The 72,089-nt window shown below is 37.4% G+C and overlaps 1 pseudogene; it reads left to right on the top strand.

The window, feature by feature from the left end:
- Positions 1 to 35,514: 35,514 nt before the first annotated feature.
- LOC118017737 lies at positions 35,515 to 36,029 on the top strand (annotated as a pseudogene).
- The last annotated feature ends 36,060 nt before the right edge of the window (positions 36,030 to 72,089 follow it).

Raw genomic sequence — 72,089 nt, 5'->3', positions numbered from 1 at the left:
ATTTATTTTTCTTTTCTATTATTCAATTATTTGAATGGGTGTTATATTCACATGATATGAAATTTTAAATGTACACAAAGGTATACCATAGGGAAAAAAGTCTCTCCTCCAACCCTGCTTCCTATTTTCTTGGTTTCCTTCCACAGATGCAACCAAAATGTCTTAGAAACACAATTTTAAACTTTAGTTCCAATTTTATGATGAATGATAAATCATCCTCCTGATTCCAAGGGCCAGTGTTGCATGATGAACTGAAGATGCTAGCTAATATTTTAATTCTTAAGGCTACAATTTTTTTCTGAGCCTAAAAAGAGTCCCTGCTTTTCCAACTCCATGAATGCATATACATTCTGAATGGTAATATGCTGGAGCAAACAATCTATTGGCCAGTAGAATTCTGTCCCTGCCTCCACCAGCCATGTGCTGACCCATACTGTCACTATTTCAGGTTATATTTACTATGTTACCATAAATTTAATTTCAGGCTAACATTTAACTTCTGTAAGATCCAAATCAATGCAACTTGTAGGATAAAAAGGCATTTATCTGTGTTTATCATGTGACAGGTATAAATCTCAACAAAATTAAGATTTATTTATGCCTGCTAATCTAATCCATTCTGTTCTGGCTGTTCTGAAAGCAGTAAATCAAAATTGATACCCATTCTAGATCAGAATCATCTGACAAAAGAAGACCTGTGTTGTCAGATACTGTCGTTTTCTTAACATTTATTGAATGCTAATTGAGAGGGAGTAGGGAGAGCATTTGTAAAAAGTAATACTAAACCAGGCATACAAAATGAAAATCTAAGTTTTTGTGGAAAGTTCTGCTTACTTTTGATATATAATCACCATTGATTATTGTCCTTTTTAAAAATACCTGAATCAGTTCTTCTCGAATATGCCTTAGTAATTTCTAAAGCATGTCTCTAGCTAGTTTGATAGATCTTGCAGTAAGTTAGAAAAGAGCTGAACAATACCACTGATAAAATGCCAAGGTCTAGAGGTCTCAGCAAAATAAAAGGCTCTGCGTTAAATATTTAACTCCACAAATTTGATTCTTAAATTAATTTAACCTGGTAGTTATGAGAAGTCTTTTACAATTACTTACCTATTTTTATGTAAGAGGAATATTTATACAGTACATTTGTTGTATTTTCTTAAGGGTTTCAAAAATAGGAATTATTAGTATTAGCTTTTGATAATTATTCTCCAAAATGAGGGCATTTCTACTAAAACATAACTGGTGGATATGTTTATGATTTACTCTCCCAACCATGATTTGTGTGGAGGGAAACACATGTCTACCCGAGGATCTATCTTCAACACCACTGGGCCTGGCTTAAGTCCCACAGCACTCTGACCTGGCTTCTAAAAGCTGCACACTCATGACCCATTCACCCATTATCTCTGAAAGACATCATCCAGAAATATCTAAGTCCTTGGGCAACTGCTTCTTTCAGTGTCATGGTAGGAAAGACACCAGATTTCAAAGAATTAAGAAAATGGAGAAAAATGTGAGTTGAAGATATTTACTTCCCAGATTTAGTCAATGAAAAGAATGAAAAGATAAAGTTAGTGACTCTTTTATATTGTGTGAATATTATAAACGAGAATATACTTGTATATTGTTTATGTGTTTAAAAACAGAAAAATTAAACACATAGGTAAGGGAGTTGATCATACCAAATGATTTTGGGTTTTAGTTTTTAAAGACAGGAAAGTATATAATATTTGAGAGCAGAACAGAAATAGAGTCACAGAATGCAAGTCACAGAATGGAAAGAGCATATGAAGAAAAGGTAAATATTGAAATGCTTAAGAGAATGGAAATTTTTATGGGAATAAGCCCTTGAGGCAGTGTCCTTGCACTGAATCCTTAGATCCCAAAAGCTATGGAGAGCCTACAATCTCTGTATCCATTAGGATTGTTGTTCTATTGTATGTAACAGAAATCCTACTCTAGTGGCTAAACCAAATAGTGATTTCTTTCCCCTCACATAAGAAAAAAATATGACAGTCTAGGGCCGTGGTGTGGTGACCACACAATTTCAGCAATGCCCCAGTACTTTCCGTCATTCCACTAAAGAAAAGAGAAGAGGAAGGAGAAATAGCTTCATCAAGGAAGCAAAATTCCTGGCAGATTTCTGCTTAAATTTCATTTCCATAACTATGTACCACCAGCATCTCCAGGCAGTCTGGGAAGAAAAATGTTATGGCTGTTCTCATTATTGATCCTCTATCCAAAAGTGAGGTTCTTTAAAAAAGGAAATGAGTATGTATATAGATCAATTAATGATATCTGACATATTTCAAAGTTTTGTGTATCCAACATAGATACATACATTTTCTAATTTTCCCCAACTGAGATAATCCCAAAATCATACACAGGGGTATATCTACTTCAAATCCCAGGTTCTCTTCTTACTTTAACTTGAATTCATAAAAAAAAAAAAAAAGTAATCTGCCCTCAACACAACCAGTTAGAAAGGTATGAACAAATGAATAAAAACTTCCATGCAGAATAGGGACATAACTGGGAAGCACATCAACGGGAAACAAGAGCATGAACTCCCTGCTGTGGCCATGGAGAACATTCCTTCACTGTCTATAAGCTTCTAGTCTCTCTCTGGGTGGATCTCCTTTGTCTATTGCCTTCCATAGCCCCAAGATCTGCAATTCTGGAAGATCTTCCTCCCATCATCCTTCATGGCCACATCTTATATGGGCATTTTAGAGGAACTACTTTCTGGAAGTTCCAGAGGTTTAACAGTACACTTTCTCTGGGTGTGTGCTCGGGTATTTGAGGATTGCTTTCCCAGGTTGAACAGTGAGAAACCATCAACAGCCACAAATATCTTTATAAGCCATGGTCTACAAGCTATGATCTTCCCACCTCCTTGGACAAGTGGCTAACTCTAACTCAAGTTTATCCTTTTTGTTGGTCTTTCCTAAGAGTGTCAAGAAGAAACAGCATCCAGAAACAAGATAATTTTTCCTATCCTTTCTCCTAAAACTAGAACACATGGTCATTTTCCTAAGAAACAACAGCCAGTAGTTTGATCAAATATTTAACAAGGATCACCAACTCTGTCCACTTTGCAACATCAGACTTCTCCAACAGACTGTAGCTCTGTTTTTCTCCACTCCGCTCATCCACTCACTTCATTACCTTTATTTTTTTTATTTTCAAAACCCTAAATCCAAGAATCAAATCCTCTATGTATTAGAGTTATTTGGGGACTACATAAAACAAAATCCTGGGGCGCCTGGATGGCTCAGCCGTTAAACGTCTGCCTTCAGCTCAGGTCATGATCCCAGGGTCCTGGGATCGAGCCCCTCATCGGGCTCCCTGCTCAGTGGGAAGTCTGCTTCTCCCTCTCCCACTCCCCCTGCTTGTGTTCCCTCTCTCGCTGTGTCTCTCTCTGTCAAATAAATAAAATCTTTAAAAAAAAAAATCCCAACTAAATATATTTTTCTTATCTAAACAAGAAGAATGTATTTTGTATATTTTCCTTCCAAGTATATTTTTACCCTCAAAATATTTTTGCTTATGTAACAAGAAGGCCACAGGTAAATAGTCCAGGTTTAGGGCTCTGGATACACAATAGGATCAGTGTTCCAGGCATTCGTCTGTTTTCTACTCTGCCATCATTAGCATGGACTCTGTCCTCATGCTGTCACTCCATTGTCACAATGGCCGTTCCATTTCCAGCAAGAAGAAAGGAGGCAGAGGAAAGGGTAGCACTTTTATGAGGGAAGAAAAACTTCTCAGAAATTTTGAGCAGCTTTTGATCACATTGCAAAGGTCAGAATAGTGTCAAGTGGCCACTCCTATTTATAAGGAAACTCTGATAAGGCAAGGCTTTTACCCAGATACATTGCTGCCCCAAACAAAACATAATGTCTCTAATGAAGACAGAAGAGAGAATAGATATTGGAGTAGCAATTAGTGGTATCTGCCACACTCTGTGCCCTGCACAGAACTGGGACATATGAGAAGCACTGTAAGCTATGAGAAGCACGTGGAACTAAATTGAAGGCCTAAAGGAAGATTCCCAAGGCCATGTTCATAGTGAAGAAGAATGATGAAAGGACAACTTCAGGCCATTGACAATCCAGTGAGAAAGTGAGAATTTGTGAAGAAATACTCTTTAGAGCTTTAACCGTCTCCATGAAAGAGAAGGTAAGGAACTTGTTGAGTAAATAAACCAGGTTACAGTATGGAATGTCCAATTGAGTGAATAAGGAGTAACTTCAAAAAAGCAGTGAGCAGACGTGATAGCTCAGTCAAAGTACAAGAATCTGTCTCAAAGTATAAACATCTTTATAGTTGACCCTTCCCTCTAGTAGCAGCAGTCTCTTCTCAGAATGAAAAGTTGTCCAGTTATACTTCTTGAAATATAGCCCAGTGTAGATGCTTTGCTTATCATCCCCCCAAATCCTCCCTGCTCACTTTCCCTGACTTTCTTTGGTTATATTTCACTTAAAGGACACTATTTTCGGTAGTCAACTCTTCCATTCTCTTACTTTAATCAACCTTCTTTCTAAAGTTGTTCCAATCATCTTCCTTTCCTTATGTCTCAGCATTGTTCATATTATGTTGCTATGGTGTCATAAAAAAAGAATTGTTAGTCTACTTTGGCTAATACCAAAAACAAAAGCATGAAAGCATGGTATAAATAACTAAGCTGATTAAAAAGAGATTGGGTTGAAAATTCTGGCATCAGGACCCACATATAACAAGTTTGAACTCATAAAATTACATACCATTACATCTTGTCATACTATGTTACCAGAGATCTAGTTAGATTTGTAATACATAGTGATTTATATAGATAATACTTCCCCTTTTAGAAATCTTCCAGATAAGGTATCTCTCACATATTTGGCAGATGATTTCATCTGAATCTGGATCTTTTCCTTTGTAAAGAGGAAATACTACACTGTCATTTTTGCATTGGTTCTTCCTTTTGCCAGTAAATGGTAGGTGTTACACTCCAATTATATTAAAATACTTCTTACTCTTCAGATGCACTATATTGTTTTACACCACTGGACCTCTGTTAATGCTCCCTTCTGTTTTTATTGTCTTCAACTAGCTTGTCTTTATAGCTAGCTAATGCATAGCATCTGTTTTCTACTGTAATAAAGAGATTCAAATAATTTAAATGGTCTTGACTGGGAGATGAGGAACTTCTGTAAGCTAAACATTACATTTTTATTTTAATTCTTTTTTTAAAGATTTAATTTATTTACTTGACAGAGAAAAAGAGAGAGCACATGCATTGGGAGCAGCAGAGGGAGAGGGAGAAGCAGGCTCTCCACTGAGCAGGGAGACCAATGTGGGACTCAATCCCAGGACCCTGGGATCATGACCTGAGCCAAAGGCAGATGCTTAACCAACTGAGCCACTCAGGCACCCCTCATATTTTTATTTTAAAAGAAGAAATTAACCTTTTCAGAAATGTTTTATAATTTCCTTATATTGAAGGGGAAAAGACACCAAGACAATTTTATTATCATACAATTTTCATGAGGGAGCTTTTTGGTCACTTACTGTGACTTTACTATCAGAGCAAAAGAGAAGCATCACTTTTGAGCCTGGGTTCCCAACAACCCATGTAGTCTCTAAAGTTGATGAGACAATATCTATCCTTTGAACCAAATTACATTAATTTTAGGTGTCCTATTTCAATGTCTTAAATCAATATCAAGTCACAAGAAAGGCAAAGAAATTCACCTTTGCCTTGTTACAATTAATTTTCCTAAGGACACATTACACCCTTCCAGTTCTCAATGATGTTAAAATATTGGTGGAGATGGGAGATCCTCTGAGAACAAAAAAAACTTCAAAAATGCAGTTCCTTTTGTTCCTCTATGAATCTAAGAACAGCATATCCTCTTTACAATTATCAATCAATTCATCCATCAAACAAATGCAGAAAAATCATAGCCCTTAAAATTGTGAAGTTTCCTTGACCTTTTAAAAAAAAGTTACATGATTCTACTCATTCAAACTCTTTGGTTCCTAAGTAAATACCAAAATGTCTCCCAAAGGAAAAAAAATAAAGAAAAGGAAAATGTTCTCAATCCTATTCTATGACTACACAAGGAAAAACAAGCACATTTTAGAAGAAAAACAACCCATTTGTTATGTGGGATATTTTAATATTCATACCACCCACCATTTGCTATTAAGCTCTTACTCAAACCAAAACTGTAAACATTTGCAAGAACTAAATAAGGCAGAATAAAGTATCTGATTCAAAGCCTCATTCATTGATTTAAAAAATATTTGGTTACTGAATATATGTCAGCTCCTACATTAAGTATTAGGAGCACAAAGATGAGTAAGATGCTACCCCATTTCCCAAGACTCTTACCATTTCCCTGTCCTGTCTTCTTCCTCTCTCATTCCCTTACAGGGAAGACTACTACTTAGAAATAGGACATCAAAACCAGTTCCAACCCAGTTCCTTTTTGTTTCCTGAATAGATCTCATTGAGGAAAGGCCTGATTTCTTCACTTTCCAAAAAAGACTGGAGGATTTATATCACCTTAGGGATATTTTTAATGGACAAATTTCTTTTGGTGAGCTTTTTAATGTAAGTTGTACCACTTACAGAATAATAGAGTACAAAATATAATCATTAATATTTAAGGTGACAGTTTGGCACTTAGCTTAAAATATTTTTTTCAAGGACACTTGAAATAAAGCCTTAAAAAGATGACAAGTGAAGACATGACAAAATCTTTACAAGAAAAATTTGGCATCAATGTTAATCAGCAAAATCAATTACTTACAGTGACAAGACAGTGAGCTAAGGCAAGCCCAGTGCATGCACATACTGAACTCTTGAAAACTGTCAAAAGCGTGATTTTATAAAATTGACTCTAGGGGCGCCTGGGTGGCTCAGTTGTTAAGCATCTGCCTTCAGCTCAGGTCATGATCCCAGGGTGCTGGAATCGAGCCCCACATCGGGCTCCCTGCTCGGCAGGAAGCCTGCTTCTCCCTCTCCCACTCCCCCTGCCTGTGTTCCCTCTCTCGCTGTGTGTCTCTCTGTCAAATAAATAAATAAAATCTTTAAAAAAAAAATTGACTCTAAACATAACAATTGTTTTATTTTAAAAGAACCATGCCCAAATGTCTGGATTTCTATGGATCTGAGTTCTCTGGAGCGGGCCGGAAGATATGTTATGTAATTCTTTTGGCACTACTTATCAGGTTGATCAGTACCTTCTACTGAGCCCCTTGTCCTACTAGTGACTAACAGTGTAAATTGCAAACACTATCTCATGCAATCCTCATAGCGATGTTAGGAATTTTATATTACTTTTCCCATTTTACAGATAAGGAAACAGAATATGTCCATCTAAGAGTCTTGTCCATTGTCACATAGCTAGTAAATGGCCAGACTGAGATTTAAAGCCAAGGACATCTAGCAGCAGAAGCCATATTCTTCACCTGCATGTAAATTATAGGAGTGCAAACCATAAGACTTGTTTTACTATGTGTAGACTAAGCACACATAAAATTTGTTTCACTTTGCTCATTAATTTAAAAAGCATCCTAGCTTACACTATTCCAGACACTCTCTTAAGCACTTTACTTAAAATATACTATTTAATATTCACAAAAGTCCTGTAAGATCAATACTATAGTCGACATTTTACAAGCAGGAAACCAAGACTCTGATAGGTTAAATAAAATGCCCAATTTCATGGGTGGAATCATATTAGCACTCAGGTTGGTTGATTCCAAAGTCTGTGCAATTCACATGACACTCAACTACTTCTTGCCACCAAATAAAGAAAAAAAATAAAGGTGCAGGTACAATTACAGAAAGCAGAAAAATTTTGAACCTCCTCACAGCAGTTAGCTGCCAAATTTGTGTAAGGAGACATTCTCTGTTGGTAGAATTATGGAAATCCCAGGCATCTCTCCAATCCAGCCGTATGTGAAAAAAACAAGAAAAGTCAAAAAAGAACTAATATCTTCTGATGAACTCACACAATATGGCAGGAACTTCACTTACATTGTAACATTTCATCTCCACAAAAGAAGAGCATCTGTGGTCTTATTTCCTTTGTGGGGAGGTGTAGAGTATTTTATTTCCTGACAGTCATGTGAAGTTGGACAAAGTATTAGCTATCAGGACCTTCATTTCTTCATCTGAGAAATGACAGGGTTAGACCAAGGATATTCAAAGTCTTCCAGGTTTCGAGTCCTGTCATTAGAATCAGGGTTATCCCATCCTTCCAACTTACTCAGCTAGTGCAGGCCAGGCTAGTAATGTGAAAGCTATCTGCTGGAGGACTAATTGAGGTGTTAAAAATCGAGTGTTCATGTGAAAATAACATAAAAACCTGAACAATTCTGGGTGTTTTGTGTAATAAATGTTCAATAAATACTATGATGGATTTCACTGAGAAAGTGAATAAATGAGATAATGAGTGTTTTTTTAAATACTGTTTACAGTTACATGGTTATCTTTAAATAAATAATGGTATCAATGAACTCCCAATCAATACAAATATCCAAGAAGCTGAATACCTCACTCAGGGATTCAATAAAAAAAATTTTTTTCATTGACAAACTCCAATAGATTATATTTACTTAAAAGATTATCCATTTTATTCAGGTTTCATACTTAGAGCTTGCATTGGGTTTAGCAGCACAGTAAATCTTTTAATTTCCTCTGAATTATGTAGTTATATCTTTTATAATTTTTAGTTCCTTGTTGCATTTGTTATTCTTGTCTTCTTCCATTCTCTTGATGATAATAATAGCTTATTTTATGATATAGTTTCAAATAAATTGCTCTGGGTTTATTTGTTCCATATTTTTCTATTTTCTAATTTATAGATTATGCTTTTTACTTATTCTCTACACTTTTCTTGGTTTTATTTTGTTGTTTTCTAACTTTTTATGTTGAATGTTTAAGCCATTTACTTTTTTTTTTTTTACTGTAAGTATGGAGGGATGTTTGTTTTCTCTGAGCAATGATTGAGATAAGTGGCAAACCTCTGATAGATGGCATTTTCACCATCACTATTTCCTAGGTATTCTGTGCTTTGTGCTCAGATTTCCCCTCTGACTCAAGAGTTATTCATAAGGAGATTTGCTTAGTTCTGTTTTTAATTCCCAGCTAATGGAGTATTTTTGGTTTGCTGCTTACTATTTATTTCCTACTTGATTGCATTATGATCAGAAAATGTATTTTAATACTCCTAATATTTGAGTTCACTAAGGTTTTCTTTCTGGTCTAATATATGAAGAATGATTTGTGACTATTCCTAAGGTACTTGAAAATAAGATGTATTTTCAGGGTACAGAATTTGACATAAATATGCTATATAAACTCATGTCAATTATATATATAAATTACACATTAGATATTCCTTTAAGGGCGCCTGGGTGGCTCAGTCGGTTGAGCGATTGCCTTCGGCTCAGGTCATGATCCCAGGGTCCTGGGATCGAGTCCCGCATCAGGCTCCCTGCTCTGCGGGGAGCCTGCTTCTCCCTCTCCCACTCCCCCTGCTTGTGTTCCCTTTCTCACTGTGTCTCTCTCTGTCAAATAAATAAATAAAATCTTTAAAAAAAAAAAAAAGATATTCCTTTAATAATATTCACATCTTCTGTAGCCCTTTTTAAAAAAAAAAAAAAAGATCTATTTATTTGAGAGAGAGAGGGTGTGCAAGCAGGGGAAGGGGGAGAGGGAGAGTGACAATCCTCTAGCGGGCTCCCCGCTGAGCATAGAGACCAACAATGCAGGGGCTCAATCCTAGAGATCATGACCTTACCCAAAACCAGAAGTCAGACACTTAACCAACAGAGCCACCCAGGTGCCCCTAGCCTTACTATTTAATCATTTTCACTATTAATAGACTGAGATGAATGAATGAAAGTATCCTACCAATAGGGTTTTGCATTTCTCATTTTACTTCATAAGTAAAATGGTGCACTGATGTTCAGAAAAGTTATAAATTTATCATGAATTATACCCTTTGGTTATTATATAGTGTCATTTTTAATTTCAATATTTGGGGCATAAATCAACTTTAATGGGCATTAAGATCATAATCCCTGCTTTATTTTTGCTTATATTTAGTAAGCCTTTGCCCATCCTTTTGTCACTTTGTTTCAGTTACTTTATTTTATATCTTGTTATAAAGCAAAGTTCTGGGTTTTTTGTGGTCTAATCTGAAAATCATTTTATTTTAGTAAACTTTATATTTTTGATATAACAGATATACTGGTCTTAATGCTATTACAGAAGTCCAAATTTCCTAATTCACAACTTTGAAGTCCAAAAGTCTCTAAAAATTTATACTTCTAAATTCATTTTAAGGCACCTAAAGTATAATGAATGAGGTTTGTCATAATATTTTTAGCCCACTTTCCTTGAAAATAAGGTGTTTGCCAACAAAAGTATCAATGTGCTCAGTAACAGAATATTGCTCCAGATTTCACCACAGATGTTGAAAAATATGTTATATGCACCATATTACCTCATATCTGAACAATTCTAAAGCCCAAAATATAGGGCAGCCAAGGGACTTCACACAATAAATGGTACAAATGTATAATCTTTATTTTCATCTGTAGCTTTAAAAAACAGTTTTACTCTGTGGTCTGTTTTTGCATTTTCTTTTCATATTTAAGACATATTTTTGGTCTAGTAATCATTGTTACTACTTGATATAATATTAATCCTCTTTGTCTCTAGATCATATTCATTAATTTCATTATGGGATCAATGAAATTAGTGTATCTCCTTTTTTCCAGCTTTATTGAGGTTTAATTGAAAATAATTGTATAGGGGCGCCTGGGTGGCTCAGTCGTTAAGCATCTGCCTTCTGCCCCAGTCATGATCCCAGGGTCCTGGGATCGAGCCCCACGTCGGGCTCCCTGCTCAGCAGGAAGCCTGCTTCTCCCTCCCCCACCCCCCTTGCTTGTGTCCCCTCTTCCGCTGTGTCTCTCTGTCAAATAAAATCTTAAAAAAAAAAAAAAGAAAAGAAAAAAATTGTATAGATTTAACATGTACAACATGATGGTTTGATATATATATACATTGTGAAATGATTAGAGTTAGTTAATCAAGTTAGTTAACATTTCCATCACGTCACACAGTTGCCATTCTGTGTGTGTGTGTTGCACACTTAAGATCTACTCTCTTAGCAAATTTCAAGGATTCAATACCGTATTATTAACTAGAGTCACCATGTTGTGCATTTGAACCCCAGAATTTTTTCATCTTACAACGGACAGTTTGTACCCTTCGTCCAACAAACATTCCCATTTTCCACACACCGCTGCCACCAGTATCACCATTTTACTCTTTGGTCTATGAGTTTGTCTTTTTTCAATTTCACATAAACATGTCATCATACAGTATTTGTCCTTCTCTATCTAGCTTATTTCACTTAGTATAACATCCTTCAGATTCATCCATGTTGCGGCAAACGGCAGGATTTCTTTCTTTTTATGGATGAATAATATCCCATTGTAAATACATAACACATTTGTGTTTCCATTCACCTGTCTACAAACACTTATGTATGTCCATATCTCGGCTGTTGTGAAAAATGCTACAACAAACATAGGAGTGAAGATATTTCATCAAGACACTGACTTTATTTCCTTCAGATGTATACTAAGAAGTGGCACTGTGGATCATAGGTAGTTCTATTTTTAAGTTTTTGAGGAAACCCCATACTGTTTTTCCTAATTGCTATAAAATTTACATTCCTATCAATAATGTACAGAGTTCCCTTTTCTCTACATCCTTGTCAACACTTATTGTTTCTTCTCTTTTTGGTAACAGCTATCCTAACAGATATGAGGTTATATCTCACTGCAGTTTTCACTTTGATTTCCTGATGCTGATTACCTTTTCATATACATACTGGCATTCTCCATTCTCTCTCTCTCCCTCTCTCTATATATACATATATGTATATACGTATATATGTATGTGTGTATATATATATATGCTATAAACTTATGTCTTAGACCTGGCTCTGCTGCATCCCATAAATTTGGTATGTGTGTTTTCATTTTTATTGGTCTCAAGATGCTTTTTTGATTCATCTTTTGATTTGTCTTTGACGCATTGCTTGTTCAGGGGTATGTTGTTTAATTTCTGCATATTTGTGAATTTTCTAATTTTCCTATTATTGATTTCTACTTTCATACCATTTTGATTGGAAAAAAATATTTGATATAACTTCAATCTTTTTAAATTTCAGACTTGCTTGGTAATGCAACATATTATCTATCCTAGAGAATGTTCTGTGTGCATTCGAGTAAGGGGCTATTGGTTAGAATACTCTGTATATGTCTGTCATGTCCATTTGGTCTATGATGTTATTCAAGTCCACTGTTTCTTTATTGATTTTCTGTCTTAAAGATCTATCCAAAGTTGAAAGCGGGGTATTGAAGTCCATTGGAATTTAGGCATTCCAATGTTGAATGTGTATATGGTTAGAACTGTTATATCCTCTTAACAAACTGACCTATTTATCACTATATAGTGACCTTTTTTGTGTCTTGCAACCCTTTTGGACAGAAAGTCTATCTTATCTGCTATAAGTGTAGCCATCCCTGATCTCTTGAGATTATCATTTTTATGGACTATCTTTTCCCATCCTTTCACTTTTGACCTATGTATGTCCTTACAGCTAAAGTGAGTTTTTTGCATCACATTGTTAGATCTTGTTTTTTATTCATTAAGCACTTTGTCTTTGATTGGATAATTTAACCCATTTGCACTTAATGTAATTATTGATAGGTAAGGACTTGCTATTGCCATTTTGGTCATTGTTTTCTGACTGTTTTGTAGTTTCTGTTCCTGTCTTCCTCTGTTTCTGGCTTCCTTTGTCATTTACTTCTTATAGTGGTATGCTTGATTTCCTTTCATGTATCTACTAGATGTTCTTTCTTTGTGGTTACCATGAGACCTACGTAAAAGACCTTATAGTTAAAAGCAGTCTATTTTAAACTGATAACAACTTATTTTCAATCACATACAAAAACTCCATGCATTCAGGATGTGAATAGTCCGTCCATTATCTCTCCAGGGAATTCCCCCCTAGTAACCAAGGATAGCTTTATTTGCTTCATTTTGGAGAGATCTCCACCATCATCTGGAGGCTACACTTCTTGGAATCATGCTGTGTAAAGGACAGTTTCTGCCACCAGCTGGTATACCATTCTCCCTCTCAACAGTAAACATGGAATTTAAGTTATGCACATCTTGTTGTGCCATACTCTATGAAAACTGTGATTTCTTCTGGCTCTTTCTAAAGGCTGCTGCATTATCACTCTGCCATGTCTTTCTTGCTTCCTCCTGCCTGTCTGCCTATCTCCTTTATCTCCACTGCATTTTCAACCCACATATTTTGGTGTCCAGAGTTTCACTTTAACTAAAAATAGTTGTGATTTTTATTTTTCATTTTTGATCTTTTATCAGTTTTCAAGGAGAAAAAGAAGGAAATGCTGATTTGATACTATTACAGTCATATAAAATGCCTCAGAAAATTCTATGTTGGGGTGCCTGAGTGGCTCAGTCATTAAGCGTCTGCTTCTAGTTCAGGTCATGATCGGTCCTGGGACTGAGCCCCGCACTGGGCTCCTTGCTCAGTGGGAAGCCTTCTTCTCCCTCTCCCACTCCCCCCTGCTTGTGTTGCCTCTCTTGCTGTCTCTCTCTGTCAAATAAATAAAATCTTTAAAAAAAGAAAATTCTATGTTAAATATTGCCAACACATATGTTTATATATATATGTTTGGCAAGAATGAAGCAGATCAGTGTCCATCTGGTTCACTGCTGCATCCACAGTACCAACAATAATGCCTTGTAAGTAAAAGATATTCAATAAACACTTGTTAACGTAATAAAGTCTATGTACATATGAGCTTCTGGTCATTCATTTAAAATATCATTCTTTCTGGTGTCTTGACACAATGGCTAAAAAGAATGTGGCAAATATGTGTATGTGAATAGAGCTCACACACTTAAAATTGAGTAAAATAAGACTGCTAAACATTACATATAACATTTACTTTATGCTGCAAAGGAAAAACCCAAGAAAATAATAGTGAATATCTACAACCGCATATGGATGCTTGTGCATTTTTTTAAAGTTTGAAAAAAAAGAGATTAGAGTGTAATCAAAGCGGTTTTTAGCCTCCCCTATGTCTTTCTAAAAATGAGACTCTATTTATATTACATTTGTGTAATTTGAAATCGACTTTAAAACCATATCCTATTTTCCTGGGAAATGGTTCAGCTTACCTCTTTCTCTCTAGATTATGCCACAGATCAGATCTCAGAAACAGCCTCACTGGGAGAGGGAGATCTGCATGACAAGGTTTATGAGAGAGTGCTCTTTGAGAACAATATCTACCAAGGGTGTGGAAAGATTTAAGCAAAGGAAGAAGTTTGGCTGTGATGTAGTTGGAGCACAGGCCTCAACCAATCCCACAGATATTCTGCAGCTGGGGCTGTTCAGTTTTCCTCCCTGAGGAAAGTGGGATAGGCCATTAAATCCCAGCATTAACCTGTCAGTGTAAGTGGGTTATGACTCTTTAGCTAAGAGCAATTCCCAGAGAGGGACTCATCTAAGAGCTGACAGTCACCAAGATTCCCAGGAGCTAGGGTATGGGTACTTGAGTGCTTTAATCCTGATGTGGGAATGGAAAAGAATCTGGATAGCATCCATAAGCATGTGAGCTCCTAGAGGAGAGCAACTGTGACTTCACCATCATTTTACCCCCAGCCTTTTGCTTACTTTCTGGCACATGACAGAGATTCAGTGAAAACTTCCTGGATGAATGAGTAAAATAACATGTCTGGTAACTATAAAACTCACTTTTACTTGAGTATAAAGAGATGAGAGTGATGAAAAATGAATCCAAAAGAAGTAAATAAGGTTCTGCTATGGTTAATGTTATGTGTCAACTTGACTGGGCCATGGGATGACCAGGTAACTAGTTAAACATTATTTGTGGGTATGGCTATGAGGGTGTTTCGGGAAGAGATGAGCATTTGAATTGGTGGATTGAGAAGGCAGTTTGTCTTTCCCACTGTGGGTGGTGGGCATCATCCAATCTGTTGAAGGCCTGAATAGAACAAAGAATAGAGGAAGGTTGAATTCTATCTGCCTGACTATAGGAGCCGAGACATAGGTCTTCTGCCCTTGGACTAAATCACTGCTCCTGGTTCTCAGGGCTTTGGAATGAAACTAGAATTTACAGCACTGCCTCTCTTAAGTCTCCAGATTGCAGGCAGACCACAGGTTATGGGACTTCTCAGCTCCCATAATTGTGTGAACCAATTCCTTATAATAAATCATACACATATAGTATCATATAATATAAAATATATATAATATACATATTTATATATATATACATATATATATATACATATATATATATATGTATATATATATATATACTACTGGTTCTGTCTCTCTGGAGAATCCTAACTAATACAATAATTGATACCAAGAAGTGGGGCAGCAAATACCTAAAAATATGGATGTGGCTTTGGAACAGGGTGACAAGGCTGGAAGAGGTTTGGGGTGCATGCTAGTTAAAGCCGATACTGCTGTGAAGGAACTGCTAGACAATTCTGGTGAGAGCTCAGAAAGAAAAGAGGAGAGCTAGAGAGAGCCTCCATCTTAGAAAATACATAATCATGCATGTATTGGTGCAAATATGGACAGGAAAGACCATTCTGATGAGATCTCAGATGGAAATATGGAACATGTTACTGAACATGGAGAAAAGGTGATCTTTCTTATAAATAACTTGGCCAAATTATGTTTGTGTCCTATTGTTTTATGGAAAGTAGAACTTGTGATTTATAAAACTGGGTATCTAGCAGCAAAGATTTCTAAAAAAAAAAAAAAAGAAGCATTGAAGGAGCAGATTTGTTCCTTCTGACTAAAAATGCAAGAAATAAAGAAATAAATTGAAGACAGAGTTGTTAAGCAAAAAGGAATGAGGATGTAAAAATTCTCAGCCTATCCAGATTGCTGAGAATACTAGGGGTATGGTCCCAAAACCACCTGATAAGGAAGTTAGTATTGGTGTGAACCATGAACCTAATCAGCCACCCCAGTAGAAACACTGCCAGTTTGAACTGAAAATGTTAGAGACAAGATGAAATGAAAGAAGAATGCCGGACTTCTTAGAGCCTACAGAACTAGAATATAGTGCTATTCAACAGCAAACATGCATTATTCTTCAAGACAAGAGAGGAAAGACCCCAAACACAGGGCATGGGCCTGGTGAGTGGGACTGCCTCCACTTTAGTTTCAAAGGGCAGGATCACTGCCCAGCAGAGCTGAGGGAGCACAATCCCTACCCCAGTGGGTCCTGAAGGCTGGACTGCCACCCTGGTGGGCTCAGAGTACAGCATCAAGTCAAAGAGGATTATTCTCAAGTCTTATGGTTTAATGGAGCCTGCCTTGCTAGATTTAAAACCTACTTGGATTCACCACCCCTTTCTACCTTCTGATTTCTCTTTTAGAATGTCTATCTATGCCTATCTCACCACTATATTTTAGAAGCACAAAACTTAGCTAATTTCACAGGTTCACAGTTGAAGAAGAATTTTGCCTCATGATGAACTGTACCTGGAGTCTCATCCATATCTGATTTAGATGCTATTTAGGTAAGACTTTGGACTTTAGAGTTGATGCTGGAATGAGTTAAGACTTCTGAGGCTGTTGGGATGTACTGATTGTATTTTGCATATAAGAAGGCCATGAATTTTGAGGGGCCGAAACTCTAATCCCCAATGTGATGCTATTTGGAGATGGGACCTTTGGGAGGTTAATTAGGGTTAGATTATATCCTGAGGGTGATACCCTCATGATGGGATTAATGTCCTTAAAAAAAAGAGGAAGAGACATGAAATTCTCTCTGGCATGTGAGGATACAGCAAAGAGGTATCCGTCTATAAACCAAAAAGAGGGTTCTCATCAGGAACCAGATTGGTCAGGGCCTTGATCTTGGTCTTTCCAGCCTCTGGAGTTGTGAAAAATAAACATTTGTTGTTTAAGCCACCAGTCTATGTTATTTGTTACAATAGCCCAAACTGAGAAAGACAGGTCCCTGTGCCACAGTGATATTCATAAGCTGTGTTTAGCCATAGTAAAGCATACAGACTATATTTTATGCACCTTAGGAATCCTTTGAAGTGTTTTAGCCAGTCTTATTGACAACTTTAGATTTTGGATTGATCACTTTGCCAACAATAAAGATGAGAACAAAACAAGAGGAAACAAGATGATCCACAGCTTTTGAAAGAGTTTGGATAAAAGTAGATGAAGCTTGGAGTGCCTGGGTGGCTCAGTCGGTTAACCATCTGCCTTCAGCTCAGGTCATGATCCCAGGGTCCTGGGATCAAGCCCTGCATCAGGCTCCCTGCTCAGTGGGGAGTCTGCTTCTCCCTCTCCCACTCCCCGGCTCATGTTCTCTCTCTCTCTCACTCTCTATCAAAAAAAAAAAAAAAAAAGTAGATGAAGCTCTGAAACAGAACAGAAGCAGTAGAAATAGGGAGAATTATTTTTAAAAATAGGACTTGGTTCTGTGTAGGGGTAAGGGAGAGAGAGAAGTGTAAAATGATCCCAAATTTTCCAGCTAGTGTGACTAGGTGTTGGAATTAAGTGAAATCTCAAACATAAGAGGAGTAACAGTTTTGGAAGAGGAAGTTCACTAGGCCCTTAAAACCAGAGAATGTCTTGTTCACCATTTTATTCCTAGCCCCTAGCATAGTGCCAAGTATGCAGAAACATTATAGCCATAGACATCATTAGAAAAGTCAGGAGAGTGGATGAAGTGGCATTCAAGGTCCTTTTCTAGTATATTAGTGCATTAAATAGTAAACGAGTCCTACACAATATAATATTCTGGTCCTCTGAAATCACTTCTTACAGAAGTACCTGATAGTATGCTGTGTCCTTCAGAGGGAATGCTCAGAGGACATACTACAGAGGCCTTTAAATTTCAACAGCGATGCCTTGGGCTTCTACAAAGACTTGATTCCAGTAGAATTTGTCAAAAATATTTTAAGTATTTTTAAAGCTGTACTTGAATATACACACTCAATTGTGAACTAGAATCATATCTGAGCACTTTAGAGAACACTAAAGTATTTGTTTTTATTTTTGATGGTGAGAGTAAATGTTATAAATTTGGACTTAAAGTGTAAATTCATACTAGCATAGTACTTTTATTTTTTAATATTTTAGGAGTTGCTTTAAAATATACAAAAGTACCGAGTTAGTCTTACTTCTTCGTTTTACAGACAAAGAAATTTAGGCTTGGAGAAGTAAAATAGTATGCTCAGAACACATATCACATCACTGGAAGAGATAGAGCTGGAACCCAACTGTCCCAAATAAGAGTATGATGTTCTTTTCACTGTACCACCAGGCTGGGAAAACATGGAATTTTCATTCAGAGAACTTCCGGCTACCACTGTTAGGTAATTACCCTACCCCTTGTAGATAATGTTATTAAGTGATTCCAAAAAGCATTTGTGGAACACATAAAAGTCCAGAAAGACCATACCATTTATCTAGGAAGCAAAAATTAAAGTCTCTAAATTATAAACAAGGGTAATGACTCTGATATAAAGAAGAGTCACAGTGAGCGATTTAAATCCATGAGTCTGTAGAAACAGATTGATTACAAACACATTATCGAGGTGAAGGCCAGGCTGCTGAATAGATAGGGAAGAAAAGAGAATTTTTCTGCTTCTTTTCTTTTCTGAGAAAAATGCCTCTATTTTCAGTTTCTTTTGTAACCTCTGTTCAGAGATACCTTCCTTTCATCAGCCAACCAGGTGTCATTCACCAAAATGTCCATGTGGAACATTCAGTCAGCGGGCAGTATACACTGAGCTCCCTAAGCACTGAAGGCACAGAGAAGAAAAAGGCAGGTGCTTGCAGAGCTCACACTTGAGAGCAGGGGAGGTTCTACCTCTCCTCCTTTATAACTGAGCCATTCCTATTTGCCTCTGATGTCACTACTTTTTTAAGAACAATAAGAGGAATAATCATTGAATTGATTGCTTCGTTAGGCATAGTGATAACTCATATTTATTTTTATCTATCCACAGTTTTTATTTTCAATTTCACTAAATCAATCAAGTCCTTCATCCACAGAGTACCATAATCTTAGTAAACTCTGTATATGTTAGTTTGATTCCTCTTTACCTTAAAAAGATGCACTTTTTTCTCTCTTCACAGTAAAATAGAAATAAACAAATAAATTAGAATAGAATGAGTGTACTTTTTCTGTTGAGAACCAGATAATAAATATTTTAAGTTTTGCAAGCCATATGGTCTCTGTCAGATCTACTTAATTTTGCCATTGCAGCATACAACTATCCATGGACAATATGTAAATGAGTATGTCTGTGTTCCAATAAAACTTTATTTATGGAAACTAAAATTTGAATTTCAAATAATCTTCACATGTCACAAAATACTATTCTTTTTTTTCAACCACTGAAAAATGTTAAGGCATTCTTAGTTTTCAGGCTATACAAAGTAGGCCAGATTTGGCTTGTGGATTATAGCTTGCCCACCCCTAAATTAAAACTTTTAACTTCATTAACAAATTCTTCCTACAGTTACATTTTGATTCAAGGATTTTAGGGCAGCAACTATTTTAGAACATACGTGATTCCATGGAGGGTTGAAATCATTTCCTATCTGAACATGAGATGGTCAAGAAACAGCATCTTTAGAAAGAAAATAGTCCAATTCAGGAAGAGCCCGGTACAACTGGCAATCAATACTGATTATGTTAAAAGTAACCTTCAATGGCTCTTTGTCCACATTTTTTGTCAGTGTAAAAGCAGCAGAATCTTGCTCATAAGCTTGCCAGCCTTGCTGAGAGATCATGAGCCATCCCATGCTTGTTGGGAAATGGTTTCCTTAAATCGTTACCTGGTCAACTCGTGTTCGTCAATTCATGGATTAAAATAATAATAATAATAATTAATAATAATAATAATTCACTTGCAAAATGAACAAACCTATTTATTACTCATCTAATACCTTGGTTGCACCAATAAGAAACTTACACTATGGAGTTCAAATCGAAATTTCATCTTGGTTCACATAGCCAGGATTCATAGGAAGAATAGCTCACACTTTGATAGACAGTTGTTCAAGTTTTAATTTCATAAGTCATGCAAATATCTTCAAGTCTTATCTAAGTTCCCACATTTAGGGATATGTACCCATGGCTAAGGTCCAAACTCCAAAAACATCAAAATACTTTCATCACTTCATGCATCAGTGAGAATTCATATATCTTGAAGAAACTAACAGAAACCTGTTATGCCATTCTCTCTAATTAGCACTTTGAAAAGCCAGGTGTTGTTAGTACTTAGAGGAAAAGACACATATCCCCAAGCCCTGCTAATAAACCAACACTGGATTGGCTCTTTTAAAGATTTAACATCAACCAGCTGTTCAATATTAATGTCGTCTTGCTTTATCTCATCCTTGGCTCCAATTTAGACTTTGATTATAACATTAGTTATAGAGATCAATCTTAAAAATTTAGAATCAGTTCACATTTGGGTAAATGTGATTTTCCCTTCTTCCTACAGCCAGTGCATCAAAAGTAACATTCCTCTGCTTCAAATAAATTAGGACCACCAAGTAGCTTGTAAATAGCAGAGCTAAAGTATGAACCCAAGCCCAATGACCAATCTGGTGCTCTTAGCCATGGTACCACATTGCCTCTCTCTCTGTGCATAGCTAGTTATCTTATGTAAAAAGGCAAGAATAACTTTTAGGAGGATTTAACTCTCTAATACATAGATTGGAGACCCTGAGGTTGGACTGTGATTGCAGAAATTGTGAAGAAGCGATGAGGTGAAAAATATTCCTGTGGTGAATCAACCAAACTTGCTGGATAGATTGAAGGCAAGGAAAAGAGAAATGACAGAGACAAGAATAATATCTGTATTAATTACTACTGCATTCTACAAATATTTATTGAGCACCTCTTATGCCTGGGACTGTGCTAGGTATTAAGGAGGAAACTAAATAAAATAGACCATGGCTTTGCCCTCCTGAAGCAAGATCTTATTATTAATAGAAAGCAGATTTTATATACATAGACTATGTCTAGAAGGGTATACATAAAATTCGTAACACTGCTGCTTAGGAAGGGCACAAGGTGGATGGAGGGACAGGGACAGGAGGGAAACTTCATGGACACCTTTTCATACCTACTGAATTTTAAAATGTGAATCTATTACCTATTTTAATTTTTTTAATCAAGCATTTAAAAAAATGTTGGAACTTCATTCATATTCAGTGTTTCTCAAGAAATTCTGTCATTCTGGGCATTCTTTCACCTGAAAAAGAATGCTTTTAGTTTTATCTTTTCAAGAACATTTGCCAAAATATTTCATTTGTGATACTTGGGCATTTACAAATTGTCAGCTTACTTTTTAATTCTGTAGAGTAATTTCTGGTCATTTGTCTTCAGGCTAGTAAAGACTGTGAAGTGATAGGCCTTTGGCCAGCTCAGATTGGGGGAAGAGTAAAAACTATAGAGAGTTTTATATGTGACTCACTGGCACCCATGTGGCCAGGGTTAGGTTTTTCTGGGGCCAGTAAGGGAATGTGGAATTAATACTTCAGCAAGACTGCTGCCCAGGACCAGAGAACTAGCAAGGCCAGGTAGGTAGGCTTGGTAAAACACAGAACTGAAAAACAGACCAAGCCTGATACAAAAAGTAGGAGGCAGGGGGTAAGCTGTAAATCACAGAATCTACAGAGACAAGCTCAAGAGCTGATAGAGAATGGAAAAGGGGTACAAGATTCTCCAGTGATTCCCATGAACACTACCAGATACTGGATGTTCACAGTTGTCTTTAGGGGCCAATGTGCACATATTTCCAGTGAGTTAAGCTAGGGTAGAGAAGACAATTTTGCTGCTAGAGATCGCAGGTTTCAAAGGCTGGAACACTATCCAAGATCTCAAGGGCCATTGAGAATAATTTATTTAGGTTACGTATCACTGGCTTTACTTAAATGTGCTATATGCTATACCACATGGTTTTATCTCCATCATAAGATTGTTAGGGTTTTTTTTTTAATATATTATACTTTCCACTACTTACTTGTAAAATTATTATACATCACAAAACATCTAGGATAATATGTGAAATGTCATTAGGACTATATTTAAATAAATATATTAACAGTAAGAAGCACAAAGCCTCTTTGCTCTGTCAGACACAGTGCTTTTTAAAAACTTTTTTTAAACTTGAATATGATTATTTTTGAATGAAATTTTGTTTAGCCCATGACTAAGGTAATACATCCTTATTAGTAACCAGTGAGAAAAAAGAAAAGAGTAAAGGAAGGAAGGAGGAAGGTAGAAAGGGGGTTAGGGAAGGAGGAAGGGAGAGAGACAAAACATTTCCCGGTACAATGTTTGTGTTGCTCATGTTACTGTTTATATAATTTTTTACATTCATTTACAGGATTTAAATGTATGGATAGATAGGTTATGCATCTGCATGTTTTTTTTTCCCTAGACCTAGATAATTTCCTATTTTACTATAAACTTTCCCGTAAAACCATTTTAATTTCTACATTAGAGTCCATTAATTACAGATTTGTCACAGGTTATACATATCTGTGGTAGGTTGACTTCCCTGGGAAGCACACTCAACTCAGCTTAGGGTGCAAAGATTTAGGAATGAGTGCCCTTGGAGTAAACACTGCAGAGAGGGAGAGGAAGAAGGCAGGACTAAGCAGAGAGAAGTCAGGCTATGGTGCCAGCCCCACAGCAAGCTTAGGTAACCCCACCGTGAGTTCTGACGCTAACATTTGCCCCATGTTTGGCCTTTACACCCCAAATTTTATGTCATGGTGCATGGTCTGTCTTGAGAACGGTGTGTGACCTTCAGCAAGGTGGCTTCAGCAGCCACCTGGAGTCCATCTGACGAAAGCACTGTCACTTGACAACTCTCCCAGGAGCTAGGGCAACAAGTTCTTCCGTGCAGGGTTATTTGGACAGTGGATCACCACGTCCACCACAACATTCTATTTAATATAACTTTTCATTTCTGTATTTTTATATTCTTACCAATTTCCTTTATTAAAAACACTCCGTACATATTTTTAAACATGTATTTAGGATTATTTCCTAAGTTTATATTCTCAAAACCGGAACTGCTGGGTTAAAATATTTTACCATTTTAAGGTTCTTGAAACACATGATAAATTGCCCTCAAACAGATGTTCCAGTTTGCACTCAAGCCACTGGTATACAAGAACTGCCCATGTTGGGGCGCCTGGGTGGCTCAGATGGTTAAGCGTCTGCCTACGGCTCAGGTCATGATCTCAGGATCCTGGGATCGAGTCCCGCATCGGGCTCCCTGCTCCTTGGGAGCCTGCTTCTCCCTCTGCCTCTCTCTCTCTCTCTGTCTGTCATGAATAAATAAATAAAATCTTTAAAAAAAAAAAAAAAGAACTGCCCATGTTCCAGGTTTTCCAGCTTTGGATATTTTAATCTAAAAGTGATCATCTGACACTGGTTAACACATTAGCTCTCTCAAAATTTTCTTTCTATAGATTATCAGTGAATTTTAACATTGATTTATGTTTCTTCAATCAATAATATAACCTCTGTTGCAAACTGCCAATTCACTCTCTGCTCATTTTCTTAAGGGAGTGTAGTATTTCACCATCATGGGTAGAACTTTTTTAAAGTTTTTATTAGATTCCAGTTAGTTAACATAGTGTAATATTAGTTTCAGGTGTACAATATAGTGATTCAACACTTCCATGCAACACCTAGTGCTCATCACAAGTATACTCCCTCATCCCCATCACCTATTTCACCCATCCCCCACCCCTCTCCCCTCTGGTAATCATTAGTTTGTTCTCTATACTTAAGAATCTGTTTCTTGACAAATAATGCAATATATGTTAAGAAAAAAAAAAGAAGAAGAAGAAGAAGAAGAAGGTAGCAGGAGGGGAAGAATGAAGCGGGGGAAATCGGAGGGGTAGACGAACCATGAGAGACGATGGACTCTGAAAAACAAACAGGGTTCTAGAGGGGAGGGGGGTGGGAGGATGGGTTAGCCTGGTGGTGGGTATTGAGGAGGGCACGTTCTGCATGGAGCACTGGGTGTTATGCACAAACAATGAATCATGGAACACTTCATCTAAAACTAATGATGTAATGTATGGGGATTAACATAAGAATAAAAAATTAAAAAAATAAAAATAAATTAAAAAAAGAATCTGTTTCTTGGTTTGCCTCTCTTTTTTTTCTTTTGCTCCTTTGTGTTGTTTCTTAAATTCCACATATGAATGAAACCATATGGTATTTGTCTTTCTCTGACTGACTTGTTTTGCTTAGTATAATCCTATCTCCATCCATGTCATTGCAAATGCCGTCATCATGGATAGAAATTAAAAGGGTTCACTCATAAAAATATCCTAGTTCCAAAACTTGAAGTTAGTTAATTCAATATCAATTTTTCTTCTCTTTTACTCAGACCACTTCATTCGTTCATTTATATCATTTGATACTATATTTTTCTATCTTCTCTTCTAGCTGGGCAAATCGGAGGGGAGAAAAGTATGATGCAAAATAGCCTCATGTACAGCATAGTACAAGAGCATAAACCACAGAAAAAGCCTTGGGGAGATGCTCAAGGAAATTTATGGAAATACATTGATTTGATAGATGAATAAAAACATAAATAGATATTGTCTAACAATAAGTATTTGTCAGTAGCTAAAATATAAACTCAAGAATTAAATGATTTTCTTTTAAAATATAAGAGCAATTTTGGGCTTGTTATTAACTGACACAGTGTGCTTTGGAAATCAAGAATAAAAAGGCATTAGTAGATACTTATTTTCTCCCTGTAAGCTTTTCGTATCTTATTTTGCCACAAGAGCCTATTTGCATGGGCCCTCTACATTTTAATTCAATCAGTTGCAAATTAATTTTCTAGGGAACAAAAAGTATTCCTGAGAGATGTTGTATGATTTCCATATTGCTTTTATTTTCATCTTTAGGTTTAAAAAAGAAAACAAAGTTAATGAAGTTGTTAGTAATAATCTTCCTTTCATGTAATTTTTTAGATCTAATTATGCATTTTTAGTTGTTTTTTTATAGTTAATGTTCACTGCTATTCAAATGAACATCCACCAGAAATCCAATGTATTAATCATGACATACATAAATGGGTGTGAAAAACGCTAGGAATCAAAGAGAGCTGTAATAAGCAGTCTCTATATGTATTATGATTTATAAATATTAAATGCAACCCAGGCTTTCTTTCTTTTGGTGTCCTGGGCTTTGTTTTTCCCCCATTATCTATCCTTCCCACCCAAAGTTAACTTTTCCTCTCTATTGATTTTTCACAAAGGAATTCGTTCCAACCACATGTCACTTAATTACAGGGCTATTGCATGCAACCAAAAAGGTGCTGATTACAGAAGGACTAAAATACTTAGCAAAGTAGGGACCCAGTTTACGTAGGCTTAGCAGATTATCAAGGTCTTACTGAGCTCTCACCTTCTTGTCAATGCTGTACATTTGCCAATGATTCAGAATCCATCTACCTAGAGCACAGCTAAAAATGGGAATTCAAAGGCCATGGTTCTCCAGTCCCTGACAACAATAATTTCGAGTTTTTCTTTTTTGAGGGGGGTACTTTCATTTCTATTTATTATTCATTGCTCAAGTAACATAACTGTTTATTAAACCACTGGTAAGGAAAGAAGGGTGGTGCAGTCAGTCGTTAGGCAACAGGGAAGTTCTGATACTCCACAACCAGTGCAATGTGATGACTATCACAAGTGGTAGTAAAACAGAAGTCATAGACAAAGATGACAGCAGTATCATCAAAACCAAAAGATTTCAAGGGAATAATACACTGTCTCTCTTTCTCCGAGACATCTGTCCAATTTCTCTGTAGCCTAAGAAATGGAAGATTTTTTTCCTAGTTACAAAGACACGCTGGTACTGGGATGAAAAGCAGACTTGCTGCTGTATCTTGAAGTCTGTATGACAAATGCCATGAGTGCACATACATGTGCATGAGTGTGTCTTGTTGATTTTATCATTCCCAGGCTTCACTTGCCTGACTTCATAAACCCCCACGGTAATGCTGAACTCGTGGGACAAAAGTACTATGGTAGTAGACTCTTCATTCCTCAGCTGCAGTCTTGGAGAGGCTGTCTCTGACAGCCTTAACTGAAAGTGCATAGTCTTCATCCTTAGAAATAAACCAGGCCTTATCCTCCTTGAAATCAGGGATCAATAAGGCTATTTGCATAGTGGTCTCAGAAAGATAGCAATTTTTTTCTCTCCTTTCTGTTTTTAATGTGGCAATTTTACTGGCTGCTTAGCATTATGTAATCAGAAAGTAGTTGAAAAGGCATTCAAGATTATCTTTGATATTTAGAACCTTTTTCCTAACCATATATCCCTTGGGCATCTGAAGGGCATAAGCCACAACTATAGGGTTCTTTCTTGCTGACCCAATCAGAGCACTGGTAATGAGGGAGAGCTCTTCAAGAAACCTTATGACCTATACCAGCTTATCTAATAAATGAGTATTAGTAAGAAAGTAATTGATTCCTCAGGATACAAGCACAGAAAGCATGTCAGGCTAAAATAAAATCTCCTTTTTTGCCTTACAAAATACAAAAGGTATAGGGTTGATTTTAGAAAAGAAACAAATCCATGAATATAATGTATAACTGATATATATATCCCTATAGTAGGAAGTAGATTTATGGTTTGCAATCCAATGGATAAGGTGACTTGAATGAAAAATGAAGGACATCATCAAGGGCCAACCACTTAGTCTCGATTCTGGGACATAGCCAAGACCCAATAGCCATAAATCATGAGATGGAACAACAAATGGACACTCTCTCCACCATCACCATACAGCAAATTCTAAGTAATGGGTTTCTTTTTATGTGTCCCATCCACCAAACTACAGTGAACTAAATGTAAATGCTCTGTGATGCCAAGCCATATAATGTGTGTGCTTTGCACATGGTGGATGCTTAATGAGTGCTTCTGGGAAATTATGATCTTCCTTTCATGTAATTTTTCAAATAAGGGGGTAGATCAGCCAGTTCTCATTAATATTTGTGAAGTGGATGGAGCCCCCTTCTTTTCTCTGACTTCGTTCCTGCTATCACTTTAATTGACTTCTCATCTTGTCTGATTGAAACTACCCCTTAGTAAAGACTATGTGATGTAAGGGTCTTGAGTCTTAGTGCAATTCCTCTTCAGAAAGGCTTCAATAAGATCAGATGAGTATTTGGGGGGCCTCTCTAAGATTAGGCTACAGAAAATCCTGTCTGTGATTAGACAATGTTAAAACGATCACAGTGGTGATAAAACAGCCATAGGCCTTAATCTGCTCTTCGTCTCAGAAAACTTCAGCTTTTTCCAATTCCGAAATGCAAATCCAATTTGTCACTACACTGCACAACAATGCATACACATAAAAATATCCCATGCAATCCCCTTATATCACTGCTTAAAGCCCTTCAATGTCTTCCCTTTGTTTATGGTACAAAATTTAAAATTCTTAATGACACCTCATGAACTTACTGACCCCTCCAGCTCATCTCAACCCAAATGCCCTCGTTCTCTGTGTTCCAGACACACTCACCTTTTTTGAGTTCTTCAATGGAACATTCACTCTATCTCAGGAGAAATATCTCAGGAATGCGGTCACCTTCCTTTTCCTACCATTGCCTTGGCCACCTATGTCATGTATCAAGTCTCCATTGAAATGTTACTCTCAAAGCACATTGAACTTTTGGTAAGTGGGGGAATAGGATTCATAGGAAGATGTTATGGGAAATTCTGATCGGGAAATTTAAATGTATTAGGTTTAGTAGATACAAAAAAGAATGAGTTCAGTGAAGACAGGGTGGACACTGAGAAAAACAGACAAGCTAAAAAGAACTCTTTTACATTTTTGAAACCTTAAACAAGAATTTGGTCAAGGATAAATAGCCTATGGAGCACAGTTCAGCCAAGACTTAACTGTGAGGGCACCATCTCTGTCCAGGGCCCCCTCTGCAGTATATATTAAGAAGATGCAACATACAAATGAAGTCAGTAGTAACTAAGGGCAGAGCAACAGGTGGACCAGCCACCTCTACTTAGGGGGAAGCTCTGAAGGGGCATCTGGAAAGGGTTTGTCAAATGCACAAAGCACAAGCTGACAAAAGAATAGACCTGGGCTGTAAATAAAAGATGGGGAATGCACCTTAGAGCTATTGATGTTGTCTTGGTCAGATTATCTGCAAAGCCCCGTCTATTCTGTCTGAGGCAATGTTTCGTGAAAGGAAAACCCAAGGCTCAATGATCATAGAGCTCATTTTCAAAAAGATTTAGTGAGTCAGATTGAGTTACAGTAGTTGTGTTAGCTTTCTAAAGAGACTTCTTTTTCTTATTATCAACAAGGAACCCACTTAATGGCTTATTGTAATAAATATAAGAGGAGAGAAAATAAAGAACTGACCACAATTGTAGTTAAATGTTTATGCTAAGATTTTTAAAGTTTTGTCTCACTAACTGGACTGTTAAGGACCCAGTGAGTAGAATCTGTTTTGCTCACCATTGTATCAGTTGCTTATCATGTTGCCTGGAATATAATTGGGATCCAATAAATACTTACATGGCCTACTGGATGAGTGGCATTGAGAATCCATATAACTGTGGGTATTTTTCCATTTGATGCTTAACATAGAGGAATACCCCCCTACACAAATGAGCATAAAAATTTGGTGAGTACCAACAAGTATATGGAAAAAGATACTCCAAGAAAAATTTTTCCACTTAATGGCAGTCATGGGGACAAGCTGATTTCCCTTCTCCCTCATAAAAATGTCTACCATCTCTATCAACATACCACATTCTCATATAACGTATTAGGGTTGGAATCTGTGCAATGAATGAAGGGATAGTTCTCTTTCTTACATAAGTCTTGCTTGGAGTGACCAAACTTCAGTGATCGGGTAACTGAATACGAAAAACAGAGATTCTAAAATGAAGAACTTCCTCTCTGCCTTTAGCAAAGGGAATTTTGAAAAATTGTTTGATTTCAGAGTTTATCCTGAATAGAGGGAAAATTGAGGAACAAGAATTCTGCCCTAAAATCTCAAGGCATGTCCCAGCCTCTGGGTCTGGCCTATTTCACCCACAGAGTTACCTAATACCTTGCAGTAGGTGTGGCTCACAGACCAGCAGCAGCCACCTTACCAGAAAACTTAAGAAATACAGAATCTGAAGTCTCACTTCAGATCTACTGAAACTCAATCTGTTTTATCAGGCAATCCATGTGCCCATTAAAATTTGAAAAGTACTGACCTTGAACCTATAGTATATGATGGAGACCTTGGGTTTATGTGTTAGACTACACTTTAGAATATTTTTAAAGCTGAAATTTAAAATTGAGGGTGGAAAAGATGATTCTTGAGACACACACAGATGAAAGAATTTCTTTTCATAGGAAGATACTAAAATTTAGAAAAGGTCAGAGACTGTATTCCGCAGCTCCAAAAGGCAAATTCAAACTAGTCTAGCCAGAAAGAACAACAAAAGCATTAATCATTCCCTTCCAGGCCTTCGAGCTTCAGATATTCTCACAGATAAGAAAGACAGAAGGAAAATGTTCTATCCACAGAGGAAAAGTCAAGAAGTCAGAAAAGGCCCAGTGCTCAAAAGATACTGTAAGAAAAGCCCAGAAATTAGAAACTGTACTCTTGGTAATATAAAAATAGTAATTCTATTTTTCAACCCTCCTTTTTCCCTTGCAGTGTACTTTAAATTTTATTTGTAGATAGTTATACACATTTTATATCATTCCTCATTTTTTCCATTATCCAGGTTATAAGTTCCATAAAGAAAAGGTAGCTCCTTACCTGCTCAAAATAGTTTTCAATTTTCCATAAAGATTTATTATGTACCTTTGACAACTCACTCTCCAAATATGATGGACAATTAAATTTCCCCAAGAATAAGCACGTGACTCAATTTCTCTTGCAAAACTCATCTTCCCTTTTCCATATCCCCAATCCCTTCAGAACGAACTCACGTCACCACCTAAGAGAGATCTTCCCTGGCTTCCCCACTCCCTCCTTTCTACTTCGAAAGCACTTTGCCCTTCCCTCAACTACAGCACTTACACCATGCTGTAAATTGCTTACCATCTGTTTCCATAATCTACTGTGATGTCCTTAAAGCCAACGCTGTAACGCAGATGTAGTTAGAGCCTTCCAGCTTGAGTCAAACTTGAGTAAAATATCTCATTTCACAACCTATACTGTCTGATACCGTGCTCTCTTTTTCAGTAAATTTCTGCTCTGTTTCCACCAATGGTTCCTCAATTTCTGGTTCACCTCTGTGCACGTGGTCTCTATTCAGTGTTCATCCTAATTTGCACACCAACTTCAGTTTTATGGACATTTGCCACAAGAACTGAATCATATCCACGAGTGCAGGGATTTTGCTCAAGATTGACACAGTTTTCCTCCATCAGGTGACTTGTCCCTTCATGTTCTTCCATCATCCACAGTCTGAGCTCACTCATGTGCCTAAATCCCCTGGACGTGCAATCCAGACGCCAGACCCCAAACCACAGTCAGGTTGATCTATCTTCCTTAGCATTCAGAACATCTGTTGCAATGATGTTTTTCCAGTCATTACACTTTTACACACCCAATTGCTCCAGTAATGTTTATTCAAAAAATTACTGAATAATCTTAAAACTGGAATCTGAAAGACCTGCTGAACTCTCAATCATGTAAAATGAAATCCTTAATCTTTTTTTTTTTAATATTTTTTTATTTATTTATTTGACAGAGAAAGAGACAGCGAGAGCAGGAACACAAGCAGGGGGAGTGGGAGAGGGAGAAGCAGGCTTCCCGCCGAGCAGGGAGCCCGATGTGGGACTCGATCCCAGGACCCTGGGATCATGACCTGAGCCGAAGGCAGATGCTTAACGACTGAGCCACCCAGGCGCCCTGAAATCCTTAATCTTATGATCTCTCCTTCAATCTCCCAAAGGAGGTCAAATAAGCGAGCTTGTTTTTCATATGACTTTCTTTTGAATAAAACTGGTAATCACCCTCTCTCAACACAAGACAAAGAAAAATGTGAAGAAATAATGCCAAAAATGCACCTCATTCATCAAGATTCTGAGTTGCTATCCACAGAATCCATAGTATATGTGATCAGAATCAGAAACCCAGTTGGGTGTGCCTTTACACTGGTTGGAAAGGACACTGGGAGGTATAGGCTGTTAGGGATTGCATTTTAGGAGGGCAGAATTCACACTATCAATTATTAACAAGTGCAGTGTATACCAAGAGATTTGAGGTAGCCACAAATAGCATTCCCTACATTTACCTAAGTATTAGACTATGAAATGTCTAGAATATCACACAAAGTAGTAGAAACTTTCTCAGTTAGGATTGGGACTCACTAAAATGTTTAGTACAATGGTATGACATCATCAAAGCTATCTTGTAAAAAATCATTTCTGGCAAAACACAGGATTGGATTCATGTGATGATAAAAGGAAGATGCGATTATACAGACAATGCAATAATTAAAACCTAAAAACAAAGGGTAATAAGGAACTAAAAATTACTGAGCATTTAATTCTCATGAAAACTTTGGTAGAGACTTCCAAGCCTCATCCTCATCTAATTGTCCTTTTGGTTAAACCCCAAGAGAGTATTTACACTTCTGTGTCTTTTTATGCATGACTAGTTCTGGCCAATGGGTTATAGGAGAAAATATGTCACTTCTGAGTCAAAGCATTTAAATGCTGGCATGAGATGACCAGTCAATAATCCCCTTCCAAGCACTCTTTCCCAGCCACAATGGACAGTTGAAACACCCCTTGTAAAAGGATCCTCAGTCATCCTGGATCCAAAGTAACTGTGATATGCAGAGCCTTCTGCCAACCAATGCAGGGTATGAATTGTGAACAAGGTAAAAACCTATGTTGTTAAGCCACTAAGATTCTAGGGTTTGTTTTGTTCATTTAGTCAGTGCATAGATTAGCTTAAACTGCCTTACCCAATAATCCTGCGGAAGAGCAACTGCCATCCTAACTTTCAGCTAGGGACAATGAGGCTCAGAGAGGTTATCCAAAATCAACGAGGAAATATGTACTGAAGCTGGAATTTATTTTGTTTCATTGTTGTATGGTTGTGCTACCATTGGTTTGTTGTTGTAATTATATCATGCCTGTTTTATGATGTGTGTACATATATATATCTGTATATATAATATATAACATTTGTATATATAATAGACATATATACAAATAGATATATAGATGCATAATATATATATAAATTTTTGTGTAACACATATATGCAGATAATTTTTTTCTTTTATAAGATTTTTCTTGGCTTCACCCTTCCAATATTGTCAAATTGCTTTCTAAAAAGACTATAATAATTAATAGTTCCACCAGTAATACACAAAACTACTCTTTTTGCTACATGCCTGCCAGCAAATGACATTATTCTGTTTAATTTTTTCCAATCTGATAACAATAAAGCAACACTTAATTATTATTTAATGCACATTTCCCTGACCTATTTTGAGTATGATCATCTTTTCTTATGTTTGTTAGTTAGATGAATTGCTTTTCCTTAATTGATTATTCATTTATTGTTGTCCAATTTTCTGTTGGGTCATTTTTCTTTTCATTGTCAATTTGTAAGGGCTCTTTATATATAATATGTGTTAGTCCCTTGTCATCTGTGTTGCAAATATATTTTATAAATCTACTGCTATTTGGCCATCAAAAAAATGAAATCTTGCCATTTGCAACGACGTGGATGGAACTGGAGGGTGTTATGCTGAGTGAAATAAGTCAATCAGAGAAAGACATGTATCATATGACCTCACTGATACGAGGAATTCTTAATCTCAGGAAACAAACTGAAGGTTGCTGGAGTGGTGGGGGGTGGGAGGGATGGGGTGGCTGGGTGATAGACATTGGGGAGGGTATGTGCTATGGTCAGCGCTGTGAAATGTGGAAGACTGTTGAATCACAGATCTGTACCTCTGAAGCAAATAATACATTATATGTTAAAAAAAAAAAAGAAGAAGAAGAAGATAGCAGGAAGGGAAGAATGAAGGGGAGGAAATCGGAGGGGGAGACAAACCATGAGAGACTATGGACTCTGAAAAACAAACTGAGGGTTCTAGAGGGGAGGGAGGTGAGAGGACGGGATAGCCTGGTGATGGGTATTAAACAGGACACGTTCTGCATGGAGCACTGGGTGTTATATGCAAACAATGAATCATGGAACACTACATCAAAAACTAATGATGTACTGTATGGTGATTAACATAATAAAAAAAAATCTACTGCTAGTTTATTGACTTTGTTATCTCTGCCTTGTATATAAAGCAATTAAAAATGTATATGGTAAAATTTGTCTTTTAAAATTGTATTATGAAATATTTCAAACACATATATATGTACAAAAATAAAGTAAAAATTCATACCATCTACCTTAAAAAATAAAATACAAACAATATAGTTAAAGCCTGAGGTGTACTTCTCTCCAATCACATCTTCCTTCCTCACTCCCAGAATTAACCATTATCCTATATTTGGTATGTATCATTTCTATGCATTTCCTTATATTTTCATCATTACATCTATTCTTAGGCTATGTAAAGCATTGTTTTTCATACTATAAAATTTTGTATAAATGTATTAATACTACATATATCTTTTCCTTGAACTTCAGTTTTTTGCACTCGGCTATGCTTTTGACAATTCATCAATTTTTAACTATGTAGTTCTAATTTATTAATTTTATCTGCAATATAGTATAATTTAGCATACTCCGACCCTTTTCTTTTTAAGAAACACTTGATTGTTTCCAAATTTCTGTAATTATAAGCAATGTTGCGATGATCATTCTTGTGTTCATCTCCTTCTGAGTATGTTTAAGAAATTTTCAAAATTATATACCTAGCAATACAACTAATAGAATTTAGGGTTTGTACAAATTGCTTAATTACTAAATGACATAGTTTATCAATATGCACTCCCACCTAAGAGTTTCTCTTGCTTCACATTTTCACAAACACTTGTTATGGTTAAATTTTTATATATTATGGAAAATTTGATGAGTGTGAAATGATATTTCATAGCAGTTTTCATTAACGCTTCCCTAAGTACTAATGAGGTCAAGCATTTTTCATATGTTTGTTAGCCACTAGAGGTTACTTCTTCTGTAATTTGATCACACAATTTGCTTCTAGATTCTCTGTGTCATTTATATAAATCTTTACTGATTTTTAGGCTCTCTTTATTGTGGATCTTAATCCTTTATGATTAACACAAATCTCTCTCCCAATCTGTGGCCTGTATATGCATGCTTTTTCATATCCTTTGAGAAACCAAAATTATAAATTTTATTATAACTCAGTTTATAAGTCATTTTCTTTAAAGTTTGCTATTTTTGTCATGTTAAAGAAATCTTTTTCTACCCCCAAAGTGGTAAAAATACTCTTTCATTATTTTCTTCTAAATATATTAAATTTGAGGTGTGTGTATGATGTTGACTGATTTTATGTTTGGGTGGTAAGGGTCTATTTTTCACCAAATCCAATAACCAATTTCCCTAGAAATATTTCCTCTAGGTTTTCAAATTTGCTGCCAGAGAGTTGTAATAACATTTGCTTATTATTCTTTTAATCTCTCGCAGTAATGATAATTACATCTCTTTTTTATTTCTATTCTTATATATATTTTTGCTCCCTCTCCTTTTTCTTAGCTATACCCAAAGGGCATTTTTTCAAAATCAGTTTTCCAAAACAAACCTTCCCTGCAAAAAAAGCACCAGGATCATCCTTTCAACACTTTTGAGAGAATTATTTCATATTTTTGTAACTTTAGGCTAACTTTTGTTTAAAAATTCCTTTCTCCCTTATTCTTTTAGCTTGTTAATGGTTTTATCATAATTTCTTTAAAACTAAGTTCCTTTATTATTTCTTTTTTCTTTAAAAATGGGATATTTAAAACTGTGTTTTTCAGATAATAACTTTTTTGTATCTGAAAGATTTTACTATGAAGGATTTGACTTCTTTTTACTTTCTAGGTAGTTTGTAAGTTCAGTTTTAATTTCCTCCTTGAACCAAGAGTCATATTGAAATGTACTTCTTAATTTCCAAGTTGTTAAGGTATTTGTAGTCACCTTTATATTACTTATTTCTAATTTTATTGGATTGTGTTAAAAAAACAAAGCCTATAAAATTTCTACTTTTAAAGTCTGTTGAGCTGATTCCTTTTAAGAGACAATAAGATTCTATGCCTATAAATAATAAATAATTCAGTTCTTATTAATTAATAATAAGTAAATTCAGGCCTTTTGTTCAGCCGGAACCGCCATCTTCCTGTAATTCGCCAAAATGACCAACACAAAGGGAAAGAGGAGAGGTACCTGCTATATGTTCTCTAGGCCTTTTAGAAAACATGGAGTTGTTCCTTTGGCCACATACATGCGAATCTAAAAGAAAGGTGATATTGTGGACATCAGGGGAATGGACACTGTTCAAAAAGGAATGCCCCACAAATGTTACTATGGCAGAACTGGAAGAGTCTACAATGTTACTCAGCATGCTGTTGGCATTGTTGTAAACAAACAAGTTAAGGGCAAGATTCTTCCCAAGAGAATTAATGTCCGCATTGAGCATATTAAACGCTCAAAGAGCCGAGATAGCTTTTTGAAGCGTGTGAAGGAAAACGATCAGAAAAAGAAGGAAGCCAAAGAGAAAGGTACTTGGGTTCAACTGAAGCACCAGCCTGCCCCACAGAGAAGCACACATTGTGAGAACCAATGGAAAGGAGCCTGAACTGCTGGAACCCATTCCCTATGAATTCATGGCATGATAATGTAAAGAAAATAAAAGACCTCAAGACTGTAAAAAAAAAAAAAAAGAGAGAGAGAAAGAAAAGTAAATTCACTTTACTGACTGTTTTTGCAAGCCCTAAAGGCATTACATTTTTATTTCTATGGAATCTTCTACAGAACCTCTAAATTCTGAAAATGATATATTGATGTGTTCCTCTGTTGTGATATGTTTAACAAGCACTCCTTCTGTTTCTAAAGGTTTTTCCTTCATATTTAAGCTTTTATATTGCTTGGTGCAAACAGATTTACCTTGAGTCTACCTTTTTCATAACCTGTACCTTTTAACATTATAATGTCTCTCCTTACCACGTTTACACATTTCAGCCCTATCTTGCAGTTATATTGCTACTTCTTTTCATTTTTAGTTTATATTTGTTTTATCTCTTTGTTTATTCTTTAATTTCATACCTTTATTATTTTGCTTTAATATTTTTGGTAAATAGTGTATTGCTGGTTTTTTTTAATAAGTCAGACTGTATCTTTTAATGGCAAAATTCAGTTCATCATATTTAGTGTAGTTGCTGATGTTGATATATTTGATTCTTTTCTATCCATTTTTATGTCTATTATTTATTTTCATTTGTTATTTTCTCTTTTTAATTTGATCAAGCTGCTATTCACTCCCGTTAATCTTTATTCTGGTTTCACTTTTCAAGTCAATCTGACAGAATGTTGTTTTACCACTGAATTTAATACAATCACTTTAGTATAATGGCAGATGCAGTAAATTCCGATCTTTCCATCTTTACATTAAGACATTTTGTTTGTTTTGTCTGTTTTATTTTTGATTTGATCAACCTGATTTTCACTTTTATTGCTACATATTCCAGTTTTATTTTTAAAATGAATTTGACAGAATGTCTTTTAATGGTAGAATTTAACCCATTTAGGTTTAGTATAATGGCAGGGGGCAGAGCAAGATGGCAGAGGAGTAGGAGACCTGGATTTCGTCTCCCCTCAGGAATTCAGCTGGATAGGGATCAAACCACTCTGAACACCTACAAACACAACAGGAGATCAAAGAAAAGAATAGCAACAACTCTCTCATCAGAAAAGTGATCACTTTCTGGAAGGTAGGATGTGCGGAGAAGTGAATCTGAGGCGATATTCAGGAGGACAGACGGCAGGGGAGGGGCCTCCGTCGGCCGCTTCTGGCAAGTGATAGAACCACGGAGCACAAAATCGGAACTTTTAAAAGTCTGCTCCGCTGAGGGACATCACTCTGGTGGCTAAGCGGGGGGTGGAACCCTCCGGGACAGTGTGGTCTCAGGACCCTCGGGGTCACAGAAAGACCGGGGGTGCCTGAGTGTGGCAGAGCTCCCAGGTAACAGAGCAGGGAAGCCGACTGCAGAGGCAGAGCCCAGGCGCGGGCTCTCAGCTCGGGGTTGCCATAAACCGTGATCCACGGCACAGTCGGGCCACTGCTCCTCCAGCAGGGACCCAACAAGCGGCAGATCCAGGAAGACTCACTTTCCTCCCCCGGGAGGAGCCGCGTGGGAGTGCACCACAGAGATCTGCTGGGTTTGGAGACTCCACACGGGGTCGGGTGCCAGAGATAGAAACGCGCGGTCATAGGCCGGGTGAGCACAGAGTGCGGCCGGAGACCAGGGAGACAGGAGTGACAGACGGCTTTTCTCTGGGGGTTCACAGAGGAGCAGGGCCCCGAGTTCTCGGCTCCTCCAGGGCGGAGATTGGGAGGCCGCCATTTTCACTCTCCACCTCCAAAGCTATACGGAAAGCTCGCAGGGAACAAAAGCTCCGGAGAGCAAACCCGAGCAGATTACTTAGCCGGGAGGGGACAAGGGCGGGCAATTCTGCCCCCGGCAAAGACATTTGGGAACCACGGCAACAGGCCCCTCCCCCAGAAGATCAGCGACAACAGCCAGTCAGGACCAAGTTTACCGATCAATGAGAACGGCAGAACTCCAGCGCTAGGGGAATACTGCACATAGAATCCATGGCTTTTTTACCATGATTCTTTAGTCTTTCAAAGTTAAGTTTTGTTAACTGTCTTTTTTTTTTTTTTGAATTTTTCTTTTTCCCTTTTTCAACCAACATCTTATCAATCCCTTTTTTTAAAAAACATTTTTATTTTTCATTTTTAGCGTCATATGCTATCCCTTCATAGTAGTTACCCGTATTTTTGGAATATATATATAAGTTGTTCTCTCTTTAAAATTTTGAGATAGTTTCTTCTAACAGATTAAAATATACCCTAAATCTCTAGTATATGGTTTTTTCTACTCCCCTGCCTGATCACATTCTCTCCCTTTTTTTTTTCTTTTTTCTTTTTTTAAATCCTCTTCTTTCTTTTTTCAAACAACTTCTTATTAATTCCTTTTATAAAATTTTTTATAATTTCCATCCTTACAGTCATATTCCATCCCTTCATCATATCAACCCTTATTTTTGTACATATATAAGTTTTTCTTTCTTTAAAATTTCGGGAGGCACTTTCTTCTAAAAGACCAAAATACACCCCAAATCTAGTGTGTGGCACTGATCTATATACCAGCCTGATCATATTTGATCACATTCTGTTTTTTTGTTGTTGTTGTTGTTTTGTTTTGTTTGTTTTTATTTGTTTTTATCTTTATCTTTCTCTTTTCCTTTTTTTTCTTTTTCTTTTTTCTCTCTTTCCGTTTATTTTTCCACTGCTTCAGGTCTTTTCTGATTTCTTTAGAGTATATTTTCTGGGGACGCTGTTACTCTGCTAGCATTTTGTTCTCTCAGTAATCTATTCTCCTCTGCACAAAATGACAAGATGAAAAAAATCACCTCCACAAAAAGAACAAGAGGTAGTACCGACTGCCAGGGACCTACTCAATACGGACATCAGTACGATGTCAGATTTAGAGTTCAGAATCATCACTTTAAAGATACTAGCTGGGCTTGAAAAAAATATGGAAGTTATTAGAGAAACCCTTTCTGGAGAAGTAAAAGAACTAAAATCTAACCAAGTAGAAATCAAAAAGGCTATTAATGAGGTGCAATCAAAAATGGGGGCGCTAACTGCTAGGATAAATGAGGCAGAAGAGAGAATCAGTAATATAGAAGACCAAATGATGGAAAATAAAGAAGCTGAGAAAAAGAAAGATAAACAACTACTGGATCACGAGGGCAGAATTCGGGAGATAAGCGATACCATAAGATGAAACAACGTTAGAATAATTGGGATCCCAGAAGAAGAAGAAAGAGAGAGAGGGGCAGAAGGTATAATGGAGCAAATTATAGCAGAGAACTTCCCTAATTTGGGGAAGGAAACAGGCATCAAAATCCAGGAAGCACATAGAACCCCTCTCAAAATCAATAAAAATAGGTCAACACCCCAACATCTAATAGTAAAACTTACGAGTCTCATAGACAAACAGAAAATCCTGAAAGCAGCTTGGGAGAAGAGATATGTAACCTACAATGGTAGAAACATTAGATTGTCAACAGACCTATCCACAGAGACCTGGCAGGCCAGAAAGGACCGGCAGGATCTATTCAGAGCACTAAATGAGAAAAATATGCAGCCAAGAATACTATATCCAGCTGGGCTGTCACTGAAAATTGAAGGAGAGATAAAAAACTTCCAGGACAAACAAAAACTAAAGGAATTTGCAAACACAAAACCAGCCCTACAGGAAATCTTGAAAGGGGTCCTCTAAGCAAAGAAAGCCTAAAAGCAACATAGACCAGAAAGGAACACAGACAATATACGGTAACAGTCACCTTACAGGCAATACAATGGCACTAAATTCCTATCTTTCAATAGTTACCCTGAATGTAAATGGGCTAAATGCCCCAATCAAAAGACAGAGGCTATCAGACTGGATTAAAAAACAAGACCCATCGATATGCTGTCTGCAAGAGACTCATTTTAGAACCAAAGACACCCCCAGATTGAAAGTGAGGAGGTGGAAAACCATTTACCATGCTAATGGACACCAAAAGAAAGCTGGGGTGGCAATCCTTATATCAGACAAATTAGATTTTAAACCAAAGACTGTAATAAGAGATGAGGAAGGACACTATATCCTACTTAAAGGGTCTATCCAACAAGAAGATCTAACAATTGTAAATATCTATGCCCCTAACATGGGAGCAGCCAATTATATAAGGCAATTAATAACAAAAGCAAAGAAACACATCGACAACAATACAATAATAGTGGGGGACTTTAACACCCCCCTCACTGAAATGGACAGATCGTCTAAGCAAAAGATCAACAAGGAAATAAAGACTTTAAATGACACACTGGACCAAATGGACTTCACAAACATATTCAGAACATTCCATCCCAAAGCAACAGAATACACATTCTTCTCTAGTCCCCATGGAACATTCTCCAGAACAGATCACATCCTAGGTCATAAATCAGGTCTCAACCGGTACCAACAGATTGGGATCATTCCCTGCCTATTTTCAGACCACAATGCTTTGAAACTAGAACTCAGTCACAAGAGGAAAGTCGGAAAGAACTCAAATACATGGAGGCTAAAGAGCATCCTCCTAAAGAATGAATGGGTCAACCAGGAAATAAAAGAAGAATTAAAAAAATACATGGAAACCAATGAAAATGAAAACACAACTGTTCAAAATCTTTGGGATGCAGCAAAGGCATCCTATGAGGAAAGTATATAGCAATACAAGCCTTTCTCAAGAAACAAGAAAGGTCTCAAGTACACAACCTAACCCTACACCTAAAGGAGCTGGAGAAAGAACAGCAAGTAAAGCCTAAACCCAGCAGGAGAAGAGAAATCATAAAGATCAGAGCAGAAATCAATGAAATAGAAACAAAAAGAACAGTAGAACTGATCAACGAAACTAGGAGCTGGTTCTTTGAAAGAATTAACAAGATTGATAAACCCCTGGCCAGACTTATCAAAAAGAAAAGAGAAATGACCCAAATCAACAAAATCATGAATGAAAGAGGAGAGATCACAAGCAACACCAAAGAAATACAAACAATTATAAGAACATATTATGAGCAATTCTATGCCAGCAAATTAGATAACCTGGAAGAAATGGAGGCATTCCTAGAGATGTATCAACTACCAAATCTGAACCAGGGAGAAATAGAAAACCTGAACAGACCTATAACCACTAAGGAAATTGAAGCAGTCATCAAAAATCTCCCAAAAAACAAAAGCCCAGGGCCAGATGGCTTCCCAGGGGAATTCTACCAAACATTTCAAGAGGAATGAATACCTATTCTTCTGAAACTGTTCCAAAAAATAGAAATGGAAGGAAAACTTCCAAACTCATTTTATGAGGCCACCATTACCTTGATCCCAAAACCAGACAAAGACCCCATCAAAAAGGAGAATTACAGACCAATATCCTTGATGAACGTGGATGCAAAAATTCTCACCAAAATACTAGCCAATAGGATCCAACAGTACATGAAAAGGATTATTCACCACGACCATGTGGGATTTATCCCTGGGCTGCAAGGTTGGTTTAACATCAACAGATCAATCAATGTGATATAGTACATTCATAAAAGAAAGAACAAGAACCATATGATCCTCTCAATAGATGCAGAAAAAGCTTTTGACAAAGTACAGCATCCTTTCTTGATCAAAACTCTTCAGAGTATAGGCATAGAGGGTACATACCTCAATATCATAAAAGCCATCTATGAAAAACCTACAGCAAATATCATTCTCAATGGGGAAAAACTGAGAGCTTTCCCCCTAAGGTCAGGAACGCAGCAGGGATGTCCACTATCACCACTGCTATTCAACATAGTATTGGAAGTCCTAGCCACAGCAATCAGACAACAAAAAGAAATCAAAGGCATCCAAATTGGCAAAGAAGAAGTCAAACTCTCTTTGCAGATGATATGATACTTTATGTGGAAAACCCCAAAGACTCCACCCCAAAACTGCTAGAACTCATACAGGAATTCAGTAAAGTTGGCAGGATATAAATTCAATGCACAGAAATCAGTGGCATTCCTATACACCAACAACAAGACAGAAGAAAGAGAAATTAAGGAGTCCATCCCATTTACAATTGCACCCAAAACCATAAGATACCTAGGAATAAATCTAACCAAAGAGACAAAGGATCTGTACTCAGAAAACTATAAAATACTCATGAAAGAAACTGAGGAAGACACAAAGAAATAGAAAAACGTTCCATACTCATGGATTGGAAGAACAAATATTGTGAAGATGTCAATGCTACCTAGAGCAATCTTACACATTCAATGCAATCCCCATCAAAATACCATCCACTTTTTTCAAAGAAATGGAACAAAACATCCTAAAATTTGTATGGAACCAGAAAAGACCCCGCATAGCCAGAGGAATGTTGAAAAAGAAAAGCAAAGCTGGCAGCATCACAGTTCCGGACTTCCAGCTCTATTACAAAGCTGTCATCATCAAGACAGTATGGTACTGGCACAAAAACAGACACATAGATCAATGGAACAGAATAGAGAGCCCAGAAATGGACCCTCAACTCTATGGTCAACTCATCTTTGACAAAGCAGGAAAGAATGTCCAATGGAAAAAAGACAGTCTCTTCAACAAATGGTGTTGGGAAAATTGGACAGCCACATGCAGAAGAATGAACCTGGACCATTTCCTTACACCACACACAAAAATAGACTCCAAATGGTTGAAAGACCTCCATGTGAGACAGGAGTCCATCAAAATCCTAAAGGAGAACACAGGCAGCCACCTCTTCGACCTCAGCCGAAGCAACTTCTTCCTAGAAACACCGCCAAAGGCAAGGGAAGCAAGGGCAAAAATGAACTATTGGGACTTCATCAAGATAAAAAGCTTTTGCAAAGCAAACAGTCAACAAAACCAAAAGACAATCAACAGAATGGGAGAAGATATTTGCAAATGACATATCAGATAAAGGGCTAGTGTCCAAAATCTATAAAGAACTTATCAAACTCAACACCCAAAAAACAAAGAATCCAATCAAGAAATGGGCAGAAGACATGAACAGACATTTTTCCAAAGAAGACATCTAAATGGCCAACAGACACATTAAAATGTGCTCAGCATCACTCGGCATCAGGGAAATCCAAATCAAAACCTCAATGAGATACCACCTCACACCAGTCAGAATGGCTAAAATTAACAAGTCAGGAAACGACAGATGTTGGCGGGGATGTGGAGAAAGGGGAACCCTCCTACACTGTTGGTGGGAATGCAAGCTGGTGCAGCCACTCTGGAAAACAGTATGGAGGTTCCTCAAAAAGTTGAAAATAGAGCTACCGTATGATCCAGCAATTGCACTACTGGGTATTTACCCCAAAGATACAAAAGTAGGGATCCGAAAGGGTACGTGCACCCCGATGTTTATAGCAGCAATGTCCACAATAGCCAAACTGTGGAAAGAGCCAAGATGTCCATCGACAGATGAATGGATAAAGAAGATGTGGTATATATATACAATGGAATATAATGCAGCCATCAAAAGGAATGAGATCTTGCCATTTGCAATGACGTGGATGGAACTGGAGGGTATTATGTTGAGCGAAATAAGTCAAACAGAGAAAGACATGTATCATATGATCTCACTGATATGAGGAATTCTTAATCGCAGGAAACAAACTGAGGGTTGCTGGAGTGGGGGGTGGGGTGGGAGGGATGGGGTGACTGGGTGATAGACACTGGGGAGGGTATGTGCTCTGGTAAGCGCTGTGAATTGTGCAAGACTGTTGACTCTCAGATCTGTACCTCTGAAACAAATAATGCAATATATGTTAAGAAAAAAGAAGAAGAAGAAGAAGAAGAAGAAGAAGAAGAAGAAGAAGAAGAGGAAGAAGGTAGCAGGAGGGGAAGAATGAAGGGGGGGAAATCGGAGGGGGAGACGAACCATGAGAGACGATGGACTCTGAAAAACAAACTGAGGGTTCTAGAGGGGAGGGGGGTGGGAGGATGGGTTAGCCAGGTGGTGGGTATTGAGGAGGGCACATTCTGCATGGAGCACTGGGTGTTATGCACAAACAATGAATCATGGATTCATTCAAAACTAATGATGTAATGTATGGGGATTAACATAAGAATAAAAAAAAACTGAAAAGAAAAAAAAAAAGATTTAGTATAATGGCTAATATACTCAATTCCATTTTTTTCATCTTTCTGTTAATATATTATTTTACTTTCTTGTTCTTTATGTTTGCTTTTGGTTAACCAAGTTTTTATTCATCCCAGAGCTATTTATTCTAGCTTGTCCTCTGTAAATGGGGAGTTCTGTTTTACTATTACATTCCTTTTATAGGCTTCTTACCTTTCCCCATGCACCACATATACTTTTTTTTTTTCTAGAATTACCCTTGAAGTATGTCTCTCCTGTTTAAGGAATTCTTGTTTAACATTATATCACCCATTCACAAAAAAAGTCTAGGTTTTATCAAATTAGATGTAACTATTAACTATAAATGTATATATATGTATGTTAACTGAAAGTATCATTGCTCACCACTTACTTCCTTCACTGTCCTTCCCCCCCATGTTGAAATTTATGTTCTAATTTGCTTGTTGTTGTGTTGTTATTGTTGTTAAATCCCTTTTTGAATATTTTCCTCTGAGGGGTAAATGGATCATGTATTTTCTCAATTCTTATATATCCATAAATAGTTTTCTATCACCCTTAAAGTGAATTGCATCTCCCCGGGTAACAGGTTCTTAAGATACTAGAAGATGGTTAATCTATTATTTTGTAGCTTCCAATATTTCAGATGGAAAATCTGAAGCTAGTTACATTATCTTCTTTTGTTGGTACTGTTAATTTTTTTAATGCATATATATATTATCCTGAATGCAGACAAGAGGTTTCTGGGGGTAGGGTAGATTATTAACTTATTTAAAGTAAATAATGTGCCAGCTCCTATGTGCTCCAATCTCCCTCTTCTGGGGCAATACTATAAAAGTTAAATGTCACCTATATATACAGTGTCTCCATTGTAGGGAAGACTATTGAAAATATGGATTTCTACATTACACAGGAGAAAGAGGCAAAGTCTACTTTCTCCTTCTGAGATTGTCTCCTTGGAAAAGTAATGAAAGATTCTGAGTTCTTACTCTAACCCTTTGGAATGTAAATAAATTTCTCCAGGGAAAAGATAAGACCAGAGCCTCTAGCTTTGCAACCTGTGGGTTTCTCCCAGCTCCTGGTGTCATTTCCCCTTGAAATATAAGTACATGCCTCCTACCTCTGCAGAGGTAAATATTTCTGGAGTTCTTACTATCTAACTAGTTATAAATTAACCTTTTTTTTAACTTTCTTTTTTTAATTAAATTTTATTTTATTATGTTATGTTAGTCACCATATAATACATCATTAGTTTTTGATGTAGTGATCCACGATTCATTGTTTTTGTATAATACCCAGTGCTCCATGCAGTACGTTTAGGCTTTTTTTAGGGCAGGTCCCACATTTCAAAAAAGTTTATTCAGACAGCTCTAACTGTGCATAAACATAAAAATGTTTTCTCTACATCCCATAGGTATTTATTCTTTGTTTGCATGCTTAAGAGGGTTCTATGTATTCTTAGAATTCAGAATTCTGCCAACTTATGTCCAAAAATATATCTGGTCTTATCAAATCTGCCCAAATTGGTACATTCTCTCAATCTACAATTCAAGTATTTATCCAGTATGAGGACTTTCCCCCTATTATTTGTTTAAATAACTGCCTCTCCTTCGTTTTTCCTGATCCTTTTTCTTTTTCTGAAACAGTGGTTACTCACGTTTGTTCTAGATGCATCATCTAGGTCTTTGCTTTCATCATGGTTTCAAAATATTTCTTTTACCTCATCTTCCAAGGTATTAATTTGAGATACAATTAAAAATTGATTCTAAAATAAAGCAATGTTTTAAATGTAAAGAATTGGGGGGTTTTGCTATACCCCAATCTCCTTAAGTGTGTTTATGATTTTTCTTGTTAAATTGTTAATAGTCTCTTTTAGCAGATCTATTTGATATTCCTCTCTCTGGCTGCTGAGCCCCTAAATTTGTTATCTTCTTCTTTGTCAGCTCACTGGTATTCAGGTATGGTAGTTGGAGCACCCTAACTAGCAACAAGCCTATAAGTAGCAAAAGGTAAAATCTTCCATATTCCTTGGGCCAACAGTAGCCTAGCAGATGGCTGCCAGTCACTCAGTAGATAACATGAGGGAGTCAACTTGTTCCCCAGTTTCCTTGCATAGTCCCACCTCAAGAATGGGAAAACCTGGCTCACCCATTCATCTCCTCCTGGATTTACTGAGGACTAAAGAAATCAGGCAAGTTCATATAGGGCTGATACTAATCTTGATCAAGAGTCAAGATCTGCTACATTCAGATCTTCTTCCTGGAATTCAATGATTTTGGCCCATGAAGGAGAAAAACAATTCCAGCTATCTTTGTCTGGATTCCGTTCTAGGGGCCAAGACTCAATTACTGCTAGCCCCAGTAGCTGCTTTGTTCAAGAGTAGAAGCTGGATTAGAGTCAGGAGGGTAAGCAAAGCACAAACCTATTTCCTGAATGAAGGGAATGGTAGTTGAGTCAAAGAAGCTGGATAGATTCAAAGACATAAGGAGGCAAAATGAACAGTGTTAAACAATGGTTGTAGGTTGGGAGTGAGGGGGAAGAATTAAGGATAATCAAAGATTTCTAGTTTGGAAAATTAGTTGAGTAAAGTAATCATGAAATAAGCTATTTCTCTCCACTAAACTCTCATTACATCTTGGAGTTCATTTGCTACTGAATTTTCTATGGTTCACGTATTCTTTGAACTACATATCTTCTTTGAAGGGGTGAAATACCTCTAATGACTGTCAAGTAGAGAGAAGGATATTTAAAAATATTTTTACCCACAGGCCTGCTTATGGGTATTTCCCAGATCACAGTTTCCAAATGCATTCCCCCAATATCAGCCCTATCCATCATCTTGCTGCCTGTTAGGCCAATGCCAGCTGAGAGCCAGAGAATAATATTGTTGGCATAAAAAATCAATCCCAATTTGAAGTTGAGAGTTTTTTTTTTTTTTTAACTTCAGGTAAAGATGCACACCATGACAACTGTGATAAATTGCTTGGCATAGTGGTACTCAGAGTGCAATTTTACAAACCTAGCTTCAGCATTTCAAAGTGTACTTTCAGATAGGGTTAATAAAGCCAATGGGATTACTGATACTTAATCAGTACGAGGAGCCTCACTGCTCACAGGTTCAAAATGCAGTCTGTCTTATCTTCTTATTTGTCACCATATGCCTGAGAAAGCACGCGGTTTTCGCTCTTTCTAAAAGTTACAAGACTATTCTATTAGCTTACGTGAGAGTTATATTTATCCATGGTCTTTTTGAACAGGAACTGTTTTTGAAGTGGAAATAGATGATGTGTCCTTGTCAGTACTGGACTCTCAAAATAATAATAACAACAACAACAATAATGTTGTAACATCAAAAATGATAAACAGTGCAGAGAAAGATTAAAGGCCAGGCACTAAGAAATCCAGCTAAAGGAGTGGAAGATAAAAGGAGAAAAAAGTAACTGGGCAGACAAAATTCATTCTTTACTACAATAAATCCTAAACGAGAGGAGAGTTGAAATGTGGAGTAGCTCTTAGTTATTTCCTTATTTATTCTCTATATTATTCCATAAAGAATTTAAGACTCCTCACATGAACTGGGAAAGATAACATAAGGGGAAAAAGTAAATTAAGGGCGCCTGGGTGGCTCAGTTGGTTGGGCGACTGCCTTCGGCTCAGGTCATGATCCCGGAGTCCCGGGATCGAGTCCCGCATCGGGCTCCCTGCTCAGCGAGGAGCCTGCTTCACCCTCTGACCCTCCCCCACTCATGTACTCTCTCTCTCTCTCATTCTCGCTCTCTCAAATAAATAAAATAAATAAATATTTAAAAAAAAGAAAAAGTAAATTAAAAGGAATGTAAAACAAGGATAAATGTGTAAATCTGAGTTAGAAATAAGCTTAATTGTAAAATAGATACTATAAAACCAACACGCTTGCCAAAGAAAGTGATAAGGTTGACTGAGCTTTACAGTAATCAACTCTAAAAGGGAAACTTTGTGGTCAGTCACAAAATTCCCACTACCTATCTGATAGAACCTGTACAATTTTTCAGGAGCCCCATAATGATTCTGGCGGATAACGTCAAGCAGGACTATCTCCAGAGATTCCTTGTAGAGTTGGCTATGCAATGTAATAACCCACATCCCAAACAGCACCCTTACACAAAATAAAATGTGAGATTCACAAAACTCTTTCTTACCTTGTCCCTCAGCTAATGTGGGGAAACTAGAAAAAGTACATTTTAGTTTGCAAAAATAGTTTACAGAGGGTGCGGAGTGGCAAAATAAAGCAACAATCCTCAAGTGTTCAGAAATTCTCAGTCTAAACACAATGTGATGCTGCCCTGCCCTAGTGCTTCTGGTCTTCAGAGAGTTCTCTATGACCTTTCAAAAGCAGACCTCTGATACCAAGTGGTTTTTGAAACAGTAAGAGGAATGTTAACAAAAACTCAAAAACAAACAAAACACACACACACACAAGAAAACAAACAAACCCTGATAGTTGGATGGTGAACTAATGCCTAAATTCAACTTCTTTGGGGCCAGCTATCTTTGGCTATGTTTCTGATTTTCCTAAGATGCTAAAAACAAACAAACAAACAAAAAATGGGTCTAGCACCAGGTTGGGGATGGGACAGAGGGTAAAAGCCTCACGAGGCATTTACAACCTACAATCTATAACTCAGGACAGAGGATTGCTCATTTTGAAGGAAAATTCCCAGGTTGGGCCTCAGAATCATTTAACAAAAACCAAATTATCTATTATTCTTAAACCCGAGAGTATAGAAGGAGAGATTTCAAGTTAACAGGAAAGGAAGACCAAGGAAACAGAACTAACATTTTCTGAAGCTGAAGGTAATTTTGAATGTTGGAGAAAGAAGCAAGAGAAGGCCAACAGCAGAAAAGGGGGATAGAAATTTGATTACTATTTACAATAATCTTTAAAACTAGATGACAGATCATCAATACTAGGTGAGAAAATTCATATTAGTAAATATCAAAATAACAGAGTCGGGACAGTATGTGAACAGATTACTACAATTTGCTTTCTCCTATCATCTCTCCAAGGTATTACCAGATCTTTATAAAGATGTGCGGATACTGAGTACCTCTTCCTTCTTCTCTAATCCTAGGTGCTAAATGCAGAAACCTGAGCCAAGGATAAAATTGGGCAAAGGAGGACCTAAATAATTTTACACTGCCACGTGAAATTTTGTAATCTGAATGAATGCGGCGCAATTCATTTTAACTTCCTTGTCCCTCTGCTGTCACTCTAGCTTTACCAATTTCTTCAGCCATTAACTGATTTTACCTACTGGCAAAAAAAAAAAATATTCATGAATCCTATTTAAAACTAAAAGGCTGAAAAGAAATGGTCTTACCCATGGCCCTAAGATCTACTCTCCATTAGAGCTAATATCAATCTTAATCATGTTGAAGGCCAGACGTCCTTTGATCAATGGTATCTAAGCAACTATCACAAGTAACTGTTCAGAACACAGAGATAAGAGCAATGACGGAGACCAATCTCAGAGCCACGTTTCAAAGTGCATAAAGAAAGCAATGACAAAAACAAAACAGAGACTAGGGTGTGCAGGAATCTGAATCATGTAATTTGAGTCTCTATTTCCCAGAAGCACATTTTTTCATTTAGGAAACCAAACCAAAAAATAAAAAAAATTTAAAAAAAGGAATGGGTTAGCCTAGCAATTAAAGAAGAGCAATTTCCTGCGTTACAACCTGGTATAAAGATTTCAGAATTTCCAATTTAGAAGTCTAAATTTGAAGCATTTTAGAAGTCAAAATCACTTGCAAGCCATTAAGGATGAATTGATTTTCTAATACAACAGCAGCAAACTAGAACCACTTCCTACTGCTTTGAGAACTCCTCCTGTCATCAAATTCTGGCACTAAAGATTAAGAAACTTAAGAAAGAGTAATTATAAGCTTCTAATTGCACACCTTGTTCTTAAAGATTACGTGGTCATTCTGAGACTGAGCAAACATTTTGGAAAGGCCTTACCAGGGAGTTGCATATAAGGTTTCCTTCAGAATCTCAGTCCTACTCCTGTCTTAGAAAATATCTTACTGAAGCATTTGATAAAACCATTTCAACATCAGTGTGCTTGCTCTGCCTTTTTCTAAACAAAAGCCTCATCGCAGGCAATCATCCCCAGCCAACCAGTCGGCTTTTCACCATGCAACCTTTTAAATATTCTCTCTGTAGCAATGTTTCCAAATCGGGCTGTTTTCAACAAGATACTAATAGATGTTCTGTGAGGAAAAAAATAAGTTTACATAGTCGACTAAGCTTGAGGCTGGTTGGTAAAACAAACTTAAATAGATTTCTTGATTACAGGATTTCTCTTGAGTATTTAGCCTCTCCTCCAAAGAGAGGCATCATTTAGCATCAGCTAAGCCCCTCCTCCCTTTGTTTTTACCCAGAACACTATTTTTATCTTTCAAACTTAATTCCCATGAATCAACTTAGGAAGAATATCTTTAAAAGATAGCAATAAGAAAGAGACTGTAGGGTAGGCATAGTGCACCTCAGTGAGGTGCCTGTGTTACAGACATGTGCTGCTTGAAGCTTTATTCCACAAGCTGATTCTACCTAATGACCAGCTTCTCAACCACCCTCGATGCAGAAACCTGATCTTAGGGCTCTGATGCCCCGTGTTCCAGGAATTAAGCCTGTTTCATACCCCTAGTGAATACCTGTCATCTTCACCATTTCACCAACCTCAGTGAAGAGATGGGCTTGCCATCTGTCCCCATCTGGCTCTGGGTATGACAGTCCATCACTATATGGGTGCACAGGGAAGTAACCTATCAGATTGTCAACTACAACCTGGTTGGGTTGAAAAATGCCCCTTAAGCATTAGGCTACCTTATTTTGAGACTGTTAACTGCTGTAGGTGGAAACAATGAGCATGGATGAGAAGCCAGACCTGCCGGCTCTCCCAAGCTGTTTTCTGAGATCTTTACCAATGAGGACTCACCATGATTCCAACATCCCTCTAGAGGTGTCAAACAACAGTCCAGTTTAGAAACACTCAGGAATTTGGGAACTCTTGGGAAATAAGGATAAATTTTGCCCAATGAGAATAAATTTTTATTAGAATTTAACAAAAATATATGCTGGCCAACAGAACCAGGAAATGGTGTCTGGAGGTTAACAAGCTTATCCAAGGTCACACCTCTGGCACTCTTTCCAACACACCATGTCATCTAGTCCCTTTAATTTTTCTCTTCATTCAGGTAAAGTCCAATGTCCCTTCTTCACAGAGTCATGCCTAACCAACTTCTCTAAAGCATATCTATTCCCACTGACATATTTTTACTTCCTACCAATCATCACAATTTGAAATTCTTTTGTTTGTCTTTAGTTTCTATCTTACCCCATTAGAGTAGAAGTTTACAATGCAATATCTTATTCTTTTTGTTCTACTTTATCCCAAAAACCCAAAACAGTGCCTGTCACTTATTAGAATTAAATTAAACCTGACGATCAAGGAAGAGAAAGCCACACTTCCAGTTCGCAAAACTCCTAATTCCCAAGAGAGACCTTCTCTCATAGCAACATTAAGTCTATAAAGGGAAACTGGGATATCTTAGTCCATGGGAACTTTTAAGGATATAATCACCTGCCTGAAATGATTAAAGGGCTCTTCAATTTGGAGGCAGAAGGCTGAAACTCATGGCTGTCTAGGGGACCATCTGTTTATATCTATACTAACAAATCATTTCTATTCACCTTTTGCAACCCCAGTCTTGGATCTCTATGGCTTCTAGCAGTTAAAAGGACCCAGACACTCTTCCAAATTTCTATCCTGATGAATTGCCTGGTGCATCTCGTAATATTAATGCTCATGATTTTAGTTGACAACAGTTCTGGTGTAATTGTTTAATTAATTAGTGTGGGACTCACACTGCTCACCTAATTTGTTTCAGAATATTTTTCATGATAAAAGAGATACAGCAAGAAAATAATTTAAATACAATGAAGTAAAACAAATCTTTAAATCATTGCAATTATTTGAAGGGTTGGGGAAAGTAACAGGGTTATGTCTTTAAAACCATAAAAGACACTGAACTCTAGGAACAAACTGAGGGTTGCTGGAGGGGCAGTGGGTGGGGGGAAGGAGTAATTGAGTGACAGACATTAAGGAGGGCACTTGATGTAATGAGCCCTAGGTGTTATATGCAACTGATGAACCACTGAATTCTACCTCTGAAACTAATAAAAAATAAATTACAAAAAAAAAAAGTGAAAACTGTAAAATGCTATAAGCTCTTAGTTATTCCGCATTCCTAATATGAAATCCCCAGGTAGTTGGAAATGTGTGTACTACTGACAGAGTACTTTTACTTTTAACCTGGCTATGAGAAAAATCAGTATGAAATGTAAGACAAGTTTGCTTAACATAATGATCAAAGAAATATAATAGAGGGCAAGGATTTAGGGCCTGTTAGGTTTAAGAAAGGAGGTTCAAGTTTGAAAAGACAAATAATAAGGATAGACCAATGGCACATGATTTAATTTTATGAATGTATCCTAATGTTGTCAGTCAAGCCATCTCCTTTAGTGCATGAAGTGAAGGATAAACTCATAAGATTTACTACACACAGTCCCCTCTGCTATATCTCAGAATGTGTGCTTCTCTCCTAAAATACACAGAAAATGAAGGTTTTGGTTAATTCAACTTATTTCTAATTATAAAAATTAACATTACATAGTCACCTTTGGGAAACAGACCACTCCCCAAAGGTTACCTTAGTCTAGACATATTCTAAGTATATTCCAATGCTTCACAATTACAATAACAAGAGCTTACTTGGGTATTATTACAAATGTATACTTGACCTTTTCAAATAGTGTTCAACCATGAAGTCATATCATTTATTTTTATTTCTTAAGCACCCTCATGGTCAGTATTACATATTTTAGGGGTTCTTTATTATTTCAAAATAATTAACCTTAGAAAATTGCAAGCTTTTAAGTTCAGGATTCATGTCCTATACTTTGTCTATTTCCTTCAAAGTATCAGGAATAGTCCTGAATATATAGGAGCCAGAGACTTGACTCATTTTTAATTAAATTTTAAAATCCCCTGAAAGCATAATCTAAATGAGTAGTGGTTATTCTCTCCTTGAAATAGTGATATTCCATTTTGACCAGCAACTTGGTATGTATATATTGCCATCATTATTGTTTTTCTTCTATGGGATGTTTGGAATATTACATCACATTATTGGTAGCAAGGTCACTGTGATATAAGGCATGTGGCCCACAGGATCTCCTCCACCCAAATCTACAGTGTCACTAAGAGGCATTCAACAGTCACTAAGAGAGGCATTCAAAAGGCTTAAAAGTAATTTTCTCTAGGTACTTGGTTCAGTTATTTGATGGGATTTCTGTATACCTGGTTTGACTAATCAAAAATCAGACATTTGAAGGTTATTTGAGGACAGAGGCATTATTCCTAGAACTAATAAGTAATTATAGTGAGAAGGCAAGATAAAAGGGTAATATACAAAAGTCAATTGCTTTCCTATGTCAAAAATGAACAAGGGGAATTTGAAATTAAAAACATAATACCATTTAAATTTGCAGTCAAAAAATGAGTTATAAATCTAGCAAAATATATACAAGGTCTATATGAGGAGAACTACAAAACTCTAACGAATGAAATAAAAGGAGAACTAAATAAATGTAAAGTATTCCATGTCCATGGATAGGAAGACTCAATATAGTCAAGATATCAGTTCTTCCCAACTTGATCTGTAGATTCAATGCAATCCCAATCAAAATCCCAGCATATTTTATGAATATCAACAAACTTATTCTAAAGCTAATATGAAAGGCAAAAGACTCAGAATAGACACACCAGTACTGAAGGAGAACAAAGTTGGAGAACTAAGGCTACCTGATTTCAAGACTCCCCATAAAGCTACAGTAATCAAGACAGTATGGCACTGGTGAAAGAATAGACAAATAGATCAATGGAACAGAACAGAGAGCCCAGAAATAGACACCCCAAATACACTCAACTGATCCTTGACAAAGGAGCAAAAGCAATACAATGCTTGGAGCAAAGACAGTCTTTTCAACAGATGGTGCTGAAACAAATGGACACCCACATACGAAAGAAAGAAAAGGAAAGGAAAGAAAAGAAAGAAAAAAGAGAAAAAGAAAAAAAAAAGAATCTATAATAATCTTCACAAAAATTAACTCAAAACAGATCATAAACCTAAAGGTAAAAGACAAAATTATAAAACTTCTAGAAGTTAACACAGGAGAAAACTAAATGACTTTGGATAATGGTAATGCCTTTTCAGATACAACATTAAAGGCAATATCGATGAAAGAAATAATTGATAAGCTTTTACTTAATTAAAGTTATCAATTTTCACTCTGCAAATGATAATGTCAAGAAAATTATAAGTCAAGCTACAGACTGGGAGAAAACATTTGCAGAGACACACCTGATGAAGAACTCTTATCTAAGATATACAAAGAATTCTTCAAACTAAAGAATAAGAAAACAACCCAATTTAAAAATCAGCCAAATAGATACCTCACCGAAGAAGATATACAGATGACAAATAACTGCATGAAAAGATGCTAGCCATCTTATGCCATTGGGGAAATACAAATTAAAACAATGAGATGCCACACTGCACCTACCAGAATGGCCAAAACCCAGAATACTGACAATACCAATGCTGGCAAGAATGTGGAGCAACAAGAACACTCATACGGTGTTGGTGGGAATACAGAATGTTACAGCCACTCTGGAAGATAGTTTGGTGCTCTCTTACAAAATTAAACATACTCTTACTATGTGATCCAATAATCACAGTCCTTTATATTTACTCAAATGAGTTGAAAATTACGTTCATACAAAAACCTTCACATTAACATTTATAACATCTTTATTCATAATTGCCAAAACTTGGAAGCAACCAAGATGTCCTTCAGTAAGTGAATGGATAAACAAATTGTGCTACATCCAAACAATAAAACATAATTCACCACTAAAAAGAAATGAGCTATCAATGTATATTGATATTACTTAATGTATATTACTAAGTGAAAGAAGCCAAACTGAAAGGCTACATACTGTATGATTCTAACTATATGACTTTCTAGAAAAGGTAATCCTATGGAAAAAATAAAAAGATCAGTGATTGGCAGGGGTGACAGGGCTGGGAGTGGGGGTGGTAGAGAGAGATCAATAGGTAGAGCACAAAGGATTTTTTTAGGGTAGTGAAAATACTCTGTATGATATTTCAATGATGGAAATATGTCACTATACATTTGTCCAAACCCATAGAATATACAACACCAAGAGTGATCCCTGAGGTAAGCAATGGACTTTGGTTGATCATGATGTGTCATTGTAAGTTCAACCTTGGTAAAAAGAAAAAAATATATATATACACACATACACACACACACACATATATATATAGAATGATATATATATCATTCTAGTGAGTGATGTTGATTATGGGGGAGGCTATGCATGTGTGGGGGCACAGGACAAATGGGAATTCTTTGTATCTTCCTCTCAATTTTATTGTAAACCCAAAACTGCTCTAAAAAAAAAAGTCCAAAAAGTTTTAATTAAAAAGAAGATGGTAGGCAACCATAAGGTAAAAGGTGTGAAGAAGAAATCCTACTTTTGTTTAGAGTCTTCCTCCATTAAATGATCTATCAGTTGCAGTTAAAACCTACAGCTCAGTTCCACTCCCTTCTGACCTTCATACACTCTGCACCACTCCCTGCTTGTCCAGAAACACTGAATCTGTTTAACCTGTGACACCACCTTGTAACACCACGAGGGTCCAGTGGGAGTCAGACATACTCCCTTTATGGCTGGCCTTTATGGATGGCTCACTGATTCCCTGTAGAAGCAGATGCTATCAATACCACCGACCTCAACAGGCAACTGTTCCACTGATTAGTAGAGAAACAGCAGTACTTCACTTGACAGGGTGATAAAAGAAGACTCCTGAGTTAAAACAGGAGAGTAATCTGCCGCTTTGGTAAAAAAAGAAAAAAAAGAAATTCTTCATTCTGGAAACACAACTCCCAGGAGGAGAAAGAGGACTTGGGGAGGCATAAAAGATAAGATTGTAGTTCTGATTCCACTATTAAGTAGAGGTATCCGGAGGGAAACTATTTAACCTCTGGCATCTCCATTAATAAGCAAAATTATAACAAAATAAAAACCATCTATGAAACGTGCTAAGCATTTCACATGTGTTATCTCATGACATCCCTTACAATTACCCTTTGAGTATTCCTATTATTATCCCCATTTTATTTATGTGGAAACTTGAGGTTTGGGAAGTATAAGAAATTTACTCAAGCTAGTAAGTGGTGGAGATCTGGTGGCCAAAAACAACTAATAGCATAATCCCTGCATTCTTACCAAGACTGTGGACAAGACCCAAGGAGACAATGGATGTATAATGCTTAGAAATCCACCCCAATGAAGGAATGGCAATTAACATCATGTAGCCTTACCCAAGTTTTCAAATGATATGCAACATCTTTTATGTCTAACACTGCTCCAGTATTTTCTCATAACTCCCTTCGCCATCCCTGGTCTCTGATGCTCCTATTGGGATGATAGGGAAAATGCAAATTTACAACAACTTTGGTGGCTTGCTCATGTCTTTCCCCAGTGACATTTGATACTTCTTTGTGGTGCTGCCACTTTTGTGAAAATGTTGGCTTCTCTTTCATTTTTATTTCCCCCAGTCATGAGGTGGAACAAACTAGTGAAGTTTACTATTGGCTCAGACAACCCTGGACGTGTAGGTCAAAATTTTTCAGGATAATATATTTAAATCAGAGAGTAAAACAGGAAGAGGAATGATTCTTCTTTCTCAAGTCATACCCTTTGCCTTTACCAAAAAGAATAGGAAGAGAGAAAAAAAATGCAGAGATTACTACTGCTCAGGAGTACAATTATTTATGGGTACGTGGTCACTTCTATTTAAATGTAGCATTATGGAATCTTGGAATATCTCACTTCCACACAATTTCTCCCACATTCAAATACAAACTTCGAATATTATTACCCTCCCCCAAGATAATTTCTTTTGATTAAAATATTGCCTTGCATTAACATATAGGAATATACTAGGACAATTGTTTATCAGTCATCTTCACCTTAATATATAGTAGTTTTATAGTATTTTATATCTGAAAGGAATTTTTCTCTTTTTTTTCCCAAGATTTTATTTATTTGACAGAGAGAGATAGCGAGAGAGGGAACACAAGCAGGGGGAGTGGGAGAGGGAGAAGTAGGCTCCATGCCGAGTAGGGAGACCGATGTGAGGCTCTTCCCAGGACCCTAGGATCATGACCTGAGCCGAAGGCAGACACTTAATGGCTGAGCCACCCAGGCACCCCTGAGAGGAATTTTTCTACAAAAATAATGGAAAGTGTGTGAGGTACCTCTGTAGTTAGAAGGCAAGAGGCAGAGGACTGTCTAGGGCCAGCTCTGCTCCTCTAGAGTGGTTTTCACTACCTAAAAAATCATGGTGATCACATTATTGATTTATATTTACAGTAGTACAGTCTTCACATAGCACACATGATTTGATGCTCTTCTTATTGCAGAATGTTAGAGGAAAAGGGAACAACACAGGGGCAGCCTTGCTTGCAGAGGGACTAAGACTCTATGTGGATTACAAAGAAGCTTTCAGAATCGGAGCCCTGACAGGTGGCCATTTATATGGTTCTGGTAGAAGTGATTACTTGGGTTCAAAATTTTGAATATCCCATGGCCAACATAGGGGAATGAAATATAGATCTTGGAAATTGTGGAAGTACAGTAGAAACACTGGCTTTGCCCTGGGTCCAATGAGCAACAAAAATGCTCAGTTGTAAGTTAGGATCCTGGTAAGTAGAAGAGTGACTCAATGGAGTGTTTTGTTTTGTTTTGTTTTGTTTCATTTTTATAAAAACGTGTTTTATTGTAAAATAAGTCTATAAAAGCAGAAATCACCTACAAAAATACAGATTACTCTGACATGTTAGCAAAATAGCATATGGCTGAACTTGAGTCTAGAAGTACTACATGTTTGAGGGCATCTAGAAATCAGGGTCCAACTGGATCCTATCATCAGCCCTTGTCACTAATCTGTAAACAGTAATTTCATGTAGTATACTGACCACTTTTTAATGAGTACAAAATCAAAACATAATCACTTCCTGTATAACATTGCTTTGATTTAATACTATACCCCACTGTCTTGTGGGCAGTGTAGAGGGAGCTGGGGTATCTGTGCAGGAAGTTGAATACTGGTCTGGGGGAAATGAAGGCAGAGAACACAGAAAATGAGATGGGGTTGGCATTACCCTGAGAGGCCAGTTATTTCTTGTAACACTTAAGTGGTAGGTGAACGAGTTTTGTTCCTGGTTGCCGTTGATTCACTGGCTGAACTAGACATGTTTACTTCTGTCTCTAATTTGTTCACCTCTAAAATGGGATATTACTTAATCCCTACTTCCTTAGGTTGTCACAAGAATATTTTCCATGTTTTTGTAAATTAAAAGAACCATAAATATACTTTAAATAATGAGCTTGAAAATAAATGACATGTGCTAGGAAAGACCCTGGACTTGAGGTCAGTATATTTGAAATTAGAGTTTGGCAAACCCTGGAGACAGGCCATTTGGATCCTCATCTTTGCTCTACTGCTTAGTAGCTGGGTGATTTTGGGAAAATTACTCTATTTTTTTTTTTTTTGGTGGAACAAGGGTAATAGTAGCCCTACTTCATATAATAGTTGTGGGGCTTAAACTAGTGAATATAGGGGCGCCTGGGTGGCTCACATGGTTAAGTGGTTGCCTTTGGCTTGGGTCATGATCTCCAGGTCCTGGGATTGAGCCCCACATCATGCTCCCAGCTCAGCAGAGTGTCTGCTTCTCCCTCTCCCTCTGTTCTATCTCTCAAATGAATAAATAAAATCATAAATAAATAAATAAATAAATAAACAAACTAGTTAATATAGTTAAAGCCTTAATATGATGCCTATTTCATCACATATGCTGAATACATCTGACATTAGATTTTAGTCCTAGAAACTCCTGTTAATGCACTGTATGACATTGGCAAAGTTATTTTACTTCTTTGGGCTTCCCTGTACAAGTATTTAAAATAGAGATTTCAATTTCAAATAGATGATTTCTAAAGTTTCTTCCAAGTCTAAATTCATGACTCTCTAATTAGGTTATTTCCATTCATTATACAGATGAGTTGTACTGTGCATTGCAAGTAGAGAGGTAAATATTGCAAACTTCTTAATTGATAATGAAATACTGTCATCAATGTCTTGGAAATGTGTTAGAAACGGAAAAATAATGACTAATAAAACTGATAATGTCCATAGCAAAAGAAAATGAGACATTTAAAATAGTAAAAGACGCATTCATTGTTCTCTTAATAAATGGTACAAAGCAAATGTGATTTTATCACCATAAGTCAGTCTGACTGATTCTCTGAAACAAAGAAATAAGATAGTAATTAATGCACACCATCTACAAATATAGGGAATGGAGACAACTCCTTAACCACTAGTTGCAAATCACAGTTTAGGAATTATACTCAATCATTTTAAATGGACTGAAATCCTTACATGTCAGCCGTGAAATTGGTCCTTGGAGCTCTCCCACACACAGCTCCTACCCAAGGAACAGAGCCAGAAGGTTTTATGACCCCTGTGCACTGCTTTCTGTAGAAACAGCGACTGTAGAGCTGTTTCATTGCCCTGCAGACTTCCTGGGAAAGAGCTTGTACCAGGTCATACCTAATCTTCATTGACTCTTCAAAAGCTTTAAAACCTACTTATGAGTTCTGCCTTGGAAATATGGATGCCAGCTGGATCGTATCCCTGACAAGTTAGCATCTCCCATTCTGCCAGGTCAGATTCTCAAAAACATTAACAGGAAATGTATTACAAAAATTCTCAGTGCTGAACACAGCACTGCATTTAACATTTAACATGACTAATAATTGTTACCGGAAAAACATTCTTTTTTAACTTAGAAAGCCCAGGCTATTTCCACATTTCTACTTCATTTGTCAGTAGGGTCATCTGGGTCCCCTCTTCTACCACACATCCTGAGCAAGCTGATAATTCCCTGACTTCTGGAATGTTAACCCAATCCTGTGTTCCACTCCCTGGGCCTTACGCTGCCCTCCCAGGTACATGTTTCATATGTTCTTTATATATGTCAGGTGCCACTTTATTCAGCTCTGAATTTTTTCTGAAACCTCAACCCTCTTAACATTCATCCCTCTGTTTTTTGCATTATTTCATTTCTGATTATTAAATCTCTGACTAACTGGGGGGGGGGGTGGTTAGAACGCAATGTCCTCACTAGTCACACGTTCAGCCCCTTTTCTACTCAGTGACCTGTTCTCCACACCCTCTCCAACTAAAAGATGAAGATGCTAAATTATTTTGAAATTCCCTTAAAATTCATATAATCAAAATGTGAGATGCATGTCTTTAGCCTGTAACAACAACATAACAATAAAAGTGAGCTATTACATTCAAGTACTTGGAGCTCTTATGTAGAAAGAGAAACATTTTAGAAACAGTTTGCAACTATATGTCATAAGACCAAAGCTAACTTTATTTTCCAACTTGATTTAAAATATCCTATACAAAACCCAATATATGCTTTCAGTAATTTTTCTGCATTGATCTTAAAGCAATAATGTTTAGTGAGAATATCAATGTTTTTCTTATACTCTCTGCCTATCAGAGTACTTGTTTCTAGTCCTCTTATAATAAAACATTAAGAATCTAGTTCACATCATACTACAACAATAAAGTTCTGTAAAAACTGCAGGGAAATACATCTTCAGTGAGATTCCATCATCCCTTATTAATGCCATAATTGAGGGCTATAAATCTGTTTCTTATACTATTCATGCAATAAAATACTAAATGGATTGTGAATGACATGTTATAAAACTAGGCATTAAGTATTGCAATTTATATTTAAATGTGTTTCAGACATAAATAAATGTTCTATAAATAGCAGGCTTTCTCAAGTCAGAAGATATAACCTTCCATTTATTTCTAGCAGACTTGGGAGCAGAATCATTGCAAAGTGTGTTGTTGTCACCAAATTGTTATTGTATTTTGAATGAGATTTTGTTTTTGTTTTTGTTTACATTTAAAATAGTTTATTATTATCAAATTGTTCAAGAACTGTCAAACAAAAGCAGCTTCAAGTATTGTCTTTATAAACTGAGCCCCCTCGGAGAATGTCAGAATGTTCTTACCTGCCCTGAAACTGACTGTTTGGTATTAATATTGCTAGTTGGTCCAAAATGAAGGTATGATGGAATAGAGTAAGAATGGGGCATGTGGAATCACAAAAATTTAGATAGAATAGAGTAAGAATGGGGCATGTGGAATCACAAAAATTTCTATCATCCACACTCCTTCTTTGTCCCTTTGTTTCACATCCGCTCTAAATGGCCATTTTCCTGGGGGACATCATTGTGGCATTTATCATTAAGTAAACCTGCAAGGGAGACACACAACCTCTTTGGTCAGCAGACTATGGAGCAACCACCACAAATAGCACCTTTTAGATAAGCAGTATGGCCCAGGTGGGGCAAAGTGTACCTCATATAAGTGCTACTGTGTGAAAATAAACTTTTAGATCCTCTCCAAAGTTTAACACCATATCTGTTTGGTATCTGGTATAGAAAATGAAATTGTAACACTAAAGCATCTTTTGTATCTACTGGGATGCCACACCTTGCCTTTGCATTATGGGTATGTGTGTGGTTGTATATGGGTGTTATCTGAAATCCGGTCTTTGAATTTAGAAAATGTGGCAAACCTAACTACTTCAATGTATTCAAACTGACTCACTACATAAGAGGGAAGACAAGTATTGACCCACTAATATTTACAAGATAAGAAACACCAGTTAAACACCAGTCCTACTAACCTGGGGAACTGAATGAGCCAGAAATATCTAAACAACAGTATATATAATGTACTACCATAGCCAGAGTGCTGCATGTTGAGTCTAGACCCGGGACTTGATTCCATATTAATTCTACTTGAAGGTATTTCATGGCCAACCACTCCAGAATTATATGTTCTCATGTTAAAAGTTGGGGAGAGCAAAAGGCCAGGGAAATTGGAAATGAACTCTAACCTCCATTCTAATATCAACATACTCAGATCCACGAGTCCTATCTGTCATCCCCCTAGTTTGCTACTTTACCAACCCCATACTAGTCCTACCATTCCAACCCCAAATATATATTAATCACATTGGAAGATGCCTATACTACAATTTAATATTTTTCAAATAATATATTCCCTGGTATTAAGCTGGAGATCTCTACCTCTGGCAATATTCTGCTCTGCTTTTCAAAAATATGACCAGGTTATATGTAACCAGAAGCCAGTAAACAGTACTTACAGGCATCACTCCTGTAATAATGTCTGGGCTTTCCTCTCTTGCTTTGCTCTCTCTCCTCACTGTTTCTCTCTCATGTTATTGAGCACCACTGCATGCCAAGCATAGTTCCAGTAATCAGAGGAAGAATAATATTTGTAAATCATATTATAGTTTACAACTGTCAAGTTCAGGTATAGTAACAGATCTTCTAAGTTACATATTATACATCTTATTTTGGAAGTAATGAAACAAACTTAGACAAACACACTGACTCATCTGAGTTCTACCCACTACAATATGTGCTCTGTAAGTAGGAATTTTTGTCTCTTTTCCACTGCTGCACCCTAGGCATCTAGAAGAGCAACTGGCATGTAGTAGGCACTTTTAATACTATTAATACTAATAATAATAAATAAATAGTTGCTAGAATAAATCTCACAGCTGTATGTGACAGAGAAATACTGAATCTAGGTCCTCTAAGTCTAGAAATCTGGTATGTTCAAAAAGTACAGGTGTTTGAGTCACAGAGATTGCCTTCAATTACAGATGCCAGCAGCTGTGTGAGCTAAGTAACACTAATAATCTCTGTGCCTCAGTTTTATCATCTGTAACATGGGCACAATATTTGTTGAGAGCATATAAGGAGTTAAGGATTGTAAGGGAGTTACCACATCATAAAGGCTGAAAAAAATCTTAAATTTGTTTCTTTTGGCTTTCTTTCTCTTTTTTTCTATTCTTCTTTTTTTTTTTTTTAATACTACCACCTCTTTGTTTCTCCACCTCTTTTTTTCCTGACTTTATTCATTCTTCATGTTCCAATTCCTTTACCTCTAGCAAGAGTACTCCACTAGATGGCTTAATTTAAAGATGATTCAAAAAAAAAAAAAGGCTACCCCTGCTCCACATGGCTACCACTTTGGATATATCCCTTGTGACAACAGAACTTGAGGAAATGCCTGGGACAGTTCAAGAGGTTCACAAAGGCTGTGATCCTAGCACCTTGTGAAAATTAGCACTGTCACTATATTTGTTCTGACAGAGATTTGCTCTTTTTCAAACATTCATTTCGTAGTGGGGGTTCTGAGGATTTCCTCAAAAAAAAAAAAAAAAAAAAGAAGAATTCTAAATCCCAACCCTTTCAAGATTGTCTGTTGATAGAGATTTCCCTTAAATTATCCTGAGTTGCTTAGCTTTTATTGGCCACCAGGCTCCCTGTCCCTTTCTTCTGTCTGGAGCCCTTTGAGTCTGTCACTCAGAAGAAAATGGAGTTGTCCGCGCTGTTGGTTTTCCCAGGTCTGTTATCCTTAGTGATCTTTGCTCTGCTCTACTGATTTATCTTTTCCATAATAATAGCTTTCACCTTTTTGTCTAATTTTCAAAACTGACCTTTCTGCAGTAGTGGCTTTATGCTCCCATGTTTGGCCATTTGACCTTTTTAGTGGTTGTGCTTTCATGGGCTAATAAGCAGTTTGAGGTGGTTAATCTGCCATTGTTAATACAGGCAGATCAGCTGTTTTTCCTTTTTCCTTTATAATTACCCTCTATTTGATAATTTCATCTTCAAATGTCCAATGCTGTGTTTAAAAAGTACTTCTCAACACTGTGAATTCCACACATGATACTGTTTTCCCTTCATCTAACCTATATTTTATAAGACTAGCAAAACATGCTAATTAACTGCATCTGAAGGAGGATCCGCTCAATGCCACTCTCTATAGGGGAACATGGAAAACTCCCATCTGACACATGAGCATCGTTCTGGTTCCATCAAATCTGGACTTCAGTTAGAAAATCATATGCACAACATACACTACCAGTCCAATTTCATCAGATTTAGCAATGTTTTTACCTTGATCTTTGCTCTGATTTCCTAATCATGAGAGGAAACAAGTACTGAATTAAAATTATCCATTTTTAAATAAGCTTGAGCCTCTGACAAACTGTGAAAGAGATATCTCTATCTCAGTATCTTCCCAGATTCTCTACTCTAGCCCACTTCCTCCACCCCCAACTCATTTACGGTGAAAAATCTCATCCTTCATTCTGACTCTCCTGAATATTCCACCATGGTCGTCCTTTCAAATGTGCCCTCCAGATGTAGAACCACCCAATTACAACTTTCCTGACACTCCATCCCCAAAGTCTATCATATCATTCCCCTATGATTCTCTTCTTGTCCTTCTTGAGCCATTAAGTAACTCAAAACTAAATCTCAATCTGATGTTAATAGCCATTAATGACTTAAAAGGTGACCTTTTTCTGGTGACTTCACTATATTTTAAGAGGATTTCTGATGCCATAACCTGAAATGTTATAAAATGGTGGGAATTTCAGGTTTCATGGCAGATGAGCAAAAGGAAATATGTATGGATGATGTGGTACCTTATGTCACCTTCCAACCACACTATGTAAAAAGTTTTTGCTTTGAGCCTGAGCATGGATGCCCCTGCTTACAGTAGCAGACTGCAACCAGGTAACTGTAGAGTCTGAACAGATTACTTCAGGTGGAATCTTGATAGACTAATCAACCTTCTTACCTTTGGAGGCATAGTGATTATGAGTTATTAGCTGAATTTCTGAATGCAAAAAGACGTCACTTTCTGAAGGGGAATCCAACCACCGAGATGTTAGGCAGAGCATTTTTTTTAAATCAATTAAATAAAAGGTTTAAATTTTCCATATAGTTTGAGGGGCTTAAATTTTTAATTCAAACTAATTTATCGAGCAATGGCACTTAAGAAAATGGAATGATGCAAGGGGACGTTTATCAGATGGTAAGTGGATAAGAGAGAAAAATGCTGACACATCAGCAGAGTTATCTAAAAGCCGAGAAGCAAGCAGAGCCTTGCAGATACCCAAGCCTGGCCAGGGAACAGAGATGAATGAGAGCAGAGATCAGAAAGCTCATCCTACCCTTCTACCCATGGTGAAAGGAGATTCACAGCGTGTGAGGTACCTGTCTCTAATCACATGTAAAACTGCAACACTTGCAGGGTTACTTTGATATGAACAAGGTTAATGTGCTACTCAAGATTAACTGTGACTTCACTAGGAAATTTATTGAGTATGAGGGAATCTGAAAGTGAAAGGAGGACCAAAAGCCTTGTTAGAGATTTATCATGAGAGGGTGATGGATGAAAGCCTTCAGAAACCAATAATGGGATTTTAAAGATTCACATAAGCAGCATTAAGGAGATCTCTGGAGCTTACCTTACACAAACTAGAGCCAGTAGATGGATGACTACTGTGGTTACAACTGGGAGGGGAAGGGCAGCTGGTAATTTTGGCGTGGGCCTCAAGTACTGTCTGTGCTTTGGTTAGGTCTGAATCCTGAATCCCTCTATACAACATTTCTACAGATTTAGTTTTAGATTGATTGTTACACAAACAACAAAGAAAACAAAATAACCACCAGCAAGGCTGATGACAATTACCAGCATGGACTTCATAGTCAAACAGATCTGGGCTGGAGTCTCATCTGTACCATTCATCAGCTGCACAACCTTGGGCAATTCACCTAACTTCTGAAATCCTCTATTTCCTCATAAGGACAGAAAAAATAATCATGCCAACTTTTATTTTTTTGTTGTATTAAATGAGACAATGACTTTCAAGTGATTAGCAGAGTCCTTTAAACTATAAAAGAGAAAATGAGCCAATTTTGCCAGAATCATTTTGTTGTTGTTGTCATTCTTGGTGGTAGTAGTAAAAGTAGTAGGTACAGAAACAAAATAAAGGAGCTATGGACTCTGGGGCGCCTGGGTGGCTCAGTGGTTAAGCACATGACCTGAGGGTCATGGTCCCAGGGTCCTGGGATCGAGCCTGGCGTCAGGCTCCCTGCTCAGCGGGAAGCCTGCTTCTCCCTCTCCCACTCCCCCTGCTTGTGTTCCCTCCCTCTCTGTGTCTCTCTCTGTCAGATAAATAAATAAAATCTTAAAAAAAAAAAAAAGAGCTGTGGACTCAAACTGTGAAGCCTAGTGTACCCATCTTCACTACAAGTATATTTGGTGAAGTAACTGGAAAATACATATATATTTTTTTCTTCCATAGATAAACGGTCAGGTAATTATCCCCCTCTTCTTTATCAGTAGATTTATGGGTCATGAAAACTGTCTGTCATTACATCATTACTTCATGCAGAACATGTTACAATTAATTAGATCAAGTTTATCTCACTTTTGGAATTCACTGCAGTTTTAAATGGGCTTGAGGAGGCAACCCAGACTCAGTCAGCTATAGTATAGTGTGTTCCTTCAGGGGCAATTTTCTGGAGAGGTTTCCACAGATGGCTAATACATTGTGGATTCCTGTTACCTTCAGCTTCAGCAGAGAATATACTTTAATTTTGTCCATAAATTTTAGATTAAAGATGTTTTTTGAGTGTTCAACATCACTTGGCATCAGGGAAATACAAATCAAAACCTCAATGAGATACCACCTCACACCAGTCAGAATGGCTAAAATTAACATGTCAGGAAACGACAAATGTTGGTGAGGCTGCAGAGAAAGGGGAACCTTCATACACTGTTGGTGGGAATGCAAGCTGGTGCAGCCACTCTGGAAAACAGAGTGGAGGTTCCTCAAAAAGTTGAAAATAGAGCTACCCTATGACCCAGCAATTGCACTACTGGGTATTTACCCCAAAGATACAAATGTAGTGATCCGAAGGGGTACGTGCACCCCAATGTTTATAGCAGCAATGTCCACAATAGCCAAACTATGGAGAGAGCCCAGATGTCCATCAACAGATGAATGGATAAAGAAGATGTGGTATGTATACACACACACACACACACACACACAATGGAATATTATGCAGCCATCAAAAAAAAATCTTGCCATTTGCAACAACATGGATGGAACTAGAGGGTATTATGCTAAGCAAAATAAATCAGAGAAAGACAAGAATCACGTGATCTCACTGATATGAGGAATTTGAGAAACAAGACAGAGGATCATAGGGGAAGGGAGGAAAAAATGAAACAAGATGAAACCAGAGAGGGAGACAAACCATAAGAGACTCTTAATCTCAGGAAACAAACTGAGGGTTGCTGGAGTGATGGGGGTGGGAGAGATGGCGGAGCTGGGTGATGGACATTGGGGAGGGTATGTGCTATGGTGAGCGCTGTGAATTGTGTAAGAATGAGGAATCACAGACCTGTACCTCTGAAACAAATAATACATTATATGTTAGAAAAAAAAAAGATAGTAGGACGGGAAAAACGAAGGAGGAGATTCAGGGGGAGACGAACCATGAGAGACTATGGACTCTGAGAAACAAACTGAGGGTTTTGTGGGGGCGGGTGGGGGATAAGTTAGCCCGGTGATGGGTATTAAGGAGGGCACGTATTGCATGGAGCACTGGGTGTTAAACGCAAACAATGAATCATGGAACACTACATCAAAAACTAATAATGTAATGTGTGGTGACTAACAACATAATAAAATAAAATTAATTAAAAAAAGATTTTTTTTGAGGCTTGAAGTTCTCCATGCATTTACTGAACAATCCATTTCTGCTTTATACATTTTGCAGAAGGGTGAATTAAAATTTTAAAGGAAGCTTTTGGTCAGGATGACTGAAGTAGGAGATTGTGATCACCTTTGATTGTGGGAGTTTATGCAAGGAAAGCTGCTTATTTTATATATGAGGTCATAGACTAACTCAGTAGTTTTCCAGCCAGATGCCTTCCTTCCTCAGTTTATCTTAGTCTTGTTTACCAGTCCCTCCTCCTTTACTTGACTTTGTTCTCCTCTCACTCTACACTCTGCTGTTGATTTCATCATCTTGCAGGTGAATATCTGCAGCCCACTCTCTCTTCCTACCTCCAGACACATCTGTGTTCAACAACCAATTAGAAATCCTTTGACTTCATGTCCCAAAGGCAACACACTCATGTATTCACTCAATGATTATTAAGAGCCTACCACGTGCCTCGGCTTAGAACATGGCAAGGAGACACACTGAAGCCAAGAAGATACACTAAAGCTTACAATCTACTGAAGGACAGTGTTAGTAATCAAATATTAACACAAAAAATACTCAGTCTGTAACAGATGATATAAAAGGAAAACAAAAATAACTATAAAACTTTTAAAAAGGAGATAAGACCAAGTCAGGAAAGACTAATCTTCCTCTAAAACTCCAAATCTCAATAAATGGCATCACCATACCCCCAGATGCTCAGGCCAAAAATCTAGAAGAGATTCTTCATCCCTCCCTCTCCTACTTTCCTCATCCAGTTTGTGAGGAAAGCCTCTCAAGCACAGGTCTTGAATGTTTTTAGATTGGTTCATTTCCCTCTACCTCCAAGTCCAAGCGAAAATTACCTTTTCTGCATCAATTCTTGGCCATCTCCAATCTAGGCTCCAAGACATCAACCGAAGTAAAGCTTTTAAATATGCATGATTTTTAGCCAGTGCAGAGGGCTAAGTAGGAGATCCTAGGCTCGCCTCCTCCCATAGACACACCAAATGTGCAGCTAAACATGGAACAACGGCCTCTGAAAAAAACCTAAGAACTGTCTCAGCAGCTCCTAGGCAGGGGGCAGAGGAGAACGAGAGAAGTCCCCCGTGGAAGCGGGTAGGAGAGGCTGGGTCACAATCTCGCCATAGACCTCATCCCCAGCGCTGCAAACCACAGTCGGGAGGGAACTCAAAACTAGAGCTTCCCCCTGGGGAGTGAAGGGTTTGAACCCCACACCAGGCACCCCCAACTTTTAAGACCTGCACCTGTGAGACAAGCCCCCCGAACATGTGGCTTTGAAAACCAACAGGGCTGCATCCACAGACCCACAAGTCCATCATGAGCAGAGAACCGGCTCTTAAAGGCCTTAGACTCACCAGCCCAGGGCCCCGCGGAGAGGCCCCTGTCCGGAGGCGCCCAGACTTTCCTGTGGCTAATCTTAAGGCGAGGGCCTGGGGCGCAGGCAGCTAACTGAGCACACGCCTAGAGGCCCGCTGGGTGCCAGGCACCATCTTCGCGCTCTCCCTCTGCTTCGCTCCAGGCCGTGGGCGCCACCTTTTTTCTTTTTCCCTGCGAGCACCGTCTATACACCCTCCCTTGCTTCGTTCCAGCTGGCAGTCTCGTCTTAGCACTCTAGCCGTCGGGCACCATGTCTCTCTCTCTCTGTTTTTAGTGCTAGCGTTTTGTTTTCCCGAGCGGGTGCCACTCACACCCTCGAGGCAGCCGCGGCCGCCTTTTTTGTGCTCCGCCGGCTGCCCAGCTCCAGAGGGCGGCTTCTCGCCATTTCCCCAAACCGGGCTGCTGTGCAGCGCACACGCCTTCACTGCCTGGGCTCCGGAGACCAAGGGCGCTTGCCGTCCTGGGTTCCACAGACTGCAACAGTTGGAGAGACAGTTCTTACCCCCCCCACGTGGTGCAGAGCAAACAGTCAACTGAAACGCACCCCCAGCCTCTCTGTGAACCTTTTTTTTTTTTTTTTTTGCTGGTTCCCGAGCTCCGGCCCCGACAGGCGGGCTTCCGGTTTGGCACGTAACTAAGAGTCTCCTGACCCTGCAGGAGATCTGGCCCCTTGGAGCCTGGGTCTTCTCTGCTGATGGCTCCCCATAGGAAAAGAGGACAACGTAGCCAAGGCTCTGAGTAACCACAGCTCTTAAATTCCAACCACATAAGTTGCACTGTCTATAATTAGCACTACTTAAAGCATACCTTAAAATCTGGTAGCAGGATCCTGCTTTTGGAGATGGAGTAGGGGAGTATGAAAATATCTTCAAAAACTATTTTCTATCCTATCTAGGAGACCATGTAATGTACCTTAGGATATATATATGTGTGTATATAAGTATGTGTGTATTTGTCTCTGTGTGTATACATAGGTATAATGCAGATATATTCATATATATTGTTATATACTATATATGTATATATTACATATATCCACACATACAACCCTACCCACTTTACATATACACATACATTTATATGTATGATGTGTGTATATATGTATACAAACCATATATAATATTTATTATATATGTATTTGGGTGTTTGAACGTAAGATTAACCTAATTTGTAATGGAAAATGGCTAAATTCTAAATTCAAGGTGAATGAGCTCAAAAGAGTATGAAACCTATCGTTACTAAAAAAAACATAATTTGAGATTTACTACATTTCCTTATTATTTCAGGCCCAGAAGTAATAATTATTTCTAAATCTTTACCTTATATCTAAAAATGTGCCAGAGCTCATTTTGGAGAATGGCTATTTATTAATAATAAATTATTTAAATTATTTGAGACTTCACATTAAGTAGAAACCTAAATTACTTGTCAGATGAGGTTTGGAAGAATTTCTAAGTAATGATACATATAACTGAAATAAGAACCAACAAAACAGTGCCCGGATCATCTTTACTAGCAAATTCACTTGCTCTTGGTAGAGAAGTTAGGGTTGGGGAAGGGTAAAGTGACAGCTAATACTATGCCCAGCCAACAGCTCCATCCAACCTGCCTCCATTTATTATCTTGATCCAATATTTCAAACAAGGTAATCCAAACCATTGGAATAAACCTCAGCAGACTCTGGATATCTGAACAATTATGAGCAGTGGAACTAAAGGTGAGGTTCTCATGAAATTATGAGAGAGTTGAAAGAATGATATCAAATTCCATTTTTTATAATTTTTTTTTTCTATAAAGAAAATTGGCTCAATTAGCTTGGATTTAAATGACTGTTTTCTTCTGTTTATCTGGATCTTGGGTTTGGCCAGTAATACAATTGCTTAAAGTTACTTCTGCTATGTGGGTTGCTGCTAGGTCCACACATCACAGGTTAGTCCATAGATCACTGTTTTAGAAGGGTAGGTATAGTAACATTTATTTCTGGCTTTCCATTAGAATCAGCCTATATTTTTTAAAAAATACAGATGTCTGGGCCCTACCTAAGATGTACGGGGCATGGAGCCCAGATACGTGTATTTCTTTAAAGTTCCAGTGGTAATTTTGATGAACATCCACCATTAAGAACTTATGATTAGATGATCTCTAAGTTCCCTTCCAACTATATAGTCTGTAATTTCTTCAAAATACTCATTTAAAACCAATCTGTTGTTTGTTTTTTTTTTAAAGATTTTATTTGTCAGAGAGAAAGCACAAGCAGGGGAAGCAGCAGAGAGGGAGAAGCAGACTCCTTGCTGAGCAAGGAGCCCGATGTGGGACTTGATCCCAGGACCTTGGGATCATGACCTGAGTCAAAGGCAGACGCTTAACAGACTGAGCCACCCAGGCATCCCAAAACCAATCTATTTTTTTTCATGAAATCATATACTCTCCTAGAACAGTCAATTGTGAGGAACTCTAAAGAAGTAAGTTTCAAAAGTAAAAAGTTATAAAAAAAAATGCTTTCAAAACAAGTAAGAGAAAAGCCATCAGTAGTTTAAATGAATAGAAGAACTTTTTCCTTTCAAACAATAATAAATCTGAAGGTGGACAGTTGTTGATGTTGACTCAGAAGCTCAGTGAGGTTGAGGTGATCTTCTGGTCACAAGATGGTTTTGCAGTTCCAACCATCTTGGCTTCATTTGAGGCAGGAAGAAGAGAGAAGTCAAGAAAGGAT

The sequence above is a fragment of the Mirounga leonina genome, unplaced genomic scaffold (assembly GCF_011800145.1).
Source record: "Mirounga leonina isolate KUSES-001 unplaced genomic scaffold, KU_Mleo_1.0 Mir_106, whole genome shotgun sequence".
In the NCBI taxonomy this organism is placed as follows: domain Eukaryota; kingdom Metazoa; phylum Chordata; class Mammalia; order Carnivora; family Phocidae; genus Mirounga; species Mirounga leonina.
The sequence above is the reverse complement of the archived record's forward strand: the minus strand, read 5'-3'. Positions and strand labels throughout refer to the sequence as shown.